Source organism: Acomys minous, assembly GCF_964271855.1.
Source record: "Acomys minous genome assembly, chromosome: 3".
NCBI classification, from domain to species: Eukaryota; Metazoa; Chordata; class Mammalia; order Rodentia; family Muridae; genus Acomys; species Acomys minous.
This window is the reverse complement of record NC_140485.1, coordinates 1480290-1552378: the sequence shown is the minus strand read 5'-3', so window position 1 is coordinate 1552378 and position 72089 is coordinate 1480290. Positions and strand designations below refer to the sequence as shown.

Genomic DNA, 72089 nt, shown 5'->3' with positions numbered 1-72089 from the left:
CTGGGAAAAAAAGAAAAAGAAGACGCTTCTCTGATGAGGAGTGAGAGCTACTTACCTGGATGTAAGGACAAGTATTTAAAATACAGTTAGAAATTATATTGGTTCAGGAAGATGGCAGTAGTAGGTTCTTCTCTGTGACACCACCAGTAGACATGCTGTTGTGGGTGGGAGAAATGTCACAAGGTCTCACTCCTAGGTGAAGAGATACAGGCAATCAATGGGTACAGAGAGGGGGGGAGGAGGGAGGGAGGGAGAGAGAGAGAGACAGAGAGAAAGAGAGAGAGAGAGAGACAGAGAGACAGAGAGAAAGAGAGAGACAGAGAGACAGACAGAGAGAGAGAGAGAGAGAGAGAGAGAGAGAGAGAGAGAGACAGAGAGAGAGAGAGAGAGAGAGAGAGAGAGAGAGAGAGAGAGAGAGAGTTCTCCATGATAGGTTACTTATTCCCAATAGTCAGCCCTAAACACATACATAAGAGAACCAAATATTAAGTTGACCCAGTAGCTTGTACGCACACACACACACACACACACACACACCAATACCAACTTAAAGAAATATTAAAACCAATGAAACACTTAGTCTTAGTACTTAATACTAATTAAAAGAAGAAGTCAGGGATTTGAGGGTGAGTGGAGAGTGGACACAGCAGTGGGAAGGGGAGAGGGAGGAGTGAGAGTGTGATAAACACAGTACTCATGCAAGAAACTTCACAAACTCCGCACAGTTGTAGTCCACTGTCAGTCACCCGCTAAAGGTACATCATAGCCTTTACACTGTGCAGATGAAAGGGAAGCTGCTGGTACTAACTTCCTCATCAGCATAGACTTCTTTTCAATTTTCTCTGTAATCCACAAAGTGTCCACATCTGTCTTTACCACACGCGTCACCCTGATGACCTGGATCATATGTATGCCGCTATCTCACATGTTCTGTTCCACAGTCCAATGGGGTGGTAGAAGAACATGGTTGTGAGGTCCTTTGGGGGAACCAAAGAAGATAGAATAAACTTTTAACAATATAAGAGATAATTGGCAGTGGCAGGAGGCTAAGTGTCAGCAGTGACGTAGTCGGGAACACCTACACAGTTAGCCTACCTTCCCTGAGGAGGACTTGGGACCATGAGCCCCTATGACAGGGAGCCGATGAGGAAGACTGGGACACTGGAGAGTTTAGACAAATATCAACATCAAGGAAACAGTTAACAATCAAAGTGAGGAGAACCCTGGATGGTTCTTTTCAGGAACAAACATTCTCTAAAGGAACCTCCAACCCCTGGAAGCCACTGCACCCTAGAACCACCCTGCCTAGCAGGGAGCCCTGTGTGACACCTTTTCTTAATCAAGTAGAATGAACAGCAAGGTCCACTAACCTCAGTCTGAGCAAGCGGGACTGTGGGAAAGTCGTGTGTGCACACATGCATGAGCGCGCGCGTGCACGCGCCCCCGCGTGTGTGTGTGTGTGTGTGTGTGTGTGTGTGTGTGTGTGTGTGTGTGTGACTCTGAAGTGCTCAGCTCATAGGAAAGCATTAGGCTTCTCTCCTGCTGACCAGGATAAGAAAGAGCTGAGAACAGAGGCTCCCCAGGAAACCACGTGCCATCCAGGAAGCACTCCAGTACTGGCCAGTGGGCTTGGGAGGAAGCACACACCCTGGGTCAGTTGTCCCTTGTCTAGGAATGGCACGGATCCAACACAGAGCAGCCTGGGTATGCAGGAAAACATATCTCAGGCACCTTTTTAATGCCCTGGGCAACCACCACCACTCTTTTCTTATCTAATTCCCTTTCAGCCTCTGCTAGTCCCGCCAGGCACCGGTTTTGGATTAACACTGCTGGCCTTTTAGACTTCTGAACTGAAAAAAACAATGTGGCACACAAAGAAAGGGTTGGGTTACAAAAGTCTGTTTGTTCTAGGAACTCAAAACACATTTCCCATAGAAACAATGGCGATAAGGCAGAAAGGCGGTGGTGACCTTCTTCCTCCTCCCTCCACCCTCTGCCCTAAAAGGATTTAGTCTGAAGTTTGCAAAGCTGCAGCACTATTTCACTGTTAAATTGCTCCTGGGGTAATGTATTTTACCTTGACACTCAGCAGCTAAAACCTTCCTAAGCCTTAAAGTTTGGTCCCCAAGGTCATTGCTTGCTTGTCTATGCGAGGAAAGGCTGTTTCCTCTAGCCTGAATGGGGGCTGTGGTATTGTTTGACTAAAAGAACACACCAGAGGGGTTGGTAGGCCAGCAAATTTATGAAGATAACATTTTTCTGATATCCAGACCAGAAAGACACCCCAGGAAGGAAAGAAACCAATGTATCTCATAAATATGTATGCAGTAGTCCATACAGGGTCTTAGCAGCCAGGTGCAGAGCCATCTGTGGTCCCAGATGAAGCAAGCGTACGCTTTAAGCCCACAGCTTCAGGGTCAGCCTGGGCAATGTACCCAAACCCCCCTCCCTCTCTCTCACTCTTTCTCTCTCTGTCACACACATGCACACACACACACACACACACACACACACACACACACACACACACACTTCAACAATATATAAAAATAATTATATTCTGCAGCCAAGTGTTTGTTTTCCAGGATTGCAAGGTTCATTGCTTGGCCACAAGTCAATGTAACACACTATATTAACTAACATTAAACAAGAAAGATCACATCATTTAATCGATAAAGAGAGGATTTAACACTCATCTATTAGAAAGTAAATGAGCAACCCCCCAGAAATAGAATAGGTGAGCTGAGGATTGTAAGAGTAAGGAACAGAGTTTATACCTCTACCACTCCTACAAAAAGTTGGGTGCTGATAGGGAATGGAGACAGGAGGGTTGATGTACCTTGTTGCCCTGAAAGTGCCAAGATCTAAAATATAGTGAGAGGCATTGTATCAAGGACATAGACAGCCAGCCGGTAATAGAAGAAGATGCTAATTGCCCAACTTTGGCCTCCATACTACACCTCCCTGAACACACACACACAGGGGTGCATATGTGTGTGTGTGTGTGTGTGTGTGTGTGTGTGTGTGTTGTATAGAAACAGAGGAGAATGCCTTTAAGTTGATGAAGAATTTTTACCAAAAATCCAGACTCTCTGTTGTCTCCCTGTAACACCGAGTTTTGAACTTGTTATTCATAGGCAGCTATGAGAGTCTTGGCCTCTTATTGAGCTTCCCCACCTCCTGGATGTTTGAGTTCCTCATTGTTAGTTAAGGGTCTAGACTCCTGCTGGGCCTTGACTGGTGCAGGTTGGGGACACATGGACAACTGTACAGCCATCGCTATGGAAAAGTTGCCCCATTTCTAGTCCTTCGTACAAACTAAATGGCCTTTTCTTGGGGCCTGTCTCATCTGGTCCTGTTGGTATTTCTTCATTCCAGTGTTGTGATAAGCGAGTCAACAAAGAGGTCCTGGAATATACCACTGTATTGTTCCTTGATCCTGGGTAACTAGCCAATCTGCCTTCTTCTCTTGACTTATCAGCTTTCTTATTTCTTTAATCACTTTACAGTCTGATACCAGCCCCTCCCCCGTTCTCAGTTTTCTTATGCTTGTGATTCAGAGTGCAGGAAAAACTGGCCTTAGAGAAGATTCTTATTCTGGGATGTATTGCATCAGTTCTTCATAATCTATGCAACATTCCTGCAACTTTGAGGCGGTAGATAGTGTATCATATTTGTAGACTCCATGTCTCCTCCTTCTTCTCCTCTACTTCCTAAGGTAACCCTTCTCTATAATTGTGTTTTGATTTTGATGTTTGTTAGCAACCCCCAGATTTATATCTTGAAATCCAAACATCTAAAGGGGCAGTATAAGGAAATGGGGACTTTGAAAATGATCCTAACATGAAAGTAGAGAATGTATGAACGTCTTAATGTCTTCTAGAAGAGAGAGAGGACAGCAGAGCCTGGAGGAAGCAGAACCTTAAAGAATAACTAAAGGATCTTGAGAGCTAATTACAAGAAGCTTCCATCTACACACTAGAAAACAATCCCTTCCCAGACACTCAACCTATTTGTGTCTTTCTCTTGAATTTCTAGCCTCTAGAACTGAGAAAAAAAAAACTCCTGTGGTTTATAAGACCTCCAGTTGATGGTATTTTGTTATAGCAGCCCAAACAAATAAAGACAAATATTTTGGCCTATAATGCTTTTTAGTTTCTGAGATTTCTTTCATACTATCTGATTTCCCCTCTTTGGGGATATTCTTGGAATTGCATAGTTTATCTTTGGATATCAGTTTTGTTTTTTGTTTGCTCCATGTGTCCTCTGAATTCCTTTTTAAAAAATTTCTTTACCACATCAGCTGTTTCTCCTGATTTCCTTCTGTTGACTTGTTTGTCTGCCTGATTTGATCTCTTTCATGTTGAGGAGTTCGCCTATCTGGGGACCTTTAGCAGCCTGTTCATATTTAACTGAGTTACTGAGAAGCTGATGGGAAAAAAACCTGCAAATCTCTCACTTGCCCCCTTAGACTCCACTCTCACGCTGTCCCTTGTCCTGGAGGCTGACCAGTATGCCATGTCATCAGTCCCCTTTGTACCCTGGCCTCTGTTGGAAGTGAGCAATGTACAGCATTGATAAGAGGTCAAATGTCAGGCAGAGAGAGCATCTTCCCTCCTGGGCAGGAACCATATTCCTCCTTTGATGGCATCATCTCCAGAGTCACCCTGCTGCAACAACTCTTCCTTGGCCTCTAGGAACCATTTCCCTCTGCTTCTCCAGGGGCTCCACCATCTTTTTGGTTTTTGTTAGCCACATCCTCTCCTCATAAACAGATCTTTTACTAAACAGTCCTCTGTCCCTTTATGAATGTGCCATCTGCCTTTCATTCAGCAGTCCTGATCATTGCCACATTCAGGTCCAGGACAAGGCTTGTCAATGGGTGGCCTTCAGTGCAGTGTCATTGGCCTTGTTGTTGGAAGGCACCAACATATATCCATACCAGGCTGCCAGGGCTCCCACCATAAGGCTCCATGGAAATTTATATATTCACAGTCCTAGATGTAAATGTCCAGGTGCAAAGTGCCAGCAGCTTTGGTGCCTTCTTAGACCTCTTTCCTGGGCTTGTAGGTGGTGTCTCATCTCTGTGTCTTCCATGACAGACCCTCAATGTGCCTATGTTTGATGTGTCTGTAAGATCAGCAGCCAGGTGATATGCCACACCTCCACCCACCCAAACACTAACAGCCTTATTTAAATTCACTACCTCTTTGAGACCCCGTCTCTAATACTGCATCATATTCCCAGGTTCTATAAGTTGGGCAGGGGGTATGCGGAGGCAAGATTGGGCCTTGAAAATCCATCTTGGAGAGCTTTTGATAGCTACATTAAGCACCTGAGGATCTATTTCCCTGTCCCCCCCCAAAAAAATGCCCTGTCATCCATGGTTGAAGATACATGCTGGACCACTGTTCTTAATGAAGGTGAAGATCCCCCTGTCATCTGTCCTACAGCTAGTTCCCTCGCTCCACTGAGGTTCCAGAATTATCTCTTATTTTTGGAGAGAACAATGTGATCTACTACTGTAGGGGCAGGGTAGACGTGTCACTGTCTCCTTTCTCTCCTCTGTCCTCCAAGTCTGGCGCGGGGATGCTGGAATGCTGCTCACACATAACCCAGTGTCTACAAGAGCACTGGCTAACTTTCCAATGTTAGTTCTTCCATGGAGACCTGGTTTCCACATTCCACTCACTTAAAATGTTACCACCCACCCATCCAGTTCATCCTACCTTAGGGAAAGAAGGAAGACTGCCACACATTCACTAGTAGTCATGTCTCTGTTAAGACATCACTCAGTGAATGTCCCCTTCATCCTGATTAGACTGTTACCTTGTCTCCACTTGACCATAATTGTAGTGATCTAAGAAAAGAGTGACGACAAAGGCTTGTGGTCAAACCATGCTTAACCGTCGGTTCAAGGTGACCCTTAAAGCCACATAACCTAGGCTCCCAAGTGCTAAAAATGGCCTCTGCTCATCAGTGTTGAGGCTTCAACAACAAATATAATGGGACTTGATTTTTTAAATTCTTTTGTTGTTGAGTATTTTTATTTCTTAGCATAAGGCAACTATTTTTATGTTGAATATTTTTATTATTTTATTTTTAACATCCATCAGTCCTCTTGTCTATTGCACCTCTGAGGACAGCTATACCCTCATGACTGCATGTGAACCTAATTACTTCCTAAAAGCCTCGCCTCCTAAACCATCAGCATATGAATCTTGAGCATTAAGTTTCCAACACATGAACTCACAGGGGCCTGCTCAAACCCCTGCATGCTCTCACTCTTCACCCCTGAAGCCACTCTCTCTTTCCATAGTCTACTCCTTAGAAACAAGTCACCAGATACAATTACACTGGGAGTGGGGCGGCGGAGGAAGCTAGTTCCTCCCTTTGATGACCCAGCTCCTATATCGTTTTTAAATTACATGTATTATCTATACACCCGACTAGCAATCAATCAAGACACAGACACGTGTTATATTTTAAAATTGCCTTAGTTAACCTGAGGCAGGGCAGATATCAATCCTCTAAACTACTTCCCATAGTGGGGCAGGTGTGGGATCCCTGCCTCAATCCCATGCCATCTGCTCCCAATAACTTCTATCAAGTTAGCTCCCATCCATAATCCCAAATACTTGCTAATGTTCTTCATCTGGGCTGAATTCCCCATGCACGGTGCTGGCCATGTGTTTCTCCTCCAGCTAACCCATGGTGGCCTTCTTCTCCTCCTCCTCTGGTCTTTCTCCTTCCTCCTTGTGGTGGTCTTTTCTTCTTCTTCCCAGGATTCCTCTCTCTCTCCTAGCCCCACCTATCTCCTTTGCCCTGCCCAGGTGGGATGGCTTTTTATTAAGCAAAAGGTCAGTCACAGAGTCAGCAAGAGTAATTAGCATCAAAATACATCAGATGATCCCCCAACACTCCTGTTTTAGTTTTGCAACCTTATGGTGTCCAAGACAGCTCTAGTTTAATGAAGCCTGCCCATAGATGACTGCATGTTACTCTGTACATACGTGAAAATTTATCAGTGATCAAAGATGAAAGCCAAAATGGCCCTCTGTTCCCTGCCAACACCCTTCCTGTTGGGATAAAACACTTGTCTTTTCTCAGAAGCTGAGTCTGTGACTTCATGACAACGGTTTCTTTCTGCAAGAATACAGGTCCTTGTTAAGCGGTCTCCTGGTGGTCAAAAGAATCCATTCGTACTTAGAAATGGGTTTTTCAGGAAGTTATTATGTATTGACATGCATTGCTTTGAACTAAGTCCACAATTCTGTCATTAAAAGCCCCAAAAGAGCCCGCTGACAAGCTGAGGCAGTGCATGGAGACCAAGGCACTGGCTCCCACTCTCACTTCATTGTCCCCTCACATCCTGGATGATCTCGGTTTTCATGTCCTGTGTGATGTGCAGAGCAAATTTGCATACATCCTTATGTCACTGGGCTCTTCAGGGAACCAATGAAATGTGGGGAGAGTTCTGCATTGTCCACGGGAAAGCCCCCTGCTGAATGGCCACTGGCTATAGGATGGGAAGCCTGTGTCTACTCCATCCCTCTGGGTTGATGCAAGGGCAGTGGCATGGTGCACTCTGAGAAAGGGATTCTTTCTCCCCTAACACCACTCAGCATGGGTTCAAGTCCTAACTTTACTCAACAGCTCCAGAGGGCACACTGACCCTTCACTGCATTCCACAGTCCCTCCTTCCTGTCTCTATCCTTATCGGGTTGTGGTCCTTTTCTTTCCATTTCCTTCCTTTGGTCTAAGTGAGCCCTTGCTTGCAGCAGTTCTTGGGGGAGGTGACCTTTTTGCTTCTTGGCCTGGCTCAGTACTACACTGACACTTTACTTCCATATAGCCCCAGCTTCTACGCAGGAAGAGCAAGTGGAAACTTCCTAAACCATTCTTAGAATTACTTATGAGACCAAGTTTTCTTTCTTTCTTTCTTTCTTTCTTTCTTTCTTTCTTTCTTTCTTTCTTTTCTTCTTCTTCTTCTTCTTCTTCTTCTTCTTCTTCTTCTTCTTCTTCTTCTTTTTCAGTGCCCTGGTCAGGTTTGACCCGTGTGTTTGGCTGCTAAACTTGCTGCTTCCCTGTAGAGACTTAGCAGTGACAAAAGCACTGGACAAGGCAACAATCCAGTTGGCTCACCCATTTCCTTCCTCCCTCATTAATTAAAGACAAGACAACCATGCCTATTTGCTCCAAACACCGGGGATGCTGGAGAAAAAGATGGATCAAGAGCCAGAGCTGTGACACTGTATGCTACAGGAAAGCAATCTGGAGCCAGACCACATAAATGGTTAACCCACAGGCACCATGGTTTCCAAGAACACACCCAGGAAAAGGTGAGGCCTGCCTGACAAACTGATGGCCAGCCCAGTTACATAAAGGCAAGGGTTATTTTTATAAAGAAAGTAAAGAGGCCATCCCTTCCAAACAAGTCCCAGATGGGCTGAGAGTCTTTTCTTTAAAATAAACACGCCCAGGTCTTAGGAAGTACAAAGGGAAACGTGTACACAGAGAAGAGAAGTTGCCTGGAAGTGACTGTGCCTTCAGGGCCGTGGGTATCTGTAGTCTACCTGTGGGTGATGTCCTCTGTGAAAACCATGGTGTTGCCAGCAACAGGAGCACAATTTGGACAACTGTAGAACCACAGGTGTTAGCTATAGACCAAGGGACTAGAGGAGACAGATCTCGATGGGAAAGAGAAATAGAATAAATAGTTGTGGATGGATGGAGGTGGGGTGGACCAGGAGGATCTAATGAGAAGGGGGACAAAGGAGGGAATATGGGGAAAGACAACTAAAATTAAGGGCCACTCAGGGGTGGTATGGAAACCTAATATAGAAGGAGCTCCCTAAAAGGTATACATACATAAAGGTGATCTAACTGAAATTGTCAAATAATGGGGGTGGGAAGAGAGCCCAAAACTGACCATCTTTTTCATTAAATGAAGCTTCCAGTTCCAGGATTCTAGGATTAGCTTATATCTAATTGAGTTTTTGGTCAAAGGGGTCCCATGGGAATCCCCAAACAACCCACGCTGTTGCCAAGACTACAGTAATAGTTGCCCTCCACAAAACAATGGCAAGGCCCCATTGCTGAAGACAACACTTACACAATTCATTGAAACTGGAGAGATCAAGCTGGTGCCTAAATGGAGCCTTTAATCTTATGTGCTGCCTTCTTTGGTTTAGGAAGATGCTCTGCCATCTTTACCATGGTGTCCTGCCTGTGAGATATTCTAGGACAGTAGTGATGCAAAGCTTGTGGGTGTAACCAACCGTTATCTGACTTGACTTGAGGCACACTTTGTGAGATGGAACCAATATTCAACACTGCTTGGGTGACCAAGAACCTAAGACTAGATAGCCCAAGTACCTAGGGAAAAACCAAATACTAGTGTTTCCATATCCTCCAGGACCCTAGCGAGAACCCGTATTAATGAATACGGAGCCTGCCTGAGCTGCCCATCTTCTATAACCAGACAACTCCCAGTGATTGAAGTTGGACACCAACCCAGCCACAAAACCTTCAACCTATAATTTATCCTTCCTGAAAGTACTGGATCAATGGAGATGCAGAAGCTTATGAGACTGGCCAACCAATGACAAGACAGGTAGCCTCTGCCTGACACTGCCTGGATGACCAGAGACTGGATTGCCCCGAGACCCAAGATACGGGGGGGAAATTCAATAAAATTATTCATAATGATATTTTGCTATACTCATAGATCATTACCCAGCCTGTTCATCATCAGAGAGGCTTCCTCTGTTAGCTGATGGGAACGGATGCAGAGATCCACAGCCAAACACTAGACACAGGGAGAGCCAAAGTTAGAGACCTCCATAGGATCCCACCCTTCGGAGCTTAGGGAAGAGGAGGAGGAAGAATTGTAGGAGCCAGAGGGTCTAGGATACCAGCAGAACTGGGTTCACAGATTCAACTAAGTGGGGCTTGTTGGAGCTCACGGAGACCGAAGCGGCATTCGTGGAGCTTGTATAAGTCTGCACTAGGTCTTCTGCATAGGTTATGGTTGCTAGCTTGGTATTTTGTGCAACTTCTAACAGTGGGGGTGGGGGTGCCTCTGACTCTTTCTCCTGCTCTTGGGACCCTCTCCTTCCTGCCTGGATGCATCACCCAGCCCTCACATGAGGGTTTGTGTCTAGTCTTATTGTATTTTGTTATGAAGTATTCGGTTGATATCCCTGGGAGGCCTGCAGAATTTTTTTTGAATGGGAACTGAAGAGATGTGGGTCTAGGGCAGAGGGGATGTGGGTGTGGGTACTGGAAGGAGAGGAGGGATGGGAAACTGTTGTCGAGAAGGATTGTACGAATCAAGAATTTAAAAAAGGAGAGAGAGGACAAATGACTCTTAATGGCAGGTCAGTGCCTTGCTCAGCCATCATGGAGAAGCTCTCTCCTGCAGCAGATGGGAACTAATACAGGGCCCCACAGCCATTCATGAGAGGCCTTGGAACAAATTCCTCCCCATCAGGGCTCAGGGACTCCTGTGGCAGAGGAGGCAGAAAGAGTGTAAGAGCCAGGAAGGAAGGAGGGAACCAAGGAAACAAGGTCCTCTATGTTAATATGATCAAGGCACATATGAATGGAGAGACTGAGGCAGCACGCTCAAGGCCTGCACATGTCTGCACCAGGGTCTCTGTGTATGTACTATGGCTTCCAGCTTTGTGTTTCTCTGGGGTTCCTGCGTGTGGGAATGAGTGGGTCTCTGCTTTCTGTGCTTTCTATTAGCTTTCCCCCACTTCTGTTTGTTTGTTTTGCCCAATTCTGATATGTTAGTCTTGTTTTATCTTGTTATATATTTTTATTTTATTATTAGCCCTTAGAAGCTGGTTTGTTTTCTAATAAGAGACACAAAGGGTATAGACCCGGATGGGAGGGGAGCTGGGGAGGACCTGGGAGGGGTAAAGGGAGGGAGACTAATCAGTACATGTTTTGTGAGGAGGAAAAAAAATCTATTTTCAAAAAAAGAGAAAAAGTCAGACACAGTGAAACTGGCTTCTAAAACCACACACACACACACACACGCACACACGCACACACACACATACTTCATATCTTAAAATACTATTCCCAGATGCCTGTAGAGGTTTATTTTCCACGGACCAATCTGGACAATTGAGCTTAAAAGTGTAGTTGTGTTTTTTTTTAACTCCAAGAGAGAACATTAAGTTATATCAGGGGTCACCTGCAGGATATGGGGTCCACCTGTTCTTTTATGAAACCAATTATTTTTTAAAGTATATGCTTACAAAATCATTCCCAGTGATCTGCTTTTTACTTAAGTGTTCCTTGCATTAGCTTATATTATGACAACAAATAAGCAATGTAGAAGCCAATAAAGAGGTGTGCGTGTGTATAGGTGTGCGCGTGCAGGAGTCCATGTGAGTGTGAATAAGCAAGCATGTGTTTGATGTGTGAGTATTTGATTAAGTACAAGTAGCGTATAAAAGCCTAGGACATCCAGTTAAATTTAAATTCACATTAAAGAATGAATAATAGTTTACCATAATTATGCTCACAAGTGGTACACATAAATATTATGAATGCTGTATAGGACAAATATGCATGAAAATATTATTTATTGCATATCCAGAGTCTGATACAATGATTATTCTGGATCTGTATTTTTTTTCTGACAATTGTAGGAAACATGAGAGTGAAGAGCTGTGTCAATACGTATGCATTCACCTGGTGTGAGTCTGTGTGTGAGCATCTGTCTGTCTCTCTGTCTCTCTGTATGTCTCCCTCCCTCCCTCCCTCCTTCCCTCCCTCCCTCCCTCCCTCCCTCCCCCTCTGTCTCTGTGTCTATGAATGTGTGCACATGGTGATATAGCTTCCTCCAAAAAGTGGGATGGCCAGGGATTGTTCTGTGTGGGAGGCAGGATTCACAAAACAGGAGTTGGCTGTGAATGGCAGCGTGAGATGATGAAGGAGCCCTGGACTCCTTGAGGTTCGTGCACGTCAGAATGAAATCTGGGCTGTGAATGCTTTGGGCTGTGGGGCTACAGTCAAGTGCAAAGTAGACGGAACAGCACTCAGAGAATGTCTGACTTCTCGTGCAGTATGTATGAAAAGACTAGTAAGGAAAGTATATGTGAACCATCAGAAGAGGGAAATGGATGAACTCTCTGGAAGAAAACCTATATTTCTTTCAAGGGGTTTAAACCTTTTAAAATGTATTCAGCACTTTCCATACTACGTATTGCTTCTGAAAGTAGAGGGAAGAGAGCGTGGGGGAGGAGGAGGAGGAAGAGGAGGAGGAGGAGGAGAGAGACATGAATGTGAACATGGTGTGATGACTTTCCTGTGTTCAAATATCACGAGACCTGTTATTTTGCATGATGACTAAAATATTAAAGAACAAACAAACCTCATTTGTAAGCAAAACAGGCACACACAGTGTTTTCAGTGGCTGCGGTGAACATGGACTGTACCACATCCCTGAGTCCACATGTTGGCTCTGCCCTTAGTAGAGGCTGGGGGATTGCTGCAAAGAGAGCAATTCTGAGATTAGCCTTACCTCAGGCCCACAGAAAGTGATTGTGAGGAATTCTGGATACAGACGCAGGTGCCTTGGGCCAGCCAGCCAGGACTAGGGTTTTGCTCACTGTTAGGTTGAAGGTTTTGCTGCAGGTGGCTCATTGACTCCCGTCGCCCTGTGCCTTGTAAGCTTGGGTTCTAGAAACCCAACTGAAACAGAAAGGGAACGAAAAAAGAACAGACACATGTACACAGGGTTGGGGACAGGGCTTAGCCAGTCTCCATAAGAGGTATTCATAGGCAAGCAGTCTCAGGCTGTTAATACCCAGAGGGAGAAAGCTATGGTTGCTGGACTTTGCACACACCAGTCAATCTTTCATGAACTGTCAACATTCGAACTCAGACCAGAGGAAAGCTTTGCAACTCTGAGCCTGATTCCTATGGAAACGACACTGCTAATTTCCCATGAATCCGAAGCCTTGATCCTTGACATAAGCAGCTCATGCCAAGCATACTCAAGACTTCCTTGCCACAAGAGCTAAAATGGATCCTCAGTAAAGCATGCAAGTCCACATGCTCCGAGAGAAGCACCTCTCCAGCCCATCAGCACCCCAAAATCATTTAAGCATTTATATGACTCTTTTTTTTTCTTGTTGTGGGACAGTGCTTGACAGAAGCAACTTGAGGGAGAGGGGGTTGACTGGGCTCATGCTTTAAAAGTATCATGTACAAAGTAGTGGATTTCATTAGTGAACGTCCACATGCACCTTGTTTTTGTCTACCCTCCTCCCCCACCCGTGCCTCCCACTAGCAATTCCTATTCCTTCCATCCCACATGTATCCTGTTACCTTTCCTCCCCACTGCTCCCCAGCCTCCCTTCCTTAAGGCCTCACTTGCCCCTTTCACGGTCCTTTTCTATTCTCATGATCTATTTTCACCCCTACACATATATATAAAAATTAAAACTAGGATCACATATAAGACACGGGGCCATTTGTCTTTCTGAACCTAGGTTACTTCGCCTAATATAATGAATTCTAATTGCCTCAATTTTTTCTGAGCCATAATTTCATTCTTTTTATGACTGAATAAAATTCCTCTATGTGTGTGTGCCACATTTCCTTTGTCCATTTATTTGTTTACAAACATCTGAGCTGGTTCCACTTCTTAGCTACTGTGAACAGAATGGCTATAAACACAGATGTGCAAGAATTTCCATGGTAGAACTTAAGAGTCCTTTGAGTGGTGCCAGGAGTAATATAGCGGGGTCATCTGGTAGTTCCATTTTTCGGCTTTGTTTGTGTGTTTGTTTGTTTGTTTGTTTGTTTTCAGAGACATTTACACTATATGGTAGTCATGCCAGTTTACGCTCCCAGCAACAGTATTTCACTTCCTTCCTTACCAGCATTTATCGTCATTTGTTTTCTTGATGAAAGCCATTCTGACTAGAATAAGATCATCTCAGTTTTTACTTTATTAATTTTTTTGAAAATTTCTTAGATGCTTACAATATAACTTGATCATATCCATGATCCACTCTCTTTTGAAAATGTATAACTCATTAAGTACAATAAGCACTGTCCATATGCACATAGGCTCACCCGTTAGGAATGGACAACTGACCGATGGCCACTCCCACATAATGAACAGTCTGTCTCTCTCTCTAATGCCCCCCCCTGCTGCTCCCCCCCCCCACCGCCCCCTCCTCCACCCCAATCGATCTCTCTCAGCACACATCCTCAGCCATTAGCTGTTTGGCTAGGGAGGAACCTTAAGTGGGGAGGGTGCAGCCTGAGTACACCAGTACGAGGCTGAGCATTTATCAATGATGTGAAATCACAATTAATGAGCCAACACCTGGATGAATAAGGGCCCTGAGAGGGTGGCTGCTCCACACTGACATAAAAGTAGGTTGTCGTGATGGGAGCGAGTCATGGGAAAACATCCAGGGTAAATGAGAGCCATTCCTCACGCCTCATGTAAACAGGCAGAAGAAAAGCACAAAGAACAAAAGGAATGGCATGGGGCATGTGTCCAGCTTCAAGAATACTCCAGCCCCCAGGCCGAGACTAGGCAAGTTTTCTGGCCGAGAAATAAGCATGAGTATGTCACAAATTTTAACAAAGCTTGCAGCACACTTGGTCCCAATTACCACAGACCGTCCAAGAAAATGATGAAAAAAAAAACAAAAACAAAACAAAAGCAAAAAACCAACCAAGATGGGCCTTTACTTCCTTTAGTAATCTGTTGATAGTTCTAAAACAAAACAAAGCAAACAAAGAAACAAACAACAACACTTTCGAGAAATGGGAGGTAAATTATAAAGAGATATGACCTGAATTATCCCAACTAAGTCAACTAAGCAAATGACATGTGGCCCATTTTAAGAAATAAATTTATATGTAAGATTATAGGGTTTTTTCCTTTTATTAAAAAATAAGTTCTTTTCTCATAATCCATCCTGACTAGGGTTTCCTCTCCCTCTCCTCATCCCAGCTCCCCACGTTCCCTCCCATCCAGATCCACTCCCTTTCTGTCTTTCATTAGAAAAAACAAAAACAAAAACATGGGCTTCTAAGGGATAATAATAAAATATAACAAAATAAAATATAATACAATAAAACAAAAACTATCACATTGGAGTTGTACAATACAAACAAATAGAAAAAAAGAGGCCCCCAAAAGGTACAAGACTCAGAAACCCACACGTTTGCACCCTCAGGAACCAGACCCATGCAGGCCCTATGCATGCTGCCTCTGTCTCTGTGAGTTCATACTAGCTTTGATCATGTTGATTACAGCTATTTTTTAATACAGCAAATCTTTTCAGCAATGATTCAACACAGAGTTTGTTTCAAAGATGTGCTGTGCAAATTATCTGTAGCTAATTAAGCATTGGTTCTAGGAAATCCCCAATTTCCCATTTGATTTGTGTCAGCACAGACGCCTTCATGGCAGGAGAAGAAAAGCTTTCCCATAGACAATAAGACCTTTTATTGCACCCATTAAGAGGATGTGCAGGGCCCAGTAGATGATAGGCAGCCTTGCCGTCCAGGACCCAGACTGCCCCCCCACGCCCGCTCTGCCTATTAGCTCAGTTCGTCTCCTTGGAGCTGTGAACCAACTGCAGCAATTCCAGCAGCTAAGCCTGTACGTTCAACATGCAGCACATTTAGACAAAAATGACCATCCCCTTTTATGACACTGTAACAATGTGGGAAAGTTTTCCAGAAGGCTCCAGAGTCTTCCGGGTGGAAATGCTAGTAAGAGCCAGTCAAAGCTTCATTCCTAACCCATTGCTCAGCTGTCAAGAGCCTGCATGGCCACCGCCCTCCTCAACATGGATCCCTCTCTTCACATCCACACAAAAGGAGAAGCCCACACCCAAATACAGACAGAAATTTGACCAGGATATTTCTCTACTTAAAGTCACAGTGCAATGGTCAGATAAATTCATGGGCTAGTATTACGACAAAGTGTTTTCCTCCCATATTTTACATCAGTTCTAATCCTTTGTTTTATTTTTTAAAGATTTATTTCTTTATCATTATGTATACAGTATTATGCCTGCATGTACACCTGTGGGCCAGAAGAGGGTATCAGATCACATTATGGATGGTTGTGAACCATCATGTGGTTGCAGGGAATCGAACTCAGGACCTTTGGAAGAGCAAGCGATGCTCTTAACTGCTGAGCCACCTGTCCAGCTCCCTAATCCTTTATTTTAAAGGTGTACTAATTTACTTTTAGATATTCCACTTGTACAACCTTGAGAGTCGCTGTAGTACAAAATAAGACTCATTTGTGTTTGCTCTGAAACAAACTCTGTAAGGGGAAAGATTGTAGATAGATACAGTGCATGGTAGCACCAAGCTGTGCTTTGAAACATCAAACTTCTGACACTGCTCATAATCTTACACTGTCACTTTAAATAGCCTGTTCTTTAATCTACACATGATGCTGGAATTCCAACAAGGAAATGTGAATTGAATTTTATGTAACTGAAAAATATAATAAATTGGAATTTCTACATCCCAGCAATGTAGAAATCTAGCTTGATTGACATTGACTATCAAATGCCATGTCTAAATATGTTTGAGGACTAAGCCTTCAAATTGATTTTTTAAATGTCTTGAAATGGCCTATTTGAACCTAATTTAGAGAGTGTGCATCTGAATGGCAACGCTATGATGTTTCTACTGAGGCATTTAAAAATGTAGGCAGTTCAAGCCAACTCCTGAATATAAAAATGAATCCAAATTGCATTTCTGGCAGTTTCCGAAGCTGGAAAGCTAAAAATCGCCTTACTGTGGCTTGGCATCGCAGAGGTGACAACTGAGACAGGTCACGGTTCTCTTTATATTCCACGTTGTCTATAAAGGCTATTGGCCAGTAATTTCCAGAAACACAAAACCTATCAGTGAAGAACAGCTCTATGCCCCATCTCTATTGCTCCTGTTTGCATCTTCCTTCTCACGCGTGCTCAGCTTTTGTGCCTTACTTACCTCAGGTGCTGGTTCTGCAATGGGCTAGTTTGCTGCCACATATAAAAATATAATTTTATATTGGTTCCAGCTGGGAACTCAAAAGTGGTGTTTGAGTCCCTCAAGTCCAAGCCGCTAAGTCCTTTGGTGTCCTGGGGAGGGAGGAATATGATGATCTGAGGCATCATGCTGCTGGGTGTGTGCTGGCTCTGGTAGGATGCAAAGTGTCAGGCTCATAACATCACACCAGTATCCCCAAGGAACATTCCAGAAACTCCATTATAGGGCTACTCCTAACCTAGCCGGATCAAGGACCAGTCATATGAGTACCCATGAGGGATTCAGATGCTCTTTCAAGTTTAGTGTTTTAAAAATACTTATTATTTTTCCTACAAAAGAGTTATGTTCATTTGACTTTTAAAATGTGCCTGAGGTGGGCAAGATGGCTCAGGGAGTAAAGGCACTTACTGCCAACTGGATCTGATGACCTGAGTTAAAACACTGGGACTCACAAAGTGGAAGGAGAAAAAAGTGGTCCTAGGACATCCACTCTACTCCACATGTTGTGGCACACACCCACTTTAAAATATAAGAAAATAAAGGTAGCCAGATACTGTGCTGTATGCCTATAATCCCAGTACACAAGAGTCAGAGGCAAAAGAAAATTTAAAGCCAGCTTGGGATACATCGTTGCAGGCTAGCCTGGTTTGCATAGTAAGACTGTCTCAGAAAACAAACCAAAACCAGAAGTTTTGTGTGTATGTGTGTGTGTGTGTGTGTGTGTGTGTGTGTGTGTGTGTGTGTGTGACAGAGAGAGAGAGAGAGAGAGAGAGAGAGAGAGAGAGAGAGAGAGAGAGAGAGAGGGAGGGAGGGAGGGAGAGAGAAAGGGAGAGAACAGCAGCAGCAGCAAGTTTTGAGAACTGAAGGGAGCACTTTGGTTTGTATTCCTATAGGAATAGTACTCTGCCTGTTTCTTGGTCTCCTGAATGATCTTAGAAGCTGCACCCAAGATGTGCACAGGGTCTACATCCCAGTGGGCCCTCTCAGCTGGCAGCTCACCCCCAAGCCAACGCAGAATGGCCTTGCTGGAAGTCTCTCATCTATGCTTGTTGGAATTTAGGGATACTTCTTCACGGAATCATGCGTGCCTGTTCTGTGAGATACATTATACTAATATGTCCAGACACAAGGGAGGAGCAAGAACAGGCGCTGCATAGGCCCTCAGAGGGCAGGTCCTTCATTCTGTGCTTGGGCCACAGTGAAAGGACCCTTCTCGGGACCACGGAGCTGAAGCCTGAGGCTCCTCTGAGACTAGACTATTCTGATCCCACACTAACCCTTCAAGGAGAAGCTTTGTGGGATGTAAGCGATGGCTCAGGTATGAGAGGACCAAGGGTAGAAAGCCAGCCATATTTATAGCACAAGCAATTACTGAGCCCCATCATGCCCCATTCGGGAAAGATGGGGGCTCTGTGCAGAAGCCACTCAGAGAGGAAAGTGCTCATGTGCGCTCAACTCTGTCCTAGTATCAAGGACAAAGAGCCTCCCACAATGGAGGGATGAAGAAGAGGAGAAGAAATGAACATGACTCCAGATGTAAGAGATATGAAGGAAGCTGGCAGCTCCAATCTCCACAAAGGCAAAGAGGCCGTCAGGTCAGCCCAGGCCAGAAAAGGATGAAGACATTTTAAAGCAACTAAATAGCCCCTAATTAAGTGACTAAACCCCTCCAGCTGCCCCTCAAGCCCATGTGCAGCTAGAAGACAAAGAACTAATTATTTCATGCTTTTTAAAATGTCCCTCTCAACACATCCCAGTCATTGAGCCAGTGAGCTTTACGGGTGGGGAAGAGCTTCGGACATCTGAAGCCTAACACAGATGTTATCTCAGTTCAAGACAACTGAATCTGTTTTTGCCCAAGGTTAGCCAGAAGTTTTTCCTAAGATGCCCTCGATAATTAGGAAAAGCTCTAACGTGCGTTTCATGAGGTTCTAGTGAGATTCCTGCAGCCTCTCATGTTCTCTCTCGTCAAACCCGGCTGGGATCTTCCCAAAGTGGAAAGTCTATAATGAAGCAACAGTGCAGCCTTTCAGACTTCTCTTTGAAGTGGATCATGTGGCTGGCAGTGTCTTAGTTGCTGGCAGTCATGGACCCGGTTTCTTCTTCCAGGCTGTGTGGGTGGGTGTCTCACCATCCTGAACCACTTGCACCTATAAAATTGGAATTACGTAACTTAAACCTGGTATGGACCATTCTGTTCCAGAACAAGCAGCCAAAAGCTGAACAGCATTTAAACAACAGAAATATATCACTTATCCAGTGTTCGAAGCTGGAGATTCAAGGTCAAGGTGCTGGCGGGTTTGGAGCAGTCCTGTCACACACATCACACCTTCTTGCTGTGTCTTCCTCATGGCAGAAAAGGCCAGAGACGTCCACTACATGGCCCCTAATTGTAGTCATAGGGAGTCTGTCATGATTCAAAGACCTCCACAAAGCTGTGCCTGGGAACGGCACCATCTTGGGGGCAGAATTTCAGCATGTGATTCTAGGGGACACAAACACAGTCCGCAGCACACCCCAACACCCCTGGCCCACTGTAAAGATCAAGCAGAAACACATGGGAAGGACGGCTGGTCTTTTCCATGAAAGCAAATTACACAAAAAAGCAACTGAAGAGCCATGCAGGCTGGTGTGAGTCCTCCACATTGCCCCCGCCCCGCCCCCCACTGCAGGCTGGTGTGAGTCCTCCACATTGCCCCCGCCCCGCCCCCTACTGCAGGCTGGTGTGAGTCCTCCACATTGCCCCCGCCCCGCCCCCCACTGCAGGCTGGTGTGAGTCCTCCACATTGCCCCCGCCCCGCCCCCCACTGCAGGCTGGTGTGAGTCCTCCACATTGCCCCCGCCCCGCCCCCCACTGCAGGCTGGTGTGAGTCCTCCACATTGCCCCCGCCCCGCCCCCCACTGCAGGCTGGTGTGAGTCCTCCACATTGCCCCCGCCCCGCCCCCCACTGCAGGCTGGTGTGAGTCCTCCACATTGCCCCCGCCCCGCCCCCCACTGCAGGCTGGTGTGAGTCCTCCACATTGCCCCCGCCCCGCCCCCCACTGCAGGCTGGTGTGAGTCCTCCACATTGCCCCCGACCCGCCCCCCACTGCCCGCCTCTCCAGCTCATTCCCAGATCTCAGGAAAGTGGAGGCATGAAAAAAATGACCCCAGGAAGGACCAACTCAGCCAGCCTTTTCCTTCCTCCACACCTGCCATGTCAAACCCGTGCAGTTTTACTGTAAGTGCTGCCTAGTAAAGCATCAAAGTTAGAGACAGACTCACAAACACTCTGGACACAGCAGTTGGGACATTGTATAAAGGGAAGACCATTGGCAGGGAGGAGGCTGTGCCCGCACTCATGGATTTCAAGTCTCTGTGCTGTCCCCACGAGCATTTCTGTCTGCGTGTTTTTCAATAAGCCATTCCTAGGAAACTGGACTCTCATTGAAATAAGAGAGTATATTGTAGGTATGCTTGCCAAGTCAGAAGTCTGAGAAGCTGGGTAAGTTAGTCAGCTCCAGGCTACTGAAGCCAGAACCTTGCTGCCCTACTGAAGGGAATTTGCCGACCCTCTCCTCCCAGCAGGGCACCTTCTTGTGCTATCTTTACTGAATGGGTCCCTGCTGTGAGAGAGCACAGCCCCAGGGACAGGCACTGAGGTTTCCGTATACAAGTAGGACCTCAATATCCCAACCCTCCAGCTCTTAGCCAAAAGCCTTTTCCCAGTTCTGCTCTGAGATCACAAATGAAAAGATGCCAGGGTTCCACAGGGAACCGCGGGGTGCTGAGCCACATCCTCCCAGCAGTTTCTGGGTTCAGGCTTCCATCTGGCCCATTAGCTCAGGATGTGGGCAATTGCAGGCTGGGCTCCACTGGAACTTATAGACAGTGTCTCAGACAGGAACTCCATCAACTCTGGACGGGACTCACCACACTCCCTAGTAATTCCACTCAGCTGTTTCTGAGGAACAAACAAGTTTGTCCAAATTGCACCCTGATGCACGTGACCTATAGAAAAGATGTGAAGGCAGGAGGTTCTTGGGGGAGGGGGGAGGAAGGAGGGAAGACAGTGGGCAGACTCTAAAGCTACAAAAGAATCCACCCTGTGATGGGGGGTTGTGGAGGTCAGTGGCCCTGGTTTACTTTACAAAACAACAACAACAACAACAACAACAAAACAAACAAACAAAAAGCCCAACAACCACACATAAAATTCAGATGATTAGAGGAGAAAGGCCCACATGATTGTCCATGGGGGGTGCACTTTTCTACAATATCAGCTTGAAAATAAAAAGGTAAGCGATATTTTAATAGCGTAAAAAGTCTGGTAGCATACAAAAAAGCCAATAGTCACTAAAAGTATGGAAAAAAACTATAATTATTAAAGAAATCCACAAAGGCAATATATGGTTATAATGTGTTTAACCTTCCTAGTTTTCACAGGAAAACAACACATATATAAATAAAAACATTAATTTGATACTGTTCCCTCAGAAAAGTATTAGTGGACAGTGTTGGCACAGGGGTAAGAAATACTCCCCCTCATTCCACTGTGGCAGTTATACTGACTACAAACTCATTTGGGCAAGAATCCAGCAATAGTTATTAGCTTTTAAAATCCACATAACCTTTGATCCATTGTTGGTATTTTAAGATTTCTGCAATCTAGAAACATGTAAACTAAGCCTTTTGGTAGTAGTGAATGTGACTGTACCTAATAGGAAAAATTGCAAATAATCTACATACTCATTCATAGGGAACTAGCTTTATGGACAGAGAAATATGTTCTACAGAACACATGGCAGCTATTACGGGGTAAGTAGGAAAGTGTGTGCACTGCGATGGGAAAGACCGAGATCAACCCAACACACAAAACAAGAGGGGAATGTTACATAAGGCCAGAACATCAGTCAAGGAAATCAATCAGTCAACATACAAACCGTTGCGAGTGTTAGGTGGGGCTCTAGCCCTGTGGGCAGTTCTCTCTGAGACAATAACCAAAGCTGCTGCCTGTGCCCAGATTTCAGAATAGGTTGTCCTTGTGCAGCAAGAGGCCAATTGCACCCTCATGTGCAGACAGTCACCCCATCTCCCTCCCAGAGCTGTAGTGTACAGAGAACTGATCTGAGAGTCTGAGGATGTGAGCACAGTGGGAAACAGACACAGAGGGCAAGAGGCCAGAGAGCTGGAGACACTGGCTGCTTCCTGCCCTTGCCTATGCACCATGACGCTCTCAGCCTTGAGGCTCCCAGGCCTGAGCCACTCCTGACCTGTGGAACCAGGTCCTTTGGATGCTTTCTGAAATGCTATTCATGCCTTAATACGTATGTCAATTCAGCTGACTTGATTAGCTATCTCTGATAGTGGTCCTCTTGCAGATTCATGCACTCACTGATAATTTGGCAAGCTGTACAAGCTCTACCTTTTTCTTCTTTCTTTTCTTTCCTTCCTCTATACTGGGAATCCAACCCAGGGCCTTGTACATGCTAGGCAAGTGTTTAACCACTGAGCTATGTCTTAGCCTTTGCATCCTTATTCTAACATACTTGTTTTTTTCTTCTATCTTTTCTAACCTCAAGGACTAGCATAAACATGTGTCACCCAGCTGACATTTAATAATGCTTTTCATGCAAAACCAAGCAAACCAATATTTAAATGAAACAATGTTTGATGCTGCCCCTAAAAAAACCTATCTAATTAAACAGAATCATTGCTGGACTGTGGTTCTTTTTTATGGCAAAACAGAAATTCCCTTTGCATTATATGAGACATTTTAGCATCTTATGCTTATCTGTTAGATGATGAAACGTTTTGGGGGCGGAGGAAGGACTGTCCCCCACACACTCTGGAGAATGGACTCAAGACTCTAAATTAAGCCATCTTCCTGGTAATGTGTGCATCAGTGCTCTCCAGGGAGCCCTGGAGAGTGCTTTCAGATGAGGCTGCAACGAAGACTGATTTTGTCTGAACATGCAAAACAACGAGACAGTTCAATAATACCATGGAAGCCAGGACCCACCACACCCACTCAAGACACTTGTGATTGCTGAAATTGGCTCCAGTTACCACTGCTCAGGAGACAGCATGCTGCCCAGGAGCCTGTGGACTAGTATTCCAACCTGAAAGGGAAAAGCATCTTCCTTCCAGTTATACTGGGAGGACACAAGTCTCAGAGCCATAAGAGTTGTCTCAAGATCCTTCCGGAAACTTGGCTTATGGCACCCTATGTCTTGTGATCAAAGTGAAGTGCCCCTGTTAAGCACACTCAATGTCACATCACAAAATGGGCACATTTTTGCTCTGACCCAAGATCTTTGAAATCCCAGGCAGTTCTGTATGATGCTTGAATTATCCCCAGGCCTTACTGGCTAGCAACAAAATGGCAGGTTCCAGGTACAATAAGAGACTCTGTCTCAAAAACAAGGTAGAAAGACATAGAAAGATGCTGACATTGACCTCTGTGCACACACAATTGTGCACACACGAGTGTGCACACATTCACACACACACACACACACACACACACACACACACACACACACACACACTACATATAGACACCAATAAGCCCAGCCCTTCCATTCCTTCCTTCTGGCTAGACCATGGTATAAGTGGAAAAAACGCAACTTCCTTTCTTATGTTAAATACAATGGCTTCGTGTCCTTGACGCTGAAGGCTTTTGACAAGGGCTGGCAGGCGTTATCCCCAAGAGCACATCAGTCCTGAGACGATGAGACCCTATCTCACTATCTCACACATTAGTGTTCGCAGGGGGGTGAGTGTTGTCCTGCACCAAACTTTCCTAAATCCTTTGTTAGAAGGAAAATTTGGTGGCCAGTCATGTTTCTTTGACTTTCTTTCATCTTCCTTGTTTTTCTGGGCCTTCTTCTACTACTTTTTCCAGAAAAGATGCCCAGGGCTGAGGGGCTAATTTTACCTTTGCTTTTAGAATTTCTTTGAGCATTTGGTTTCATACCTATTAAACTATGTATCAGACTTTTCCTACTTTCTAACATAAATATCCTCTGATACATTAGTCTGTCAGTCCCATGCGACCCATGTACCTCTACCTTTCAAGTTCTCTCTTGGTCCTACTGGGGTCTTCCCATAGCTTCTATTTGACCCAGGTCCTGAACTTTAAAATTCCTTAGAGATTTTGTCTTTGCCTAATTATGAGCCATTAACCAGAAAAGCAAAAGTACGTAGGTAAAACACCATATAAATAAACAGAGTGAAGCTTTAGCATTTCTACAACCAGAAGTGTGTAAACTAAGACTTATAGAGGTAGTATGTGTGACTGCACATAAGCAAAACCTGGAAGCAACGTAAATACTCACCAAATGGGGAACTGTGTATGTGGTCGGCGGAGTATGTTCTAAACATGTTTCTTACCAGATGCTAAGCAGCAGACATTCAGTACATGCATGGTGAGTCAGGAATTGGGAATTACAAGCACAGCATGAGAATGGGCTTGAATTCTCAGACAGTGCTACCACATTTTTATTTGCCTGTCTCCTTCCAGATGTGCCCTGCTAAGCAGCACAGAGATAGACGCAACCACCACCTGATGCACAGTGTAGGGACTCTACCCGAGAGGCAGCATGCAGGTAAGGAGCTACTGAATACAGTACTTGGTAGATTGATGATCCGTGTAGAAAAAAAATGAGCCTTGGCTTTCATATCATACATAGAAGACATTACAGAGAAATCAAAGGTTGAGTGTGAAAAGCAAGATTATACAGATTTTTTTAAAAAGTGAGAGATTCCTTTTTATGTCCTTGGGTATGTAAGTCTCAAAAACAGTACACGAGCAGCAATCCCAAAACAGAACGTTGATAATAGACTCTCTTAAAAACAAGAACACTGTGAAAGCATGACCTCCTGAGTTTGAATCCCCAGCACCCACCTAAAATCTAGGGATCGCAGCACTTGTGTGTAACCCCAACCAACACTGAGGCTGGTGACAGATGGATCCCAGGGCCTTGCTGGCCAAACCAGTCTATCCAAAATATCTGTCTCTGGATTTATTAAGAGACTCTGTCTTTAAAACTGAGGTAGAGAGAGGGGAAGACACTCAACATTGACCTCTGCAGCATATGAACACACATACACAGAGGGGGGGAGGGAGGGAGAGAGAGAGAGAGACAGACAGACAGACAGACAGACAGAGACAGAGATAGAGATAGAGACAGAGACAGAGAGGCAGATATATTGACCCCTGGTAACATACACTGAGGGAGTAAGAATGTACCATGTAGACTTGGAAAATAAATTTGCAACTAATACATTGCCTATGTGTTTTCAAAGCTATCTCAAACTTTAGGGACAAAATAGTAGTTGCTTGGCACTTACTGTGCATTTGCCAGGATGCAAAGAGTTTTCCACACGATTCTCTATGTTAATCCGCATGAGACTCCTCTGTGGCAGGTGTTACTAGCTCCGTCTTTCATAAGACAGGGCAAGGTGCAGGTGCCTTCTGTAGACAGACTAACTTACCCTAGTCACATAGATAACAGCAGCATATTTGGAGGTCTTCTGTTTTAGCTAGTTTTCTTTGCACATGACACCTAACATTACAGTTTAAGGGGGGAGATATCTTTTTAATTCGATTTCTGTGTGCCAGGGCAGGGCAGGAAATGCACAGCATCTCACTTGATTGCAGTCAAGACACTGGAAACCAGGCAGAGCCTCTGAAGGTACCACAGCGGCCTACTTCCACCAGCTAGGCCGCACCTCCAAAACCAGTGCCAGCAAGTATTTACTTCGCAAGCCTCACACGCAAACTATAACAAGAGTTAAAGGCAGTCGTGCTGGCCATACTGGTGAGTGACTTTATCCCACTGCTTAGGAGGCGAGGGTGGGTGGATCTGCAGTGCCCACCTGGCTTCTTAGTTACGTTTATCTTGACTTGAGAAGGACACGGATCCTACACTCTTGTCTTTCCTGCTCCGAGCAGTGGAGAGCTCGCAGGCCAAGTGCTGAAGAGAAGACAGTGCAAACGCTCAGAGGTGCAAACATGAAAACCCTAGCAGGCCCCTTCCAACCTGACTGAGTTGTCCGAGTTCTCCACACTCAGGCACAAGGCTCAAAGGGAGGAGTCCCAGGATCCTTGGGCACAAAGCGCATCCAGGGAAAATGCCTAGAGTTGGACACTGCAACTCTTCATCAATTTATAAAGTTCTGCAGATGAACCTGAAGTTGAAGACTCTCAGGAACTCCAAAATTCCCTAGTTTCTAGGCAAAGCTAGGAAAATTCAGAGACTCTTCCAACAAAGAGTAAGTGGCCTACAGTCATTTAGGTTGGAGCTTATGCTGTTCCCCTACATCTCTTTTAACCTAGACTTTTAAAAGTTAATTAATAATAATAATAATAATAATAATAATAATAATAATAATAATAAAAAAATTTCAGGCACAAAGTGATCTGTCAATTACCTAGGCACAGCTATATTAGCTGCATAAGCACAATGAGCGGCTGTTCTCCTCTGCAGTCACCCACTGTGCGTGCACAAAGTTACCTGGCTCCATCACAGAGGGTAAGAAATGACACCAGTGAATTGAGCTTCCCACTTTATATCTTCTTGGAAGACAGGCTGAACACAAAGCCCCCTAGGAAAGTACGTAAATTTCCAGGGTCCACTTGAACCAGCTATAAAGTGACTGGCAGCAAAGCCAGAGTGTGAGTCATAGAAAAGAATTTCAATTTCATTCTGCTCTACAAGGATCACATGGGGACGAAAATATTTACTGTTTTTTTTTTCTCCTCTTTAGTCTACAAAAAAATTTTTTTAAAGAACTTGCTTGCAGCTAATCATGTGCATACATGATGTTTTGAGAAAGGAAATATGAGTAAATGGAAAGAAAAATAAAGAATCAGAAATAGAAAACTATTTCCACAAGCGAAAAACTACACACCTGGAGACAATTAACAATGAAGCCTTATGTGAAAACGCTTAAGGTGAAAGATGACACCTAAGCACAAGAGATCTAATTAAGCAGAGTGTGAAGGGTCCACACGTTGTAATGCTCCTGTGCTGTCATTCAAAATGGCGGCAGCGACTGGGGAGACAGCCCAGTGAGGAAAGCACTTGCCACACCAGTGTGAGGGGGTCTCCAGGACCCACGTGAAGCTCTTTGCAGCAGCAGTGCGTGCCTGTATCCCCAGTGTTGTTATGGCCGCATGGGTGGGGTTGGAGATGCCGGCAAGCCTGCAGGAAGGCCTTCTCGTTTTGCCTTTACAGTGGCAAATAAGGCAAGAACTGGCACCGAGGTCGTCCTCTGGCCTCTACACGTTCCCCGTGCTCACTGTGACAAACGCGCAGCCACATCCTTGCTCTCCCCCTCGCACACAACTGAGGTGTTTTTTTTTTAACAATATGCAAAGTCTGCAAGACAAGCCAAACTGAATCCAAACGCAGGCCGCTACTCAGAGCCTGCTGCGGCCTTTGGGAGAAGAGACGGCAACGGAGGTGGCCATTTCTGTAAGTAAAGTGCTCCTGGTGAAAGCGATTGGGGCACTGATGTTCACAAAATGACTGCTCTCCCTACTAGAATAGTTTTGTTTTTTGTTGCTTCCCACCCCCTGCATAATTTGCATTTTCCCAAATTAAAACAAAATCCCACCACCACAAAGTAACCCATTGCTATCAATTAAAAATTTAATGTGGGGGAGGGGTGGGAAGAGATGACTCAGCACCTAAGAACAGTGACTGCTCTTGCAGAGGACCTGGGTTTGGCTGCTACCACCCAGATGGAAGTTCACAAATATCTGTACTTTCAGTTCAAGGAAATCTGACAACTTTTTTTGGTCCCGTTGGGTAAAAGGCACATGCATGGCTAAATACACATGTGCAAGCAAATACCCATACTCACAAAATAAAGGTGTTTTTATTAAGATTAATTTATAACTTTTAGAGAAGTAGGCGTTCCATACTAACTATATTAGCTTTCAGTTGTGGAAAAAAATACTAAGATGATCAATGTATTAAGGGAAAAGGCTTGCTTTAACTCAAGGGCTCAGAGGTTTCAGTGTTGGTCAGTTGACTCTTTAACCTCAGGGTTGACACGGAGCATTGTCTGGAGGAGGGGAATGCATGAAGGATGTCGCCAAGGACCTGCTGGGAAGGTGAGGGAACCACAGATCTCAGAGGAGGCTTGGCGATGAGCCAAGTGTCACAGACACTCTGAAAGGTGACAAGACCTAAAGAGCTATGTGTGAGGAGCTCATGGAGGCGGAACTCAGTGGCATGGACTCTGTCTGTCAGGAGGCCTGAAGGGAGGGGCCTCCAGTGAGAGAAGGTTCACAGCTCACAGGGGCTTAGCTAGGGGCAGGGCTTCTGAGTCTCAGTGACGGCAGTTTCGGTGGGCTGAGATGAATTTTCTTTCTTGCACAGCAGACTGTAAATCCTTTCAGCTGCCCACACCTTCTCAAGAGCCATTCTAACAGAAGTTGGAGAACTTCCACACATTCAGACTTGCCAAGTAAGATGGAGGTGTGCAACCTTCTTTTGTTCCTGCTGAGCCTTTGCACAAGATAAAAAGCACGGGGGGGGGGGGGGGGCAGGGGGGCGAGTCCTATCTGAACCCTGTTTCCTACTATGGTCAGGTGCCTTGGTCTTACTTGGTTTTCCTTTAGTTTCTGAGACAAGAGAAGCTCCCAGATAGAGCTAGGGGTGCTCACAAGGAAACTGACACATGCCTGAAGGATGCCCTTCCTCACCCTCCATAAGGACCCTTGCTGGGCACAGGCTGAAGGCAGGGCAGGGTAGGCGGGCGTGACCAACAGGCTTGTTTGAAGGACAGAGGTGTGTGTGTCTGGTTGTGACTGGTGCCTGCTGGAACAGCATCAATTCGCATGGAAGAAACAGTGCCCTTGAACACAACTCTGCATGAGGCCACTCAGGCCTGAGAGGTGTCTTGGATGAGGGGAAGCCAGTTTCTCAGTTAGGACAGCTGTAAGGAAGCCTCTCTTGCTGCCTGTGGGGAAACAGGTGGATGATGTCACCAAGAATGACGGACAGGGGCTAGGGCCTCACCCGCCATTTGGGACCTCCCAAACAATGAAGACACTGGTTTAACTACTCAAAGATGACAGCTGCAGATAAGATTTAGGCTTCATACTGTCATCCCGTCTTTACAGTGGGGGGAAATGTGACAAAACACAGATGGGCTGAGGACAGCAGAGATTAGATATTAACTGCTTCCCTCTCCGAGGAAAGCATAAACTTGGCCATGAACTCCCCAAATGAGCTGACAGAGTGAGTGCCCTGTGAGGAACCCTTGTGTCAGCCGGGCTGGAGGAAGAGGGGGCCTGGGGTGGACCCCCAGACTTCAGCCTTCCAGGGTAATGGGATTCACTGTTGGCATTTTTCCCCTTTAAAAAAAAAATAATGGAAGTTGTCCCAGGCTCTACAGGGCTGAGAACACAGGGCACATGCCACTGACAGCTGCCCCTCCCTCATTACCACACTAGCCCAGGCCTCCCTCTCCTCTACAAAGACACACGATGGAAAAACAGATATAATACATCCCAGGAGATGCATTACCCCGGGAAAAAATGTTTTGTTTACCATGAACACTTTTCAAAGCATTGCCAAAGAATTTCTCATCAAAGAAGAATTTTTATAAAATTAGAAGATCTGGCAAGATGGAGCCCGATCATTACCACAAAGCTACAGTCAGACAGGGCAGAAAAGCCACCCTTCCTTTAGATGAAGAGCAGCTCCTGTTGGCTAAACGCCCCACACTGCCATTGCCTTGCTCTGTCACCCCCACGTCACTCACACGTTATTGCATGACACCACTGGGAATTTGGAACTATCATGTCTAGACTACTGAAGAAGTCTCAGACCTCTCAAAGCAAGGCTTTGTCATGGCATAGCTAGGAGATTTTATTTTCCAGCAAGTACTTAGTGTCTCTGGAAAGAGAGGAGATAACTCCCTATGATATCTTACAAGGTAGTGGTGAGATTGGTGGAGATGGTGCCAGAGATGGTGTTTGCAATTGCAAGAAGATTGATTGTCTGTAAGAGAGAAGCTATGTAACTTCCACCTGGTAAATGCTCCTAACTTGGGGTCTTTTCTTCCCTGCTTGACTGTCCTGTTTCCATCACTGTACACCAGGGGTCCTTGGCAAGCCAATGGTAGACTCTTCCAAGAGAAAAAGCAGAGAAACAACACTCTTGACATCCTTCATACAAATCTATCTGTCCTGGGCTCTCTGCTTGAGAATTGCTGCAGATTAATTCTATCGTGTCTGCAGTCACTTGGTTTGTGACCTATGACTTTGTTATGTGACACTCCCTGAAGGCTGGCCTAGCACACATTTCAATTTAGGAGAATCTTTCAATTTGTTCTCAGAGGAACATGCTGTAGCCTGCAGTAAGAGGATCTTCAATTTCCTGAGTCAAGGCAGCAGTACTCTGAGAATAACTGAGGCTGGCAAGCATCTCCGCCTGAGCCAGCTGTCTGCCTCTCATGATTGTATTACATAAACAAAGTTTTATCTAACACTGCCATTTCATTCCCACAAGATAAACACTTTAAGTCATAAGCATACAGCGGCTTTCCTCAGACCCCTCCCCAACTCCCACTCATGCCCGTGGACAAGGCCAGCAGAAGCTGGGAGTGACGTGATGACAGATGGCAAGGTTTTAAGAGGCTGTTAGGGTAGGTGTTGGCTCTCCTAGTGACAGGAATGGCTTTTGTCACTGATAAGAAATGTCATTCCCTCAGTCCTGTGTGCTCAGCTATCTGCTGGTAGAGGGCCTTGGAAGGCACATCCACTGACTCCAGACTTCGTGATGTTCCAATGCCAGGAAGTGCAGGCACACCACCCACCTAAGCCGAGCCAAGCTGCAGCATCATGCATAGTAACAAACTGCTATTGTCTCAAGCCACAAACATTTCAAGTTGGTCTCTTATACACAATAGCTAAACTGGAATGAATAGTCCATTTGAGTAGTCCACTGGCACCCAGCCTTGACCATTCACACCTGGGAGGAGTGTCATGCTTGCAGAAAACCACGTTCTGAGGCTGTGAAACACCTCAGCATTCGTCAGTTTCACATAGTGCCTTTGGTTTGCATTTTATACCTTTGTGTATATACACACAAAATGTTTATGTCTGTGCACACACGTACATGGAAGCCGGAGGTCAATATCATGTTTCTTCCTCAATGGTTCTCCACCTTTTATTTTGAAACAGAGTCTCTCGCTGAACCTGGAACTCACTAATTCAGTTAGAGTAACTGGCCAGCAAGTCCCAGGCATCCTCCTGTCTCCACCACTCGCCCCCCCCCCAACCCCCACAAACCCTGCCCATCACTTTCACTTAAGGCTCCCTGTGCTTGTCCAGCCAGCACTTTACCAGCTAAGACACTTCACTTGTACTTTCACTCAGTTCCTCCGCATGCCCACCTATTTACTAAGCACTGTGGTCCTTTCTGATCTGAAGGGAGGCCCTACAGCGTCAAAAGCCACATTGGCTCAGCTGATCTCCAATCCACTTCCTTTGTCCTGTGAACATTGTATTTACTCATTTTACATGCTGATTGCAGCTCCCCTCCTTCCAGTCCCTGCCCCTTCATAGCCCCTCCCTCATTCCTCCCTCTCCTCCTCAGAGAAGGGAGAGGTCCCTCCTAGGTGCCCCCCCCCCCACAACGCAGCACATGAAGTCACTGCAGAACTAGGTGCATCCTCTCCCACTGAGGCCACACAAGGCAGCCCAGTTAGGGGAACTGGATCCAAAGAGAGGCATCGGCGTCAGAGAGGGCCCTGCTCCTGTTCTTGGAAGATCCACATAAAGACCAAGCTGCGTGCGCATCTGCTACATACATGCAGGGGGCCTCGGACCAGGGCATTTATGCTCTTTGGTTGGGGATTCAGTCTTTGTGAGCCTCCATGGGCCCGGGCCAGTCAACTCTGCAGCACTTCTTGTGGAGTTTTGACCCCTCTGGCTCCCTCATTGATTCCAGGCTGTTGTTGAGCTCAGTACCCCAAAGTGCAAACTTAGGATTCTTTCACCTCAACCTCCCAAATAGCTGGGATTTCGAGTCTGTATCATGGGGCCAGGCCAGAAAAATCTGAATTTATTAAACTTATAATATCTTTTTCAGAACTGTAAAAGGACCCAGTTGACTACCACTCACATGGCCCTCATTAGGTGTACCTCAGGATCACAGAGTCCTTCCGAGCAGCACTGTTAGAAAGCCTGATGAGCTAAGACACTAATGAGCTCATTAAAAGCTGGGAGCTGCTCTCCGCTCTAGCACTTGTTTGATGACTGTCTACTCTGCACCCACCCAAGCGGACAGAACAGTGCACACCAAGCTTCCTGCCGTCACAGTCAAGCCCAGAAGTCCACAATCACAGGGCCGGTTAGTGTTGAGTCATCCCAGCAAATGGACCACAAGGTAGGTCTGGCCTCATCTGGGTGATGATAAAGCTTTTCACCTGTGTGGATGCTTGCAGATCAGCAGGAAATGGCAATTGAAAGTAACACGTGGGTGTGGGCTTAAGAAAGCAAAGTGTCTGATGTTACCTGTGCAAAGGCCCTGTGGTGGGAGAGGGCTGACTGGGCTAGGAGATCCTTCGATTTTTCAGGAAGCTTAGAATACAGTTAACAAGGGTTCAAATAGCCAAAGCAGCGAGAAAGGTTGTGAAGGTCCTTGTACGAGTTAGAACCTTGAGGAGTCCTGGCGGTTCTTGACGCAGAAGGGACATTTTCCAAACTTGTTTTTTGCGAGCAAATGGAGTCTAATAATGAACATCTTGTTTTCCGACTTCAGTCACAAGTCATCTGGAGTTGAAGCAAATTCTTGCATCAGAGCCTAGGGAACCTGAGGAAGGTACCCTCTGTGAGTCCCTGCCCCTTAGGCCACCAGGGGGCAGCACTGTATCATGGCCAGCACTGATGGGGTGGGGGCTTTGCGAGGACAAACCAGCAAACCTGGGAGGAACCAAGACAAATCTTTTGAGCCGCCTGTGCTTAACAGCTTCAGAAACCAAAGTCTGTCTACACATTCTGAAGCTCTGTTCCCCAGACCTTAGCCTGTCCCTACCTGTTTATCTGACAGCCTATCCTACAATGACCCACTAGACACTGCCCTTGGGCTCTGTCCAGCCCTCGCATGTGTAGCCACCAAACATACTGCTCAGGACAGGACTCGCTCACCAGGGCCTGGACTGACCTTGGTGCCTACTCAAAACAGCTTATGAGACAGAAACTTCCAGGCCACTCACTACACTGGTACCACAGAGACACTTTGAACCCCTGTGAGGACATCACTAAGGCCAAGGGGCAACAAGTCCAAGTCGCTGAGATATCCAAGGAAGCCTCCTGTTTCTGCCCCACAGACAGTGGAGGGTGTGCCATCTCCACAGGTGAGGAGGCTCATCGCTGAGGTGCCTTTTCTGTTTAATCCCAGCCCTAGGAGCTGAGGCCCTTACAAAACAGCAGAACACATGCCCAGCATTCAGGAGGTCTTGGTTTTGACTCCTGGTGCTAGAAAATGAAACCTGTAAGCATGCTGGGATTTCAGTTCACAACTCTCTCTATTTTGAGCGGATTGACAGCCTTCTCTCTCTACCAGCCCCATGCCTCATCAGGCTGCTGGCTTTACCTGCAGAATTAATATGGTCACCTGAGTGTTCTTCCAAATGTAATGCAGGAAGAATTCACCCCTACCAAAATAATAACTCATTATATTATTATTATTATTATTATTATTATTATTATTATTATTATTATTATTAAAATAATTTCATTTGTGTCTGGAAGTGTACTTTTGCCTGCCAGAGTTCAGTCTTGATAAAACTGTCTCTTTTATCCTATATTGCTTTAATATCCGCCTGATTTGCTGAGTGCCTGCCAATACACTAAATACTTTGTCCCAGACACTGTATTATTTCTATTTTAAAAATCTCTTGTCATTTTCATTTCTCCGCTGGAAATTCTGCATTTTCAATTATGAGCACAATTTCCTTTGCAGCATGGAGTATAGTCACAGTAATACTTCAGCATCTGCGGCTGGGATTCCTGTCCAGGCACTTCCAGGGATCTCTCAGCTGCCACTTTCCTTGTTCCTCATGTGTGGAGCAGGTTGCTACTGTGTTTGGCACTGCGGCCCGAGTGGGAGAGGAATCAGTTGCGATCTTTGAGGAGTGCTAATGCTCTTTGTTTTCAAGCGATGCTGCTCTGGGGAGGCTTGCAGCCTGTACTCCAATGTGCAGCTCAGGGCTCAGCCAGAGAGGCAGCAAGGCTTGCACATAGAACCCCGTTTTCTGAAATCCCTCCACAGGTTTCACTTCTAAACAACTGCAGTCACTCTGAACTTTGACATCTGGGTTTTTCAAGCCAAGAAGAAAGCAAACCCTGATGTGGAGTTTGATCCTTCTGGATGGCGTAGGCCCAGCCCCTCCTCATCCTCCTCCCCCCTGTGCCCCTAATTTTACTGAAGATGAAACATAGCTCAGAAGGGGCAAATTATGGCTTCAAGGCCAAAACAGTGGCCATAAACACTTCATCCTAGACTCAAGCCTAGACCGGCTGGATTCTGTACATTCATTCCTTATAGGCAGGGACGCACTTCTGTTGGCACCATCACCCGCTCACTCACAGTGGTTTTGAGACAGCCATCATGAGCCTGTTCTGTGCTTCAGAGGGTTGTTAAAAAAAAAAAAAAGGCCTGGTGCTCAGAGAACACTAGAGACCCCTGGGACCATGTTGCTGATGCTCCTCTTCTTCAGTTTAACTGGAGAGCAAAGAAGTCACAATGGAGCTGAGCAATCTGACAACCTATGGCCTTAAGGCTTGTGTCAACAGTGGGACAGAACACTCCTCCAAGCAAACCCCCTTTGACTGGCACGCTCCTGGACACAGATGCCTCCTCTACCCCCCTGGTCAGACAGGAGCAGAAGAGCTCTGGCTATGCAGGGCTTCCTAGCAGGCTTAGATGGCAATTTCACCAAGGAAGGGTAAGAGAGCCTATTTAAATTACAGTAGGCAGGACCAGGGTGGAGAGCAGCCATACTGGGGAAGTCCCGGAAGCCTCCTGGCTATAGGCAGGAAATTATTCCACTTTCTAGAAAATCACATAATCCAAGTTTTCTGGGAGATCCTACAAAAATCTGTAACTAGTGTAGTGGTGGAAACTATGAGCATCTGAGTCCCAAGTCAATTATGTGGTCTTGAAAGAGTCACAGCCTAAGTACCTGGGTTTCCTCACCTGGAAAGTGTAGATCATAATAATAATTACCACTGCAGGAAGGGGGTGTTGGGCCGTCAGATGCATTCTTACAGCTGAAGTCCATTTGTAACACTGTCCAGGTAGAGGCCCTGTGTTAGGTCCCCATTGTTATTACTAGTGCCCCTAATGAAATTCCTGCTTCTGACACTACTGCTTCCTACTGCCACCTCACTGTAGATGCCTCTAGAGCTGCTATTGCTGTTAGCACAATTTCGTTGCTTTAGCTGCTGCCCTCAGACGCCACTGTTGCCACCACTACCTCTCCTGCTGTGCTATTGTTATTTCTACTACCTCTGTTACCCTAACTTAGGACTTAAAGGCTAACAACGGTTGTCAGGTAGGAAATGGGGTTTATTCAAGGGCCGGCAGTATTGTAAAGACCAGGGAGAATTTCCTCTAAGGCCACCTCAGGGGCTCACTGTAGCTGTCACTGAAGGGCTGCTAAGGGAGGAGAAAGAGGAAGGCTACCCAGGGAGGACTAGGGTTTTCTCCTTCAGTGAATGCCTCCTTTACTTTTCTCTGCCCCAAGCAAGGTAAAAGCCCTAGACATACAGCTATGATAAGGCACATGCTTTGTGTTGGTTGACATAACTCAAGTCTAAGGAGAGCCACCACAAAGATCATTAGAGGTTCTGAGTTCTAAAAATCTAAAGTTTGCATCTTCTTCATCTTCTTCATTCCTTGAGCAGGGCCTCTTGATGGAGTTTGCTAGGTGTAGCCTTGCCAAAGGGCTAAGAAGGGAAAGTCGAATGAAGGATGCTTTCCCATGCATGCAGCTAACCAAGTCGTATCAGAATCAACATGTGGGAGTGCAAGACCTACATCTAAGTCCAGGATTCCCTAGTTAGGCTTTTCAGTGTTAGTATGTCCTGCTCACATATGTGCCCTAGAGCCTCATTCATTGTGTATGTGAAATGTAGACCTGATGTGGTGTCTAAATCCACTGGCAGCCTCTCTGGTCTGTGGGTGCTGATGCGCTCCCTGTTTGCTCTTGTCCTGGCACTTCAGGCTTCTGCTGCCCCTGGAAGTAGGCTATGCTTGGGAAGCCAGTCGTCCGAGGGAAGCCTTGAAGCGAGGTTGACAAAAGCATTGCCTAGGAGGGTTCTGGTACATCTAGAACTACAGGGAAAGCAGAGAGGGAAGAGGGGTGGAACAGAAAGCTAGAGAGGAGGATGGGACACTTAACAGGAGAGTAGCTGCAACATGACCATGGGAGCCTCGGGAGTACAAAAGGCATCAGAACAGGTCACTCCAGGAAGCAAGAGAAGCACTGTCTGTGCACCTGCGCCCATCTGAGCTAAGGTGCGTGCGCTGGGCCACTCAGCACTGATACATAGCAACAGCTTTCGAGTTGGGCATTGCCTTGAGTGACTCCATTTTATAAAACAGTAATTTGCTCCATTTTGAGCTCAAATAGAGCAGAAAGAGCAAAAGCTGAGCTGTTGTTATGGGAAGAAAACTGAGAAAGGCACCAACTGTGAGGTTTGTCACACCAGGTGACTTGTGACAGGGCAGTAGTGACTAGAACATAGAATGCATACACACATTTCAATAATCATAGCAGAAGTCCCAGAGCATGGCCTGAGGGTCTGTGTTTCCACACCCATTGGTTAGGTTGCTGGTCATAGGCTTGACAAAGCACATTTCTCAAGTTGCCTGTGGCAGTCTCACCTAGTCCATGGAAACTGTTCATCTCGATTCTGCAATGGAAAAGATGGCGGGCTGAGACCTGTACCTATTTAATTCACTAGGGGCTTGTGGGGGGTGGGGGGAGGAATGTGCTCTGGGATAAGCAGAGCTTAAAACCCAGGTCTTTCATGCAACTCCCGTGTTAATGTTTGTTATGTTATAGTGTCCAGGGAGAAGCTATAAGAAATAACCTATCAGGCAGAGTGCATTGAGTAGCTGTCACATTCCAGAGTCTTCTGCTGAGTGTGTTCTCAGAGCTATGGAAATTAGTTCAAGCTGGGTTGTTTAGTTTTGTACTTAAGATATTTTTGAATTAACATGCACAGTATTGGGTTTCATTATGGCATTTTCAAAATCCCATCTGACGACAGCCCTAGATCATCGTCCCCTTCCTACTTATGTGTCTTCTCCATCCTTTTCTTTCTCAACGCCTCCTCCCTACTCCCCCTCTCATGGTCTCATTTCTGGCTCCATAGTCTATAATGGCACTCACCCCATTTCTGCACAGAGATATAAACACTGTAAGCTAGGATCCAAAGGTAAGAGTCCTTCTGAGTGCAAGTCACCTGGCTTAATATAATGCTTTCCAGAGACGCCCATTTTTCTGCAAGTTTCGCTGTTCCATTTTTTTCAAAGGTAACTAACATCCCATTGTATATACATATCACACTGTTCAAAAGAGTGATAAACACATCTCCAAAGGCGAAATACTTAAAAGATCTAGGCACCAAAGGTATGTGACAGTTACCAAATGAGGTCTGTTTTGCCACCTGTCACACTTTTCCAGTAAGAGATTATTTACAACACAGCCAAGAATGATGAGGCTGAAACCCTCAGTCTGAATGCCACCCTTCCTGAGGACAGGGTTTGGGGTGATTTATGAAAGAACCAAATGGGGTGGAATGTGACTTGAAGAATAAGGGGAAGTGATGTCATCAGCTGCCTTTGAATGCACAGCCAAGTTTCATGGCTCTTAATGGGATGTGTTGAGGAGAAAGAGGGTGCTGTGCTCTGAGAGTGAGTTTTGAGCCCTCTGACATCACAGGCCATTCACTCACGTCTGTAAGTCCCACATGAAGTTTCCGGCTGCTTACAAGTTCCTGGGTATCAACTTGGGGAACTGTGACCATCCTGACCTGGTGGGTGTTATGTGTAGTATGTTGTGAGTCTGCTGATGAACAGGCAAATTGCAAAACGGATGATAAAGGCAAAACAAAGCAAAAACAAAAATCCTAGAAACAAGCGAAGATAGACGTCTACCCAGGTTTCCCCTTAGTTTCAAGACATGACTGTGGAGAGCCTTCCATTGCTCTTTAGAGCTGTGGAGCCTAACAGGGTGTTGTTGCTGAGCAGCAAGCTTTTCTGGCGGCATTTCCTCTAGCTGACTACCTATTGTTTGGAAGAAAAGCCCTCTCAGAGGTCTGCCCATCCTGATGTCCTTAGCAGCCCTCTGGATTCATTCAGGGACTCCAGGACACTGCAGTTTCATTGTATTTGGCCCTGCACCATCTATCCATATGTCATTTTAGCAACCACACGCAGAGAAAAGGAAGATCCTTAGAATAACAGTCCTTATCTGAAGTGCTTGGCATCTGCAAAGCATTGTGCAGGTCTGTACACAGTAACAATACCGAAATGCTAAGGAAAGATAGCTATCGCCGTGATGGGGTGGACACCCTTAGCAGGACAGGAAGCATAAAGGAAGGGAAGTTGGTGCCTCCCTAGCATCCCCACTGCTTTGCCCATGGCACGAAAGGAGAAAGGGAATGCTTCTGTAAGAAACAGGCTAGCTCTAGCTGTGAAACAGACACTGTGGACATAGCGGCGTCCATAAACTCCAGGGCGAGATGGCGGCAATAGCAGCCAGCAGTCTCCTGCAGAGCTAATGAATAAACAGGTGTCTCCTACCGTCTGAGAACCCTTTATAGTGCCAGCCTCTGAATCCTCAGATTTAACAAACCACAGATTAGAAAATATCTAGGAAAAATACCTCCACAGTGAATGAATTTGCACAGGCCTTGACTTTGTCCTTATCAAATCTCCCTAAACAATGAATATTACAACTACTTATAGCATTTTCATAGTGGTAAGTGTTGCCAGCAGTCTAGAGTTTTGTTTTTTGCTTTTGCTTGAAGATACTCTCATTTCAATACCTAACCCTGGCTGTTTCTCACACTTTAGCTTCCTCCAAGCGCTGGAATTGCAGGAGGGCACCACCACATCTGGCTCTGGAGACGATTTGGTATATACAGGAGGAAGTGGCTAGGACGCTATATGAAAACAGTGCACTTGGCTTTTGTGGGAGGGGCTTGAGTGTTCGTGGGTGTCAAATACAGAACAGTTTCTGGAACTAGTCCCCCCCAAGAATTTGGGGGACAACAACTGTATATTATTCTGGGACCATTTAGATGGTTCTTGTGTGTTTCTCTCTCTAAGCAATTCTAAATCTAACAACAACAAAATGGGGTGTCTTGCAGTTAGCAGAGAGAAAAGAGGATGATAGAAAGCCAGGGCGAAGCCCAGATTTCTGTGACTACAGTGGTCAGTGCGGAAATGATGTGAGGACCGTGTGGGACAGCTGGAGGGGCAGCAGCCCCCACAGGAGTGGCTTTTGGTTATGCTGTTTTATTACAGTAATAGAAACCCTAAGACAGTCACTTCCTAAGTTTAGTGTGGAAACCACACATGTGGTGGTAATAACAGGCCCTTTGGAAGGAATTATACTATGTAGGTCCTGTCTTCCTGGTTAGGTGCCTCGTGAGGTGTTCTCGGCTCTTCCTTTCTGCTTTCCATCATGCAGGGTAACATACCTGTTGTGCAGGACACAGAAGTAGGACCCACCTTGAAATTGTGGGTAGCTTCATGAGTCCTCACACCTGCGAGACACCCTCACTTTGGACTCGCCCTCCTATGAGAAAATGAATCTATAGTCTTCATTAAAAAAAATTTCCATACCAGCACAACTAGAGAAAGAAATCCCTTCGTCGATTTTGTGAGAGGCCAATGGCCACCATCCCGAGGCCTGTCCAACCTTCAGCAGCTCATCTTCATCTACTTGTCACTTCCTGTTAAAAAAATTGTCTCATCCGAATCCCAGAGCTCAAATTTGTCTTATTTTAATTTTTGAGACAGGGTCTTGCTATGCAGATCAAGCTGGCCTCAAACTTGTTCAGACTCGTTACGTCACCCAGGCTTGCCTTGAACTTGCTATCCCCCTGCTTCTCCCTCCCCACTGCTGGGATTACAGGGGAGCGCCACCGTCTGTGACTGCGGAAAAAGGCTTTGCTTGTTCATTCATTTGTTCTGTTTTCTTAGCTGTGATATCAAAAACATTGACAGTACATTAGCTTCTCTACTTAAAGAAAAAAATCCTGTATTAGCTTTCCAATGCTTTAAACACATACACACACACACACACACACACACACACACACACACACACACACACACGAGACAATCAACTTGTGAGGAGAAAAGTTTCATTGTGGCTTACAGTTTGGGACGTTCCAGTCCCTGATAACTTACTTGGTCTTTTTGCTTTGGGTGGATGGTGAGACAGTGTGTCAGGATGACAGAACAAAATGGCTTCCTTCGTGGCCAAGGATTTAAAAAGAAGGAAAAAGGACCAGGCTCACAGTCTCCACAGAGCACAGGCCCTAGTAATGTAGACCTCTGCTAGCCCACTAACGTGTAGCCTCCAGGAAGCACAGGAAAGGAAGACTTTAACAATGGCAATGGCCCTTTTGGGGACACTCAAGATCTGAATGATACAGCACATCCCTTCCAGCTTATAAACAGAGTAGTGTTTATAAGAAAAGTAAACTCTGGAACTGCATCTTCTTTGTGGCCGTCCAGAAGCTAGGCTGAGGATATAAGTATATGATGTAGTTGGAGCACATTTCTCCATCCTCCATTGCCCTCCTTTCTTATAATCAGTTTTAAAACAAGAACCTGTTCTCATGTCGCAGACAAGTTCCCCAAGTCTGGTTTGTACTGGAATCAGCTGGGAAATGGGTTCAAAACCAGGATCTCAGTCCTCAGGCCCACATTTTACCCTAGAGATCAGCAGCAGACTCTGCATTGCGTCAAGTCCGCTCTGTTTCTGAGAAATTCCGTAGTAAAGACAAGTTAATAGCTCTATTCCAGGACCTCTGAAAGAAAAGTGTCCAGTCAGCCTCTCAGGAAACACTGTGTTTAATATGGATTTTGTGTTGTTAAAACAAGAGTTGGAACCTGTTGGTGTTATGGCTTCTAATACTATGAAAACACCTCCTAGGCCTGCTCCAGGTGCTGCCTTCGAATGTATCCACCCCACATCCTCTGCCTAGTTTCTAGAAGGCCCACAGAGAAGACAGCTCATGCAAACCTTGAACATACTGTTCTCTGCTCCAAACAGAGCTGTAAGCAGGCTGTAGTTTCTGTTGTTGTAACCCAAGGCCTCAAACTACTCCTATCAAAGGCTCTAAAGTGCTAGGAGCACAGATGTGCACCACTGTGCCTGGCTTCTTCAAACATTTTCTCAGGCAAATATGACTATCTGGACAATGTTCACAGCCTAAGATTCCCCAGCCTAGGCTCCTACCCAGAACCCAGCTTATCAACAGAGTGAAGAGGACCTGATCTCCTGTAAGGATCCCCCGGGAATAGGAAGAAGCAAGGGAGGGAATTAAAGGGTCAGTGTGAGCTTGTCTTAGCTACTGTCCTTTTGCTGTGAAGAGATGCTGTAACCAAGACAACATATAAAAGAAAGCATTTCACTGGAGGCTTGCTTAGAGGTTTCAGAGGGTGAGTCCCTGATCACATGGTGGGGCTCCTCGCAGCAGGCAGGCATGGAACTGGAGCAGTAGCTGAGCGCTCCCATTCTGATCCACGTTGAGCCTGGTGGGGGCTTTTAAAACCTCAAACACCATCCCTCAGTGACACACCTTCTCTGACAAAGACACATCTCCTAATCATTCCTAGACAGTCCACCAACTAAGAAGGAACCAAACATTTAAATGTTTGAGCCTATGGGGAACTTTCTCCATATGCTGCAGGATGCGAGTGGTCACTTTCCTACATGATGCCATCGATCTACTCCATTTTGAATCCCAGGGAGAAGTTTCAGGTTTACAGTCTTCCTGGGCTCCGTGTAGAAGGGGATCCCTTTTTCCATCACTGGCCTGCCTCATTGGCCCAGGCTTTGCCCTCACTGTTACTGTGAGGAAAGTGTTCACACTTGGCCTGGGTGTCTCTGCAGTGAGTGTGTTGTGATGTCTCAAGAAAAGACTCTAGTAAGCTTTCTATCACCATAAGACAATGCCTGAATTGCCCAACATTATGAAGAGAGAAGGTTTATTAAGCCCACAGCTTTGTTAGGTCTGGAAGTCCCGTGAGTTTGGCCTCCAGCCAAGGTGGCTGAGGGAACGGTGGAGAGTTCGTGTCTGAGCAGTCAGTCACGTTTCAAGCCAGGAGTCAGAGAACAAGGAGGGGACAGAAACGGATCCCCCAACTCTTCCCAAGGGCACAGCCTCAAAGGCCAAAATACATCCCACCAGGTCATGTCTCCTGCAGTCCCACAGCATTTCCCAAAAGCACCACTCTGGGACCAAGTCTTTAACACAGAGACCACTGGGGCTACTCTTCTTCTTCAGATCATAGCACGAGCATTTTGTTTCATCCTTAATCTCCGAAAATGCTTAGCCTAATATATGCAGATTTTTAAAAATACCGACAAATAAACGAATGTATGTATGAAAGATGAAAGGACAAACTACTAGCCAGGGACTCTAGCCTGCAGAGTACGGACAGAAGGCCGGTGACTGAAGATCCATGTGATATGGGCAGATGCAACGTGACAGAGAAAGAAATTTTACTTTCCAGGAATTGAGCAGAAGACAAAGCCAGAAGTGAGTTCACTGCATGTTTAAAGAAGGAAGAGCAGTTCTCAGCTTAGCACATGCAAACAGTTGAGGATGACCAGCCCCGGAAACAAGAAACGGGTTTGAGATGTTTAAGTCTATGTCCTAGGAAGCAAGGCAAGAAGCCAGATGAGTCAAAATAATTGCAAGGGCAACAGTAATGGGCCCCACTCAATAACCTCAAATGTCCCCCATCGAATGCTTGTTTCTCACATGACCACAGCTGACTGCCATCCCTGACCATGAAAGCACAGCTGCCCGCCTGTACTCCCTGAGTTTTTGAGTGTTACCTTTTTGTTTGTTGTTTTTCATAGTTGTTTGGTTTGTTATTGTTGTTGTTTGTTTTGAGACAAGTTCTCCTGTATTGCCAGGCTTGCTTTGAATTCTCCCGGTAGTTGAGGATGACCTTGAACTTCTGATCTTCTGCTTCTGCCTCCCAAATGCTGGGATTACAGGTATGTCCCACCACACCCTTGTGCCTTCTGTTTTGTCTTGACCAAAGGACATAGCCTCATGGCTCTTCCATTCTATTATGAAGGACCCAGGGAAATCTGTGGCGCCTCAGACAGGATAGGAGTTGAGGCAGCACTGGAGCATAAGCTCTTCTTACAGGTGGTAATGAGAAAACAGGTTTCCCAGGCAGGCCACAAGGAGGCCCTAGCTTGCCATTTTCAACCCCTGCACTCACATGTGTCTAAGCTAGGCCTCTGCCAAAGCCTCACCCCCAGCCCCTGCCCAAGGTCCTGTTGAAAAAGAATTATTCTGACACAATGTCATAATAGGAAGGTCTACTAGGAATCTCTCTCTCTCTCTCTCTCTCTCTCTCTCTCTCTCTCTCTCTCTCTCTCTCTCTCTCTCTCTCTCTCTCTCGGATAGTTTGGCATGCCTTTAAAAGATATTCAGAATATGTAGGATGTATACTCTTGTTTTAGGGCTGTAATTTTTGAATTATATTTGCTTGTATTTATTTTTTTATTGTTTTTTACTTACTTACTGCTACTTTGTATTTTTTTGGTTCTTTGAGACTGCCTGGATGTTGTCCCAGTCTCAGCAGTGCCATGTCCCAGGCATATGCCATTAGGCTTAGCCTTTGGTGACTTTGTTTTGTTTGGTTTGGTTTGGATTGGATTGCATTTTTTTTCAAGACAGGGTTTCTTTGTGTAGCCTTGGCTGTTCTGGAGTAGATTTGCAGACCAAGCTGGCCTCAGGCTCACAGAGACCTGTCTGCCTCTGCCTCCCCACGTGCTGGGATTAAACATGTGTGCCTTCATGCCCAGCTCCTTTGGTGACTAACAGTAATGCCACTTGCCACTTGTGCCGTCTGAACTCTTCACAGCCCTGTCTCCCTGTCCTCATCATACATGTCTCTGCGTCTCCCTTTAGCCACACAAGGTGAACAGACTGAGATAAATGGATTTTCCACTTGGCCAAAGCTCACTGAACTAGGTCTGGAGCGTGGATCCAATCTGAACAAAACAGATTCGCTTGCCTGCTCATCAGAATTTGTGCCTCTGAGGGATAACTTGATTAAAACATGATGGAGCGCTGAGAGGTAATGCTTGGAGGTCAAGGTAGCTCGAGCTAAGTGCAAATACAGAGAGCTGCTGTGCGAGGTGCAAACAGGGGGCACATACAGAGAATGGGGGATGTCTTAGGGTTTCCATTGATATGATAAAACACCGTGAGCTGAAGAAAGTAGGGGAGGGGCTTATTTCATCTTACAGCTTGCAGCCCATCATCCAGGGAAGCTGGGGCAGGAATCCGAAGGTAGGAATTGATGCATAGACTACGGAGGAGTGCAGCTTCCCGCCTTATTACTCATGGCTTGTTCAGTTTGCCTTCCTGTATAACTCAGAACCAGTTGCACCAGGAGTCTGCGCCACCCATGATAGGCTTAACCCTCCCGCATCATCAATCATCAATGGAGACAATGCCCTCGCAGGCCAGCCTGGTGGGGGCACTTCTCAATGCTGGTTCTTTTTTCCCAAATGGTTCTATCGTGTGGCAAGTTAACAGAACATGAGGCAGCACGGTGGAGGTGGTCAGGACAGTTGGAATGGGAGTCTTCCCCACTTCAAAAGACTGAAACAGGAACCACGGAGGCCTCTGCTTTTAACAGTGGGGATGGGCCTTCCTTCTACTCCAAGGGTGTAGGGCAAGATGCTCAGAAGCTTCTACTATTTAACAGGGGACGTAGGTCTTCCCTCCATGCCAGGGAGCAAGAGATGATGTGCAGAATCCTGTGCTATTTTATAGAGGAGGTAGAGTTTCCTTGTACCCCAGGATACCCCGAGAGACAATGATCTGAGGCCTGTGCTCCTGTTGGAACTGGGCTACCCGCAACCTTTGTATTGTACCATCTTTTGAGAGATATCTGCACAGCAAGGGCTCTAAAAAACAGAGACACACAATCTCTGGGGTCAAAAGGATAATTTTCTATTTGAGAAGGATAATGAAAATAAGGTCTATTGTCTAGGGCAAAGGTTCTGTCCCTTAGGTGATTAAGATCTCTCAAGCTCAGGGATTACGCAGTGTTGATGTGCAAACTGTAGGGAGTGAGAGGAGGAGACTGGAGATGCCCAGGAGGTCAGCTCTGCCCTGAGTAATGCAGCCCTCGTCCTCGCCCAGCTTTCTTCCAGCTGCCATGAAATTGTGGTGGCCTCAGCAGTTAGCTTCCCAGGAGGGCAAGCAGGCAAGTCAGCCTTTCACAGTTGCTGGCAGAAATAAGAAATAGACTAGTGATTGAACTGCTAAATCAGGCAGAGAGAATGGCAGGATTGGGTACTAGAAAAGTTAAACTTCCATTTCTGAGCTCCTCCAGCTCCCAGGCAGAGCTTTGCTGCAGGAGCCTTGCTGAGTCTATTTTTAAACATGGTCGTTGCATCCTGAACGCTGGAAAGGCAGCGCGTTCCACGCACTGCCTCCGACATCATCTGAATGTCAGATAATCTGAATTTCCAAAACTCACATAGTGCTGAAGTCACTCTTCACACATCCCTGCAATATCATCTTCCTGGGGTTGTGGGAGCAGGGTGGGAAAGGGCACCCCCATACCTCCTAGAACACACACACACACACACACACACACACACACACACACACACACACACACGTTGCCTGTGAAGGTCTCAGAGCACAGCTTCCCTCTGTATCCACAGCCTGAGCTTGTGATGGTGAGTTTGACATGGTATAGGTTCTGAATTCTGCACTGAGCATGTTGTTTGTGCTCTGTGAGTAGAGTCCTCTCAACAGGGTGGACCACACAGTGTGACAGAAGTGACTTCTATCATTGTTGGCATAATGCCCTCATTTGCCAAGATAAGAACTCTGATGCTCTCAGGATAAGAAAACAGGGCCTGAAAGGGGTCAGTGATGGATTAGAGTGCTTTAGACTTCATGCAACCCAAAGGCACAATTAAGCACAGTGAAATAAAAATGGCCACCATTTTCTTTGGGGAGAAGCCAATGGCAGCGGCTAAGTTGGCTATTTTTCCAGTCTCGCTGTTATCAAGCACTCTGGTTCCTCTCTAGCCCTCCATTCTCAGCACACTGGAAATCTTAGTGGTCACAGTCACAGACAGCTACGGTATTACAGCTCCATGAAAGAAAGGCTAAACCTTTCCTGGTAGTTGCCTCTACAGACTACCCGCTTACCCACTTGGCATGCTCACCCAGCAATCAATCCTGGGTTCCAGGAAGGAAGCCAGTGTGAGAGTAGGCACATGCAAACTGTTATGTTAAAGAAGCTGAAGGTCCATCCACAGGGAAAGGAGGCAGTGGGTGCAAGCAGGGGACTCAGGGTTTAATATCTTTTAGGTCTTATTAGTAGTAACTGTATGGACAAGTGGGTTTCACTGTGCCACTTTCTTTTTTGTTTGTTTGTTTTTATGGTTTTGTTTTTGTTTTTTTGTTTGTTTGTTTTGGTTTTTGAGAGAGGGTCTCTCTGTGTAGCCTTGGCTGTCCTAGACTCCCTTTGTAGACCAGGCCGGCCTTGAACTCACAGCGATCCACCTGCCTCTGCCTCCCAAGTGCTGGGATTAAAGGCGTGCGCCACCACAGCTGATTGTGCCACTTTCACATATGTTTGTAATGTACTTTGATCACAACACCCCTTCGTTATCTGTTCTTGCCCTCCCTCAGCAAACTGGCCTCTTTCCTCTAAAATAGTTCCTTCACTGCTTTCATATCTCTCTTTTAAAATATTCCACATAAAGCAGAAAGCAAGTGGTATTTGTTTTTCTGAGTCCGACTTACTCGTTTAACACAATAATCTTCGGTTCCATTTACTTTCCTGTGATTGACAATTTCCTTCTTTGTGGCTGGGTAAGACTCCACAATGCATGTGGCCCATGCGTTCTTAGTCCACGCAGCTGTTGGCGAGGGCTTGGGCTGATGCTGTGACAGGACTACTGTGAACAGTAAAAGCTCTACCCTTAACCTCAAGGCCCCCACTGCCCTCATGAGGCCCGTGTTGCATTGTGGGCCTGCCCGACACCTTAGCCACAGGCATATGTGATGACCGAGCAAGTGGAATATAGCCAAAATGGCGAATTTAAAGTGTTTTCCAACTTTCACTTAAATTCAAAGTGCTGCGTGGGCCCCTTAGCTGCTACGTTGACGCGGGTCACTGTGTCAAGCAACACTGCTGTAGAAGCAGAAATGTCTTATGGGTTTAGAATGTGAAATACAGTGCCCAACAGCATTGGAACTTCAATTTCTAGTAGCTACATCATAAAATGTTAAAGAAGTGTCAGAACCTTGATTCTGTTCCCAGAACCCTCATTGGAAACTTCACAGCCAACTGTAACTGCAGCTCCAGGGAGCCTGCCACCCTCCTTTGTCCTTTTTAGAGACCTCGTGTGCTCATATCCACCCCCTACCACACACACATATACACAGAGAGACATAGTTAAGGATAAAATAAACCTTCAACATTTTAAAGATAAACAAGTAAAAAGTACTATGTAATTCGACTTGTTTACTTCTGCATTCAAATATTATCATTTTCAACTTGCAACCAATATTTTTAAAGACTGGGATACTTATATCCTTTGATTTTTCTTTGGTTGGTTGTTTTTTGTTTTTTGTTTTTTGTTTTTTGTTTTTTGTTTTTTGTTTTTACCTAAGCCCTGAATCCTGAGTGTAACTGGCAGACGCTTGACATCTGTACCTCAATGCTTACAGTACATGGTCAGTGCTGACCCAGAGGTTTCAAATGAGTTCATGGGGGTGTTCTTTGCAATGCTAACCTCCATCTCCAGGAGATGAGCCAGCCAGGGAAAGCAGAGCTCAAAGGGGCTGAGTAGGACATTTGGGTTTTATTTAATTTTTTGGTTTGTGGTTGTTGTATTTTAGACAAAATCTCACAATGTGGCCCAGTCTAGCCTCCAGCTTTTGTCAACCTTCCTATCCCAGCCTGCCAAGTGCTGTGATTTCAGTCATGTCCTGCTACACCTAGCTTAGCACTCTCCGATTTAAGCCTCAGCGAAGTCCTTCGATGACACAGATGGCGGCATAGCCCAGGCACTTTTCATGCCACAGGCCTGGGGGTGAGGATGGGGATGTGAACTGGATGTGAATGGGCAGGCCCAGGGATACTCTTTGAGAGCCATTGCTCTGATGGGTGTGGTAGTTCTTATTTGTAATCTTGGAATTCAAGAGGCTCTGACAAGAGCATTTCAAGTTTGAGACTAGTCTGGGCTATATAGCCAGAAGTTATTCAAGAGAGCAGCAATGACAGAAGAGTCACTGAAGTTCATATTTCCCAAAAGGGTGCTCAGAACCCAGACCCCTGCTTCTATTAATAATAGCCTGCTACGTATTCTGCTCTGTGAAAGAAGCAGTGAGGCCAGGCTGCCAGCAAATAGGGTCTGGAATCTTGGTGCTCACCTGTCACATGAGTAACTGCAGCCTGGCTTCCAAGGGTAGATGGCAGAGTGCATAGAACCCTGTAGCAAACCTCATGTCCGAGACCTTCTTATTGCCTAAGGTTTCAGAAGGAAGCCAGGAAGTTGAAACCTGCTATTTCTTGTCCATGGTGCTTGTTTCAAAGCTAGAATTTTCTCAGATTTGGCAATATTTGCATGTGCATTGTGAGCTAGGACCTAAATGTAAATGGAAAACTCATTTGCTTCATAGATACCTCTTACATATAGCTTAAAGGTCATAGTATGCAATTTTAAATTAATTTTGTGCTTAAAACAGCCTCAGGATGTGAAATTCCCTACTCCTGCTCCGCCAGCACACACGCAAAAAAAAAAAAGTTTCAGGTTTCAGAGCAAGCATTTCAGATGTCACCTTGCAGTTAGGGGTGCCTACAGGAGGCTAAGAAAGGCACCTAGCGTGGACACGGGGTCTAATCACTATGTGATTCACTTCTCCAGGACACAACTGCAGTTCCAGCGACATCCGAAGGCACTTCCTCCGGGGCACCTGTAGGCGGGGCACCTGGGGGCGGGGCACCTGGGAATCCCTTCTGAAGATCCCAGGCACTTGGCATGGGGTAAACCAGGTTCTTGGCCTGGGCAGTTTCAAAGCTGCTGACAGCAAAGCTGAGCAGATGAGAGCACTTCGGACCATTTAGCTCATCAGTGAGTGACAGAAGCCGCTCTCAGGAGCAGGCCAAGACTTTCTCTGGGTAACTATTGTCTGAAAGGGGAGCCTTAGGGCATCCTTGGACAATGCACTGAGGCTTCTGGGACATCTCCAGCCTTCTTCAGTTCTTTCTAGCTGAAGCACCACATTGGACAGATAGGGAGAGGAGGTGAGGTACTCTCTCAATTCTAACAAGAAGCTTGGTATCGAGTGACACTCTCTTTCCCCTATCTCATCCCTAGGCCTGGACACTGGGAGCAGCCTGAGACCCACTATGCCTGGGGCAGCCTTTCCTCCCCCTGAAGCAGAAGAGCCCACAAACTCACCTCTCTCTTGCTCCTCAGCATGAGCGTTACCCTGGGCTTCATCTCCTGGTGGAGTAACAGATTGGCCAATCCTCCTTCCAGATACTCATTTAATGTGGCACAAGTTTTAACATGAACCATGTTTCTCTAAAAAAAAAAAAAAACTGGGGGGTATTTATCATAGTAACAAAAAGCTTACAAACACAATGTCCAGTGTGTTAAGCTACCAGATACCACTGATGCTAATGGTAATGGATGTATAGTGTTTCTCAGTGCCAGACATCTTTCATGTTACAATTGTATTTTTAAGTCACTGTTGTCATGATGTAGAATTTCATGTAACCAGGTTGGTCTTGAAGTTACTAGGTAGTACACATTCACCTTGGACTCTTGATACTACTGCCTCTACCTCCAAATGCTGGGGCTACAGGTATGTAACACCATGCCCATGATGTCAGACTTCTAAGAACTTCAAATAAGTTAACCTGCTTTGGCCACACAGCAACATCCTGGGGACAGGGTTATGATGACACCCACTTACAGAGGAAGGTGTGATGGCCCAGACAAATTGGATGACTTGCCCAAGATTATTCACTGGTGCACAGCAAAGTCAGGACTTGGAGCAATGTAAATGTCATATACATTCTAGAAATACCCTGAATTTGACCAAGATTCACCTCTCATCCAGCACCATCAGCAGAATCAAAACTTCATCCTCAGTATCTTGTAGGCATACGGTTACTGTGTCATTCCAATGCCCATTTCTGTAGCCCTGATATCTGGTTGCTATTCCTGTTCTGAGAATATCCTGTCTCAATGTTGTGTAAATATGGCTCCCCAATTGTCCCCTGATTTGCCATTATAGCACCTTACAGCCAGTCACTGAGCAGGAGAGAGAATAGGGCTGCACTTCTTGCCAGCCAGAAGTGGAGGAGTGAGACGAAGACATAGAGGATTCAGCCAGGGGATTCAGCCATGGGAGATGCCCATGAGGGACCAGGAGATCAAGCTCAGCAAGGAAAGCTACAAAGTACAAGTACCACTGGGATGCATGATGGGAGAAAACCAGATTAGCTTAGAGGGTTAAGAACAGAGTAATAACTACTCAGTTATTGTGTTGTGAAGCTTATTATTAAACAAGTATAAAAAAGTCTTAAGTATTTCTATGATGGCTGGATTAAGAGAGAAACAGAGAAACAAACACGGGCTTTGTAAATAATAATAATAATTAATAATAATAATAATAATAATAATAATAATAATAATAACTGTGAAAGTATTTGTTTCTGCCCTTTGAGGAACAAAGGCCAGAGCAGACCCCATGTTCGTTTCTTTGGCTGCCATAAACAAGTTACATTGGGAAATGCTTGTTTTTACTTGATTTTTAGCCCATAGTTCTTGTTGTACTGATTCTGTGTTGAGGTAAAATGTAATGACAGCTGGAACATAAGGTAAAGGCTACTCACCCCATGGCAGCCAGGAAGCAAAGAGACAAGAAAATACAAGATCCTGTTATAATCTTCAGAAGCACATACACACCAACATCACCAACACCAACAACTCTTATCACCACCACCACCACCACCATCACCATCACCATCACCATCACCACCACCACCATCATCACCACTACCACCACCATCACCATCATCACCACCACCACCACCACCATCACCATCACCATCATCACCACCACCACCACCATCACCATCACCATCACCATCACCATCACCACCATCACCACCACCATCACCATCATCATCACCATCACCACCATCACCACCACCACCATCACTATCATCACCACCACCACCACGATCACCACCACCACCATCACTATCATCACCACCACCACCACCACCATCACCACCACCACCATCACCATCATCACCACCACCACCACCATCACCACCACCATCACCACCATCACCATCATCACCACCATCACCACCACCACCTGGGCTAGAAAGATGGCTCACTGGTTAAGAACACTGGCTGCTCTCCCAGAGGACCCTGACTCTATTCTCAGCATTCATATGCTAGCTCACAATCTGTAATACCAGTTCCCTGGGATCTGACACTATTTCTGGCTTCAGCAAGACATCAGAGAAGCATGTAGCTCAGATATACATGCAACCAAATACATAAACACAAAATAATGAAAAATTTAAAAATATTAAAGACATGTTCTCAGGGCCTTCAATTAGGCTCTCCCTTCCAAAGTTTTCTACCATCTCCAAAGAATTGTCCACAGCCTATGGGAGACTTTTACATTCAAATCACAGAAAACTCAGGTTTCCCAACTTCCTGTTGCATATCCATAGATTTGACCATTTCAACATTGCTATACTGTGGGAAGGGCCTCTTGGAATCAACTAAATGTCATGTCTCTGGAGTAACTCTTAAAAGACAAGATGGCCCTGGTCACCAGTCCCGGAACCTCACTCCTGACCCATGTTCAGAGCCGAAGACATAGGGGTAAGGGGCAGGAAGTGCCAGGAAGAAACCTTTGTAGAAGAATTGGAAAGAGTCCAAAAGCTCACTGGAGGACAACAGAAAATACTTTTCCAGAAGAAAGAATGTTGAATGTCCAGTGGGTGAGGGGACAGCAGCGGAAGTGAGTCTGGGGAGGTGGGATGGCCACCCAACATCTGCAAAAGGGTCATTTAAGTCTCTGCAGAGTCCAGAGGTATAGAGAAAACACCTCCTTCCTCTGAGCATTTGCCCTGCTTTTTACCTTTCTGAGGGTACAGGTCCCTCCCATGGAGACAATGATAGGAACAGGATCAAAGGAAAAAGCAGACACATTTGACCAGAAAAGGGGTCGAGCACTATGGGTCCAAGAATGGAAATCCAGGTCTTCAAACTTGGAAACAAGCACCTTTACCCCTGAGCCACCTCACCTGTCGGAGATTAACTTTCTTTTAGAGGGAGCTGGCATGGGATTTGTGTCTTTAGTTCTCAGACTACCTCTTCATTTCCTTGGGGACCTTAATTCCGCGGGGGGCAGGGGTTGGGAGGGGCGGGGGAACGGTACAGTGTGTTTGTGTGTGTGTGTGTGTGTGAGAGAGAGAGAGAGAGAGAGAGAGAGAGAGAGAGAGAGAGAGAGAGAGAGAGAGAGAGAGAGAGAGAGAGACACGGAGACCCAAGACACAACACACACCTCCTCTGACAGACTGGAATTCACCAAGATGCCCATAGGGAGCTTCAGTTTCCTTAGTCCCTGGACTGAGTTTAAGGATGATACAGGACTTCCTGAAAACTGAAAAAGCAGGCAACAAATGTCAGGTGCTGGGGTGATGGCTTTGCATACTTAGAGTAATCTGGGACGACTCAGGATGCTCCGATATGCAGAAAACTGCAGGTAGTGAGTGGTGTCACTTGATGAAACCTACATTCTAACTGGAGAGGATTTGAAGGGCTGAGGGACGTGTGATCCAGGGCCAAGGTAGGACCAGGGATCAGGTAGAGTTTCGTATTGCTGGGCGAAGATCGCAGCAAGACAGGGTGGTACGGGTAGGAAAAGCCCACGAGGAACCCAGAGCTCTGCAGCGGAACAGACGGCACCTGAGCCCCGGCACGCGGAGGGAGGGGTGCGAGCGCGGGGCGAATGGAGCTCCCGCAGCGCAGCTCGGGGATTGGCAGGCTCTCCGGGCCCCCGCGCACTTCTTAGGCGGAGCGGCTGAGCCGAGAGTGTGCGCGCGACCCCAGCCCGCTGCCTGGTCCTTGGCTCAGCGTTTAGCTGCTCCACCGCGTTCCGCTGCCCGGGGTGGGCACCCGGAAACATGAATGTGCCGGCAACTCTGCCCCTCGGGGGCGAGGACACCACCTGGAGCCCCGGGATCAATGCCAGCCTTGCTCCGGAGGACGAGGAAGAGGATGCCCTGCGGTCCGACGGCACGGGGACAGCAGGCATGGTCACTATCCAGTGCATTTATGCACTCGTGTGCCTGGTGGGCCTGGTGGGCAACGCCCTGGTCATCTTCGTGATCCTACGCTATGCCAAGATGAAGACGGCCACCAACATCTACCTGCTCAACTTGGCTGTGGCTGATGAGCTCTTTATGCTCAGCGTGCCGTTCGTGGCCTCGGCGGCCGCCCTGCGCCACTGGCCCTTCGGGGCAGTGCTGTGCCGCGCAGTACTTAGCGTGGATGGCCTTAACATGTTCACCAGTGTCTTCTGCCTCACCGTGCTCAGCGTGGACCGCTATGTGGCTGTAGTGCATCCTCTGCGCGCCGCCACCTACCGGCGGCCCAGCGTGGCCAAGCTAATCAACCTGGGAGTGTGGCTAGCATCTTTGCTGGTCACCCTGCCCATCGCAGTCTTCGCTGACACCAGGCCAGCTCGCGGAGGTGAGGCCGTGGCTTGCAATCTGCACTGGCCTCACCCAGCCTGGTCTGCAGTCTTTGTGATCTATACTTTTTTGTTGGGCTTCCTTCTCCCGGTTCTGGCCATCGGGTTATGCTACCTGCTTATTGTGGGCAAGATGCGTGCCGTGGCCCTGCGGGCTGGCTGGCAGCAGCGGAGGCGATCAGAGAAGAAGATCACCAGGCTCGTGCTGATGGTGGTGACTGTCTTTGTGCTGTGCTGGATGCCCTTCTATGTGGTGCAGCTTCTGAACCTGTTTGTCACCAGCCTCGATGCCACCGTCAACCATGTGTCCCTCATCCTCAGCTATGCCAACAGCTGTGCCAACCCCATTCTCTATGGCTTCCTCTCTGACAACTTCCGGCGCTCTTTCCAGCGGGTTCTGTGCCTGCGCTGCTGTCTCCTGGAAACCACCAGTGGTGCCGAGGAAGAGCCCCTGGACTACTATGCCACTGCTCTCAAAAGCAGAGGGGGGGCAGGATGCATATGCCCTCCACTGCCCTGCCCGCAGGAGCCCGTGCAAGCAGAGCCTGGCTGCAAACAAGTCCCTTTCACCAAAACCACTACTTTTTGAAAACTGCCATCTCACCCTCCCTCAGTCCACTTGCAAGCAGGTCTGTACCACTCACTCAGCCCAGCAACTCCAAGAACAACTCTTATTTTCACTCAGCCAGTCCCTTCCAGTGGTCTGTGTGCTGTGTCCAGGAGCCTTGGGACTCCTGCTAGCTACTCTCCCAGGACTGGCTCCAAGGACTCCTCCATGGGAGTAGGACTTCACTGGGAACTGGGCTAGAGTACCAGCCATTCCTGGGCCTCTGGCAATTTTTCAAGGGATGGGAAGCAGGAAGTGGTCAAAAAGGAATATCTACCCTTATGTGACTTGTGGCAGTGACTGCTTGGAAGAGCTGTGGGAGGGTGAGGTAGGCAGAGCCTGTGCCCTCTGCTGGCTCTTTGCTATATGGTATCATAGTGAATATGGTGAGACAGGGGAGAAGATAAGATACCTCCAAGTGCTTTCCCTCTGTGTCTGTGTGAGACTCTCGTTGTTAAGTGGGATGTCTATGGAACAGCCTAATGTACTTGCTTTGTCACCCTACAAGTGTCAGTTGTCAAAGGGCCAGTAGCAGACTTCCTGTGAATGTGAAAGGTTTAAAGAAACACGTGTGTGTGTGTGTGTGTGTGTGTGTGTGTGTGTGTGTGTGTGTGTGTGTTGCAAAAACATAGAACATCTAGTCAGGAATTAAAAGACAGAAAGGATGAAAATCTCATCTGCTGCAATTTTTTTCCACCTCTTTCCCTGGCTACTAGAATATGAAGCTCGTGCTGTGAGGGGGAGGGTGTCAGGAAAAGACCAGAGAACTAGGTGGAGGGGAAACAGACTGTGCTTTCACATCAGATGCCGGCGGCAATGAAGAGCCATCCATGTGTGCCTGGCACTGATCAGCTCCACTGATCTTCCTCCTAAGGAAGACTCACAGCCTGTACAAGCTTTACTTCAGCTATCGCAGTGGAGGGAGGCAAACATAGGCTGCATCTGAGTGAGCAGCGGATGACCACAGCCCTGTTTAGTACAGCAAAGGATCCTGCTGATTTCCACTGACCCTTTGCTGGTGGTACTAGAATAAGCCAAGAGTGGCAGGAGGAAACCCATGGTAGTCAACTGGGAAGTTCCCACAGCTGCGTGGCGGGGGAGAGTGGTCCTTAAAAGAAAACACCTGGATCCTTTCATCCTGGATAACATAGCTCTGTATCTAGCTCTGCACCTTCTAGGGTGAGTTCTAGCTTTTGGGAGGCTAAAGAGGAATCCAGGCTGGACCGAGAGGCAGGGTGGGGCCTGAGGGAATGCCCTGTTACCATATGGGTTACAGCGCATCTCTGAGAGCCTGGGAGAAGCAGGAGGTGACCTTCTCTTGGCTGCCTGCCCAAAGCCATGACTTGTGTCTCAGTAGCAGCTGCCTGGTATGTGAGAAATGGACAAGAAGGCTGAATTCTGGTCCCAGGAGCAAATGCCTTATGACTCAAGCAGCGCCCTCAGGCCAGGTCTTCAGAATTCTTGCTTGAAGAAAATCAACAGGTCCTGGTAGTTCTGTTTATCCTGCGTTTTTGTTGGTCTGCTGTTGATGCTGCTTGTTCTGTTGCTGTTGTTTGAGACAAGATCTCATGTAATACCAGCTAGCCATAAACTCAATGCACGGTAGCTGAAGGTGACCTTGAACTTTGATTCCCCTACTTCTGCCTCCTGAGTGTGCCCATTTTATTATACACAGTGTTAGGGGTAGAACTCAGAGTCTTGTGCTGACTAGGCAGGCACTCCAGCAACTGAGCTATATCCCCAGCCCCACAGGGTGACTCTTACCAAGCCTAGCTGACACTTTTCTTTTGTAAGACTGGAGATTCCAACTTCCTCACTAACAATAGAAAAGAGAAAGGCCATGTTAAGTGTCTGGACATCTAAATTTTGGATTTTTAGCTTCTGAAATGGTCATCCAGCTAGATGGCCCCGATAGTAACAGTTGATGCTGACAGTGGGTGTCTCAGAAGGTTATGTCAGAGTAAGTGACTAACCTCTAATAGAAATGCACAGCCAGGACTATTCTGTATCCAGGGCCATGGCTATGGGTTGGAAATGTCTAAATAGAGCACTGACCTCTATGATTCCATTAGCAAGTGTACACACATGTTTACACACATGCACAGACTATCCTTAACTTGCCATCAATTCCCAGTCACCCTGGGCATCCAGAACAAGTCGGTTCCACATCTGTGGGTCTTATGCATGTAACAGCGACTTGTTGCAGGTCTTTTAAATTAAGTTGTTTCTCTGTCTGTGGTGCCTAGCACAGTGGATACCGGGTAAATATGCTTGAAGCTCACTGCAAGGGTCACCTAGTGGGAACTTTTGGCCTTAGCAATGGTAGAAGTGGGAAAAGGTGTTAGGCTTTTGCCCTAGTGTGAGTGGGTCTGGCGTTATTGTTTTCAGCCTTCTAATAACTCACCTGTGCCCTAAGGCATGCTTGTTTGCCTTTAAATGCAGGCTTTGAACAGTAATTAAGGTTGGCTGGAGGGCCAATAGCTTTAAGCTGGAGAAGTCACTAATGGCAACAGAGAACGCCAGCTTTGGCTAGCTCATGAACAGAAATTTCAACTCTCCAGCCTCAGTTTCCCACTCTTAGTATATGTACGAAGGGTTCCTAGCTCTTGTGTTTTGTCTGTGCCACCACAGAATCTGGACATGAATCCCAGCAAGTGTGGACCTTGAAACTGTCTGATAGGCTGTAAATGGCAAATCACCTACTCTTCTCGCTCTTTTCCTAAGAACATGACAACACGTGTTTACTTCTATGTGCACAAGTGTCAGAAGCCTGAGTCTGTGTTTTCTGAGACAACTCGACTGCACTGTGTTAGTCAATACCACGTCCCCAAATTCTACACATTCCCTGTTCCCCAAGGAGGTGGAGTCAGTGATGGTGAGTTAAGAGTTCTCTCAGGGATCTGACCGGCTTCGAGACAACCTGGTGAGTCTGCACAGTATGAAACTTAGAAATAATTGGTAAAGATGGCTATTAGCAAAATAACCATAGGAACAAAAGTATAATTCAATTCTAACTTAAAATAAGAATCATGCTATGGCTAGAGATGCAACTTAATGGTAGACTGTATGTTTAGCATGTGCAAGGCCGTGGCTTTTATATCCAGCAATGCACACACACACACACACACACACACACACACACACACACACACACACACACTATTCAAAAAAAATTTGGCTCTTTATGAGCTAATACAATAGAATCAGCCCTGCTCTTACAGCAAGTGTTCCTGAGACAATGAGGAGGAGGGACCAGGGTGGAGAAGCGTCTGTGTGTGTTATTATTCAGACTGGCATTTCTTTACTCATTTTGTGAAGGCAATGATTTCCCTTCTTCAATTTAGATGAAGGCATCACTCGCATATGATAAAATCCACCCTTTTCCAGTTATGCAGTTCTGTGACTATTGATACGCAGTTACAATTCTGCAAGTTGACGCCCTAATCAAGAGAGACCCTGTTTCTATCCTCATCACTTTCTTTGTAATCAGAGATGGACCACAGGGAAGACAGGAATCATGCAGAATTATGGTGAGGCTCTCCCCTAAATCTTTGGGAACTCTCCCTATTAGGCCAGCACTGGATTCCTCCCATGATCAGGAAGAACTCAGCCCAGAGACCCAGGCAGCTGCTGCCTGCCTGCCCTTTAGTCCTAACCCTGGAGGAAGTGTTCTGGACTTCAGAAGCCTCCTGAACAAAGTGGGCCTTTGAATAAGTTTCTGGGCAAGGTTGTGAGTTCCCTATGGACTTTGTAACCTTTTGTAACCTTTTGAACACTGGAGAAGGAGTGTGGCTTCCTTCCAGGCCAGGAGCCCATGTCTTCTTCCTGGAAAGACAGTAAGGATATTCCTCTGGACTGTCTTGGCTGCAGTCTCCCACTGCCTGCTAACTGCTGGCCTGAAGACAGCTCACACTGGGTTTGTGTCACTCTGTTCCAGCTTATTTAAGTGGCTTCCTGTGCTTTCAAAAAGGTCAGGAAAGCTGAGCCTCACTGCAGCCCATCTGACCCTGCCTCAGTTTCCCTTGGTGTTAGCACTGAATTTCCGCAGAACCCTTTTAAGGAGGAGGGTGAAAACACTGATGGCAATTGATCATCTGCAAAGATTCTAGGGTATTTGCGGTGTATACCTTGTATACCACCATTTCAACCCAAAGGTGAGTAACACAGAGAGTAAGATCCAAACTAGCCGGTGAGAGAAACTAGCTGCCTGAGGGGAAGGCTAGTAACCTCTTCCCGCCAAAGCTGAGGTGTAACAAATACAGCCTGTGCAATATAAAAATAATAATAAAAAAAATTTAATGGCCTTCTCTCAATGTTCCAATCTATGACACACAATGTGGCGACCACTGAGCTACTGACCTTTCTCCCAGATCTGGCTCACTTCCTCCCCTGCATGTGCTTTCTTCCTTAATAAACTCCTTCAGCTTCTACCACTGTCTGCATGACCCTGCCAAGTTTCTTGCTCTGGGACACAAAAGAATTGAAAGCCCCAGGGAGGCCTTACTGGGCTCCTGTGTCTTCTAATGACATCAACGAAGGTCTTATGTGGGAGGGCAGGGGCTACTGATATGAAAGTCAGGGTCTTGATCTGTGTAAAGTGATGTCTTGTGCTCAAGGCAACTTAAACTCAATAGGATAGACACAGGGGGAGGAATGAAAGTGGCTACTGCAAAGCTCCCCCCACCCCGTATCCCTCCCCCCTCCCACCACCCCCCTCCTCCATCCCCCCTCCCTCCACCTTCCCATCCTTTTCCAATCCCCTACCCCCAACCCTAGCTGCCCTCCCCCCCCCACCCCTGTCTCTTTGCCTCTGTGAACCAAAGCTCGCCTTGCTCTGCCAGCTAACTGTTCTAGCAGTTGAAGGTGAGAGAAAGAAACCAAGGCCATGCTAGTGACATGAGGCCACGGAAGGGGACGCAGACAAGTGGCAGTGTTCTGCCACCATCCTGTAACTTCCTATTACAACAGATTTCTTTCAGGAAGAGGTTAAAAGACAGACACCCCTAGCCTATGGTCTGAGCAGCGCAGTTGTCACAGGGCCCAGCTCTGAATGGCCCTGATGCTTCTCCTGGGATCTCTGAAGCCCTCTGCTATTGCCCCCACCCCACTTTAAGTAGGCATGACTTGAGGGAACACACTCCATGGGCTCGTTTGGGTTTTGCAATCACTTTTTTAAAAAACAGGCTGAAAAGGATTTTTTATTTAGTTAGAATTTGATGTTAAAACAATATTTAGATTTTTGCGAGTGAGGAAATCAGTTGTTTGCTTATGTCTGAACCTGCTGACCAAGAGAAAAAGGAGGAAGGACCCACTTGAAGCTAAAAGGTGGTGCTGAGCCAGGCATTCATTCTGGGGGAAAAAATCATATCTGGGTGTGACCTGTGTCAACCTATGAACTGCAGGCAAAGGTCGAGAGATGCTTCTGGGTACCACCCTTTCAATGCCTGACCATCAGGACATGTTATGTGTCCTTTATAAATTCAGTTTTCCTGGCATTACGGTGTCACCACTGGTTAGCCTGCAAACAGGAACAGCATTAGGGATCCTGGCCTTGTCCACGGCACAGCATTACACCCACATAGGAGGCCTGAACCCTCTGAGCTAGAGCCAGTTTCTCCTTTAGTCATTTGAAAGCATCCTCTGTCTTCTCTGTGATATCTTTGGAACATCAGGCAAAAAGAGATCTCTATACCTGACCACACTGATGAGTCAAAAGTAAGCTGGATCCCTTGATGCTTGGACTTTTCCTACTGCTGTAAGGTCACCCTCACCTTGCAAACATCTCCCTCCTTAAACTGTAACTGATACCCCAAATTCCACCCCCACAGTTCCCTTAGGGCTGACAGAACCCTTGCAAAGTGGCTGTACACCCTGAAAGGTCACTCTTGCACTACCTTGCATTTGCCTCTATGCTATTCCCCATTGCAATGTAACCTTTTCTTTATTCATATAAGCTTCTATTAATGTAGTGTCCCACAGGCTAATGGTTATTAAGCATGTACTAAATGCCAGAAACTGCTTGCTCATCTTTTTACTCCTCATACAACGATAATGAAGACAGCACGTCTGGCTCCCATTCAGACTTTAGACGGTGCCAGTGGTAATGTAAACCCAAGTGTCAGGCTGGGGTCAGATCAAGGTGTCTGTGATAGCCCCACCCCACGTTAGCTCTCACAGACACTTACAGGAAAAACTGAAGGCTTCTCTTTTCAGGGATATGTAAATAGTCTAGAAGCTCCTATTCTCTTTCTGAACAACTTCAAATCCCATCTCGTACCTGATAAAAACCCCTCAGAGTGTCCTGAAGCACTAAGGATGCCCCCCTTCCTCTGACCCCCAGAAGCATCCATCTGCACCCTTGCTTCTCACAGATCATTAGAATGCATAATGAAGTCTCCACCAACGAGGTCGAGGCAAAGTGCTTTGTGTGTGAGCACCTGAGTTAAGACTCCCCGAAACTTATATAAAAGGCTGGCATGGTGGTATTCACCTGCAATCCTAGTGCTAGAAAGTAAGAGAGCTAGGCAGATCCTGGGGGACTCATTCACCTGAAGACAGTGAGATCCATATGCAATGAGAGGTCCTATCAATAAAATAGTAAAAATAAAATAAAATAGAGGAACAATGGAGGGAGACATCCTGATGTTGATTTCTGACCTCTACAGGTGCCTATAGGGGTAAATACACATGTATGCAGCCATGTCTCCAACACACACACACACACACACACACACACACACACACACACACACATAGACACACACACACACCTCTGTGTTCCCAAAGTAACAATTCTGGTCAACACCGAGAATCTCTGGCATACCTGGATGTCTAAAATGATTGACTTAGCTGCCTTTTCTCATGTATGCCTCATGGGGATTTTCATATACCCACATGTGGAATTCAGACAGCTCAACCATTTCACAAAAGAGGCCCAAGAGATCAGTGTTAAATTAATGCTCATCATTGCTGGCAGAGGTAAGGATGGTTTTACACCACATGAAATGACACGTTGGCATTCAGAAACAATACTTGAACTCGAGCCATAGACCTTGATGACAAATTGAGCTTTACAGGTCAAAAACAAAATCCAAAATAAATAAATAAATAAATAAAATAAATAAAAACAAGCAAAGCTGGAGCATACACACAACCCTCAGCTGGGGAGCTAAAGATGCCTCAGATCCTATAGAGTGTGTCTGGAAACACAGACATAAGGCACCCTGTATAAAATTGTTCTGGTTATACAAATAAAAATAAATATCTGCACATACAGAGATAACACAAACTCTTTTTACAGGGTCAAAACTTCCTCTTGGAAGATACTTGAAGTCAGTGATTGTATTGAGAGCAGCTGTTAGGGTGTAGGGCAGCATTTAATGTATCTCCTGGAGTTTGCATTGTCTTTGTGCATAAAATAAGGCTTAAAAAAATGAGGGGACTGGGGTAGAGAAAGGAAGTAGAAAAGACACCCAACAGCACATTGTAATTTGTTTATTTTGTACATGTGACATCATAAGCAAAGGCTTTGCTTGTGTTCTAGCTAAACTCCAATAAATAACTATGTACAAATATGCTGAGCTTACAACACAGTAAAAAAAAAAAAAACCCAACAACCTTTCCTTACAAAAGATACACATATGATACAAGTTCCTTACACTGACATATGAATTCATTTCTAGCTTAGTCAAACCAAAACCTTTCTGGACCCTGTGTGGCAATATCTAGAGGTATATGTACCTGATCATTTTTTTAAAGCCAGAAAGTGAAACTATGCAGTGAAAATTTTCCTCAGTTTCTTGATAATAAATTACATAACATGACCTGCTACTTATTATTATCTGACATTTAATGTTTTCCAGAAGTTGGAAACTGTTTAGACAGACCAATTGTCCTCAAATGACTAAACAATGTCCCTGTGGATGTTGTTAAAATGTAGCTTTTAATGAACAGGTGTGTGTGTGTGTGTGTGTGTGTGTGTATGTGTGTGTGTGTGTGTGTGTGTGTGTGTTAAGATTTTGCAATTCTAGCCAGATCCCAAGGGAAGTCCCCACTCTTGTGTACAGGCCAGCAGCCAGGGCTAGAAGGTTCCTCTGGAGTGGAAGACATTTTTGAAGAACCTCATTAAGATGAAGCCTTACCTAGGCACCCCACCCCCACCCCAGGCTCCATTCCCAAATTCCCATGTCTCCCCAAGCAGCACGTTGCTTTTATTTTGGGACGGTAAATGCCAAACACAGTTGAGAGTCAGCTAGGCACAAAGAATACAATATAAAGCTTTGCTGGAAGATGCTCCTGTCTGTCAGTATCAGATATGTTTTGCCTGAGGACCACACACATCTCTGGGTAGCTATGAAAGTAGCCCAATGTGTCTGAAGACGGCAATGTCCTATTGCAACGTCAAGAAATTGGACAAAAGTTCATTTGAACATTTTCAACACTGTCAAAAATTAATACTATAGGAGCCTGAATAAAAAGCTTAACAGTAATTACCTTTTTTTTGTCATTCTAAAGCAAAACAACTGCAACAATAATAAAAACCCAGGCTCACCTTTTCAAAAATAAAAATGAAAACAAAACAAAAACTCTACCTCCTTGAGTTTAACTTCTGTGCCATTCCAGCACGAATTAACTAGTGTTCAGCTGTAGAATTTAACTTTTGTTAAAATTATTTTGCTCTGGGAACCTGAAATTTCCGATTAAATTGCCAAAGCCAGTGAGAAGGAAAACGTTCTGCTTTTAGTGTTTCTTTTCTGTTTCACTAAGTAAAAATGTTGTCTGGAGAGAAAAGGGGTAAAAGCAAAGTAAGATCAGGTTTAGGGAGGAGAAGATGAGAGAGGGAACGTGTGAGGGAGGGAAAGGAATGGAGGGACAGAGAGGAAAGGGTGAGGGCTGGAAACTCACAGGCAGAGGCAAACTGAGGGGAACAATGCTAAATACTTTAAAAAAATAAATATCTGGGTCATCTCTAGCATGTAGAGTTAAGGTTTGCCTCCAAGCTTACAGATCAGCAGGGACCCGCGCATCCTGCACCCCGAGGTGAGGGCCTGGGACACTCTGCAATCTGATCCTCACTGCCTTTGCCACCTCTGCCCAGTGGTCCAGTTCTTCCAGTTGGAAGAAGCTGGGCTCTCCTGCTTCAAGTCCTCCCGACCCTCCTTCGTCATGAGAGGATGGGATAGGCTCTTCTCAGACCTTGTCAGCCAGAATACTGTTACGTTGCCAAAGAGCACAGCTGGGAGGTGGGAGAGAGCAGAGAGTTACAAAGTACAGAGCCAGGAAAGGCAATGGCAACCTGGGTCTCTGGACTAAAGACCCTTCAAAACTTCTGCAGCGTCCGATCAGTCCTCACGTGCTGCAGTACTACCTCCTTGGAGGGTGACGCACACTTGTACTCCAGCTCTGCACGTGCAGCGCTTTGCTTCTTGCGCACGTGACAGAGAAGCGCCAAAAGCGCCACCACCAGGGACAGGCTGGCAATGGAGATGCCAATGAGCACGCCAGAATGCACTGGCCTTGCTGAAGGGGGACCTGTCGGAGAGCCTGGCGTCGGACTGACTGGGGGCTCCCCAGACCCGCCGTCTTCACTGTCTTTATTAACGGGGATAATGGGGTCACAGTCCTGGCTAACCTGGCCAGCAAGGGTTGTGTTGGGCCCACAGATGCACTCATAGGAGCCTGGAAGGTTTCGACACTCACTGGAGGCGCATAGGCCGGAACTGCACTCGTCAATGTCCTCGCAGATGAAGCCCTCGTCGAGGATGAAGCCTTCAGGGCATTGACAAAGTTCAGGGGTGTTAGGGTCACAGTCTGCCGGGCATGAAGTCTTATTGCAGAACAATTCGCACTTGTGCGGTTCATTGGGCTTGGGTGCGAAGCTCTCAGCACAGATGCAACGGAAGTCCGTGGAGCCCACCGGCTCGCACTGAAACTCGCAGTTGTTTCCGAAGCATGGATCCGGAGGCTCCACGCACTCTCCATCCACCAGTTCATAGCCTTCATAGCAGAAACATTCGAAGCCTCCCTTGGTGTTGACACAGCGCTGCGGGCACGGATTGGGCCCCTGCTTACAGTCATCCACGTCCTCACACCGGTGTCCGTCCGCTGCCAACTTATAGCCTGTCTCGCACATACAGGAATAAGAGCCTGTCACATTCGGGTTGACGACGCAAAAATGCTCACAGAGGTCGTGACACGATTGCACCTCAGGCTTTGCGCATGAACGCCCATCGGTCTGCAGCTCCTGGTCGCTGGGGCAGAGGCATCTGGGTCCGTCGGTGCAAAAGTACTCGCAGCCACCTTTCTCCACGCTGCAGTTCCAGGCTCCTATCGCTTCCCGTGTCCAGCGTCCCTCTGAAGTTCCGGGCGGGGCCCTGCACACCAGCTCCAAGCCAAGGGGCACCACCGCCACGGAGCTGCCTACTGGCAGCGTCTGAAAGTCCGCACCACTGACCCCGAACGGGGTGTGGTAGGTGCTAGAGAGGTGAACAGCCTTGGTTTCTCGGAGATCCACTGCCAAAGGCCTGCAGAACGCTGTGAAGTAGAACTCACAGAGGAAGCCCTCGGCCTCGGTATCGCAAGGCTGCTCTTCCCAGGCTGGCTCTCCCGGTGCAGCCTCTGTTGCCACCGAGACCGTGACGCACAGGGGGCCGCAAAGTCGAGCTGCCTGGTCCTTGGGCCGCGCCCACCTGCTGTAACTGGTGTGGTTGTCGCCGGTAACCCACTGGAAGCCGCGCAGGGGCCCGAGAGTCACTGGGTCGCCACAGCCCTGCGGGAGCTGTAAGCCGATCCAGGGTTGTAAGTCCATACTATTGCCCTGGCTCAGAAGAAGGGAAATGACATCGGCAGCCACTGAAGAGCGCACTGTCATCAGATGTCCTTGCAGGCTTTCGCAGGCCCGGCTGGCAGCGGAGAAGGTCACCGGGCCCTGGAAAAGCGCGAAGCACTCGTGCTCCACGCACTGACTGCCTTTGGACTGCAGCTCGGCTAATGCGGAGATCCCCAGGCCAGCTGGAGCCAGCACACCCAGAAGAAGAACACCAAGCATGCTGTCCAGGGGTGCAGCGTACAAGCTCCGGGGAAAACGCTAGCTCTGGGACGGCGCAGGCACCCAGTCCTTGTAGAGAGGTTTCGGACGCCTGTGGCGACGGCAGCTAGCCTCTGTCCTAGCCTAGACGTTTCTAGCCCAGGCTCGGAGTCCTCGCGAGGCAGCCTCTGACATGCCACTCAGCTGAGGCTCCAGTTTATAAATGCGCGGCCCTCCCTCTCTGGTCGTTCGGGAAAAGGAAGGAAGTGCCTGGTGGGAAGGGCTGATGCTGCATTCTCGGATTACTAGGTTATCCCGTCGCCTTGTGCCCGCCCTCCAGCCTAGGATCACCTCTGCTCCAAGAGTAAAACTCCGCCAGGGCGCTGGGAAGTCCTCTGGGGCGTTGCCGGCAGGCGCTACCCGAGAACAGAACTGTGTCAGCAAGCGACAGTTCCCACCCCGACACTCCTGTGTAGCCTGCAGGTAGCTCGTCTTTAAATCCTTAAACACACACACACACACACACACACACACACACACACACACTTCCTCATAGATGAAACTAGACTTTGAAGGATGGTCTGGGGCAGGAAAGAAAAAAAGGAAGAGTCGGGTAGAGGGTGTCTGAAACAAGCAAGGCACTGGCTGGGAGGGGTTAGCAAAAAGCAAGACAAACAGGCGGAATTGATTGTTAGGAGAACAAGCCAAATCCAAGATCGCGGCTCAGGAAGACTGGCTGCGCTGACAACGCTGAGGGTTAGGTCTCAGAGGACCTTAGAGGAGGCCAAAGAAATGACATCAGGGCAGCAAGAGAAAAGACTGTCCCAATAACCCCAAACCCTCCTCTTCCCTCCACTCTGACAAGCAATTGCCAGTTCCTGGGCAGGTATCGCCAAAGCCAGAGAAAGTCGTGCGAGTTCTGGGTGAGCTCAGAGATCACGGCTCTCCTTCTCAGTCCAACTCCTGCAGAACCCCGTGGGGAAGGTGTGTTGCGTTGCTTTGTTCTGGTTTTGTTTTGTTTGTTTTGTTTTCCTCCGAGCTCATCTTGCACCCCTCAACGGTACTGGCTGGGGACCGCCACAAGGAGGCGACGTGAGCTACAACGGAGCCTACTTGGTTCCTTTTGAGGTGGTCATTTCCATCCCCATTTGAGAGTCTCAAAAAATAGAAGTGTCTACCCATTCCATTTGCTCGCAAAGGGCATTAAAGAGGAGGGGTCCTGTGTGCCGGGTAGCTGTGAGGAGCGGATGGGAGTCTGTCACTTAGGACTTTTTATCTGCTTAAGCACTCACCAAGAATATGGAGGCCTTGATCCAAATCAAAGCCTAGACACACACACACACACACCCGACTCCCCCATCCTTCACCCTCACCCCCAAGCCCTACCCTCCACGGCCGTCACTTCCACGTAACTGCCAGAAGGCGGCGCTGTTGAACTCTAGAACAATCTGAGCACAGTAAAGCATTTCAATTGCTACTAAGAAGAGCATGGGCTGCCTGGAACTTAGCCTGAGGTTAGGAAATTCGACTGTGGGAAGCCCCGTGGCGTAGTTTTCACGGCTTACAAACGACTTTAACTTCGCTGGTCCAGTACAGCTCGGACTTTAGATGAGACCAGAAGGGTGCGGTGGCCTCACGGGGGGGTGGGGTGGGGGTGGGGGGTTAAACCGTGCCCAGATGGACTCATGACCAACAGGGTGGGATGAAAGCGCTGAGACTGTAAAAAGAAGCAAGTGGGACATCCTGGGTCTAACTTAAACCATGCAAGACTTGGGCTCTATCAAGCCAAAACTGGGTTGAACTTTTCTTTATTGGGTCAAAGCTGCTTCAATTCTCAGTGAAGAAAACTCCAGAGCTGCTAACGGGTGCCAAGCTTGTAAGCTCTGGGAATGAGTTGGCAGCTGCGCCTGTCATAGGTCCTGGGAGAAAGAAAGGGATGGCCGGGGAATGAACATGGGAATGAGGGTGGCCTTTAGCGAAGGAGGCCGCTCTCTGATGTGGGGTGGGACGACCTCCAGCGCCAGGGGCTTTCCTTGGAGTAATCATCCATCTCTGAACTTCTCCTGCTATCGTGAACGCAATCCAATCTTCTGCCAGGAGACTGCAGAGGGAATTTCCCACCAAGGGTCCTCCAATTCATTTGTGTTCTGTGTCACCATTGGAGCCACGCCCTTTGAAAACCACCTTTCCATCCTTTGTCTCGGGCTTCATCAGTTTCTTTCTTGTCCCTGTCCACTGTCAAACTTTATTGATCCTGACTTTACAATCTATGTAGAGGCAACTGTGTTCCAAACTCTGTTCCTGGCTTCTACTCTCTCCTATTTCTCATCCCCTGCCACTTGGGTTCTCGCTCTCCCTCACTCCCCCAGGGTCACTCAGCATAGGCTCGGAGAGGCCTGAGCTCCTTTCTGCCGCTTCCTCACTGAAGGGACTTATCCCTGGGTTTCCATTCCTTGCTCACAAGTAAGGGGGTTTGCGTTCAAGAATACTGGCCTGGGATTTGGAGCCAGAACCCGCACTGCACCTCCTCACATAGCCTCAGTGACCAGTGTACTTCTGGTAACTTAAAGTACAGGCTTTGGGAGCTAAATTGGTTGGACTTGACTCCTCTACCATTTACAAGGCTTTTCTTTTTCACTTTAGGGTTTTTGTAAGTAGTTTGACGCTTCTCTGGCCTGGCTATGCCTCAGTTTCCACAGCTGGATGATGAGAGCAGTCCCTGGAAAAGCACTGTGAGAATTGAATAGGCTGTGTGTGTAAAGCATTTACTAAAACTGAGCTCTAATGAACTCTCAAATTTTAGCTAAAAAACAATCATACATTTCCCTGGAATTTGAGTCCAGCCACTAATTGCTTCCAGTGCTCAGCATGGTTCTAGGTCCTTACTAGAAAGTGACTGTCTACTGGATTAAATTTAGTGCAGCCAAGCATTTTTGCAACTATAACAGTAAGTGTGTGTGTGTGAGAGAGAGAGAGAGAGAACAAAGGAGGCATAAGGACACAACACAAGATGTCCAGTGATATAGGGCCTAGGGTTCCACTCCACACTAGACACATCCACTGTTAAACTCACTTTTTAAAATTTCTATTCACTCGCATCCTGCTCAGAGCCTCCTCCCTCCTCTCCCCCTGGTTGCATCCTCCCTCCCTCGGTCCCCTATACCCCTCACCTACTCCTCAGAAAAGGGGAGACCACCCCAACCCACTGCAGCACTTCAAGCTGCATTGGGGCTGAGAACATCCTCTTCCCCGTGGCCCAGGGGGAGTGATTAAGAAGCAGACAACAGAGTACATGTCAGAAACAGGCCCCGCTCCCCTTACTAGGGGATCCACATGGGCCCTAGCTGCCCATCTGCTACATCTGTGTAGGGGACCTAGGTCCAGTCCATGCACGGTCCTTGGTCGGTGCTTCAGTCTCCACAAGCCCCTCTGGGGCCTTGTTAGTTGGCTCCGCTGGTCTTCTTGTGGAGCTCCTGTCCCCTCCTGGTCCTTCTATCCTTCCCTCCACTTTTCTACAAGACTCTCTATGCTTCACCCAGTGTTTTGCTGTGACTCTCAGCATCTGTTTCAATATATTGCTGGGTGGAGCCTCTCAGGGGACAGCTATCCTAGGCTCCTGTCTGCAAGCACAGCAAAATATTGTTCATAGTGTCAGGGGTTGGCTCTCTCCCATGGGGTGGGTCTCAGGTTAGGCCAGGCATTGGTTACACATTCCCTCAATCTCTGCTCTATATTTATACCTGTACATCTTGTAGGGGAAATTTGTGGTCAAAGTTATACATGGTGTTTGCTCACTTACAAGTGGATTTTAGAAATAAAATACAGGATAAACATACTGCAATTCACAGACCCAAAGAAGATAAGTAACAAGGAGGACCCAAGGAAGGATGCTTAAATCTCACTCAGGAGGGGAAATAGAATAGATAGAGGAAGCAGGAAGTGGTGAAGAGAAGGGATAAGGTGACAGTCGGAGAGGGATTGTGTAGAGATATGAGGGTGGGGATCAGACCAGGTGAGAGCATGGGGGCCGGTGGGGGGGGGGGGTCATCGCATGGAAGACAGAGGGCCTGCAGAGAAAAGAGAAACCATAGTTGGGGGCATTTCTGTGGCAAGCTGGAGACCTAAGACACGGCAGGCTTCTGGAAAAACATGGGGTAACTCTAGCTGAGACTCCAAGTAGCAGGGGTCATAGAGACTGAAGAGGACACTCTCTAACTAGACAGGACTCCTAGTGGAGAGGGGGAACACCAAACCACCTACAAAACTTTGACCTAAACTCCTCTTTTTCCAGATGTGGAAACCAAAAACCAATGAGAATGGGTAACCCTCCAAAGTCAGACAGTTAATATTGGTGAAATGAGTTACCAGACTGTTTGCATGAAAGATCTATAATGTGGAAGACATCTGAAGTCTTAATTCGTAACATGTTGATTATTTTGCCTCTGTTTCTTAAATATTTAATTTTTAGACACATTCACAGAGGTACAATATCCAGTGTATAGAAGGTTGTGAACTTTCTGTAGAGGAAACATGACAAATTACGTGATGGGGAACAGACTTTAGACATCTCTACCAAAGGCAGATATAGTTGAAATAGACTCAGTTGAAATCTGAGTCCAGAGTCAGAATGAGGCTTTCAAATGCATTTTGTGAACCCCGTCCCCACTTCCATGTTTTATAAGCTATTACTACAAAGATACAGACAAAATCTGTAAGTGTCTGCGGCTATGCAGCAATATATCAACTCATAGGGAGGGGAAATAAATGCTATTTCAGAAAACAGCAACCAACGGCATATTTATAACAAAGTGAACATTTGGCTAAGTTCTGTCTATTACTCTAGCTTTCTAAGAAACAAGATATATGCAAGCAATCTTTTATCAGTCCACTGCAAATTAATATATGTTGCATCTGAGAAATATGTACAATAATACCACGCTTACCAGTAAAATGCTAAAAATATCCCCCTCTATGATCATGAGCAAAACAAGCATATCTGAGCTTAACATTTCCACTCTGCACTGTACTGCAGTAACAGATGAATTCACATGTAGTGGTATGTTGATAAATATACAAAGACAATTGAATTTCTGTATAGCAACAAAACAAAAGTGGGGAAAGGCTTTGAACTCATTGGCACTGGAGACAACTTTCTGAACAGAACACCAAATAGCTCAGGCTCTAAGATCATCAGTTAATAAATGGAACCTTATGAAACTGAAAAGATTCTGTAAGGCAAAGGACACTGTCAACAGAAGAAAACGACAGCTTACAGACTGGGAGAAAATCTTCTCCAGCTTCACATCTGACAAAGGGCTAATATCCAAAATACATGAAGAACTCAAGAAATTAAACACAACAAAACCAAATATTCCCAATTATAAAACAGGGTACAGAGACAAATAGAGAATTCTTAACAGAGGAAAATTGAATGGCCAATAAGCACTTAAAGAAATGCTCAAAGTGCCCCTATTCTTCAGAAAAATGCTAATCAAAACAACTCCGGGATTCCATCTTACACATATCAGAATGGCAAAGATCAAAAACTCAAGCTTGTGAGGATGTGGAGAAAGGGGAACACTCCTCCACTGGTGTTGGGTGTGTAAACTTGTACAGCCACTTTGGAAATCAATCTGGCACTTTCTCAGAAAATTGGGAATAGTTCTACCTCAAGACCCAGTCATACCGCTCCTGGGCATATACCCAAAAGATGCTCAACCATACAAAAAGGATATTTGTTCAACTATGTTCATAGCAACTTTATTCCTAATAGCCAGACTATGGAAACAACCAAAGAATAGATAAAGGAACTGGTACATTTACACAATGGGATACTACTCAGCTATTAAAAACAAGGAAATCATGAGATTTGCAGGCAAATAGATGGAACTAGAAATGACCATCCTGAGTGAGGTAACCCAGACCCAGAAAGACATGCATGGTATATAGCTACTTATAAGCAGATATTAACCACACTACGGTACACAGACCTAAAGAAACTAAATAACAAGTAGGATCCAAGGGAGAATGCTTAATTCTCATTCAGAAGGACAAATAGAAAAGATGCCTTTGAGACTCACAGCTAAACTTTGGGGTGAAGCACAGGGAATCTAATGGAAAAGTTGGGGAATAGAAGGACCTGGAGGGGTCAGGAGCTCCACAAGGAGACCAGTGGAGCCAACAGATCTGGGCAGAGGAAGGGGATGCTGCAGAGACTGATGCACCAACCAAGGACATGCATAGGGAAGATTCAGACCCTCTGCTCAGATGCAGTAGATAGGCAGCACAGTCTCCTTGTGGGTCCCACAATATGGGGAGCAGAGACTACTTCTGA

General features: G+C 46.5%; 2 protein-coding genes across 2 annotated transcripts; one reads left to right on the top strand and one right to left on the bottom strand.

Moving 5' to 3' along the window:
- Positions 1-52950: 52950 nt before the first annotated feature.
- Positions 52951-59360, top strand: SSTR4 (somatostatin receptor 4). The gene has a single exon (XM_084774960.1). The coding sequence runs from the start codon at positions 53554-53556 to the stop codon at positions 54709-54711; it is 1158 nt and encodes a 385-aa protein (XP_084631086.1). The 5' UTR covers positions 52951-53553; the 3' UTR covers positions 54712-59360.
- A 2847-nt stretch (positions 59361-62207) lies between these two features.
- Positions 62208-66402, bottom strand: THBD (thrombomodulin). The gene has a single exon (XM_084774959.1). The coding sequence runs from the start codon at positions 65774-65776 to the stop codon at positions 64049-64051; it is 1728 nt and encodes a 575-aa protein (XP_084631085.1). The 5' UTR covers positions 65777-66402; the 3' UTR covers positions 62208-64048.
- Between the last annotated feature and the right edge of the window lie 5687 nt (positions 66403-72089).

Excerpts from the sequence above, each read along its gene's own strand:
- SSTR4 (XM_084774960.1), top strand. The coding sequence starts at position 53,554 with ATGAATGTGCCGGCAACTCTGCCCCTCGGGGGCGAGGACACCACCTGG.
- THBD (XM_084774959.1), bottom strand. The coding sequence starts at position 65,776 with ATGCTTGGTGTTCTTCTTCTGGGTGTGCTGGCTCCAGCTGGCCTGGGG.